General features: G+C 42.7%; 2 protein-coding genes across 8 annotated transcripts; both read left to right on the forward strand.

Annotated features, from left to right (window-relative positions):
* The first annotated feature begins 5,762 nt into the window (after positions 1–5,762).
* AKAP17A (A-kinase anchoring protein 17A) lies at positions 5,763–15,756 on the forward strand. 6 transcript variants are annotated; one of them, XM_049834609.1, is made up of 6 exons: positions 5,763–5,947; positions 6,202–6,333; positions 6,675–7,417; positions 9,582–9,730; positions 10,718–10,958; positions 12,384–15,688. In XM_049834609.1, the coding sequence occupies exons 3-6, from the start codon at positions 6,743–6,745 to the stop codon at positions 13,314–13,316; spliced, it is 1,998 nt and encodes a 665-aa protein (XP_049690566.1). In that variant the 5' UTR covers positions 5,763–5,947; positions 6,202–6,333; positions 6,675–6,742; the 3' UTR covers positions 13,317–15,688. The 6 variants fall into 6 exon arrangements, with proteins under 6 accessions (XP_049690566.1, XP_049690561.1, XP_049690563.1 ...); XM_049834604.1 differs by having other exon boundaries at positions 6,202–7,417; XM_049834606.1 differs by having other exon boundaries at positions 5,763–5,860; positions 6,202–7,417.
* Positions 15,757–22,644: 6,888 nt separating this feature from the next.
* On the forward strand, positions 22,645–34,698 carry ASMT (acetylserotonin O-methyltransferase). 2 transcript variants are annotated; one of them, XM_049834616.1, is made up of 8 exons: positions 22,645–26,287; positions 28,097–28,271; positions 29,473–29,602; positions 30,443–30,511; positions 31,034–31,152; positions 31,931–32,071; positions 32,701–32,899; positions 33,013–33,282. In XM_049834616.1, the coding sequence occupies exons 1-8, from the start codon at positions 26,126–26,128 to the stop codon at positions 33,047–33,049; spliced, it is 1,032 nt and encodes a 343-aa protein (XP_049690573.1). In that variant the 5' UTR covers positions 22,645–26,125; the 3' UTR covers positions 33,050–33,282. The 2 variants fall into 2 exon arrangements, with proteins under 2 accessions (XP_049690573.1, XP_049690572.1); XM_049834615.1 differs by lacking the exons at positions 32,701–32,899; positions 33,013–33,282 and adding exons at positions 33,342–33,464; positions 34,108–34,698 and having other exon boundaries at positions 24,315–26,287.
* Positions 34,699–70,944: the final 36,246 nt, after the last annotated feature.

Genomic DNA, 70,944 nt, shown 5'->3' on the forward strand with positions numbered 1-70,944 from the left:
TGACTATTTCAGCTGTCTTATTCTGCATCTTAGTATAAACCCACTACCTGGTCAACAGAAATGACTATAAGACATTTTTTAAGCTGTAAAGCTTAAAATGAATGAGCCCTGGAAGCACATTCTGAGACATATTGTCAGTATCTGTCAGCATGAAAAGAACAGTGTTATGAGCAAATCAAATATGTTCTGGCTTGGTCATCCCCCCTTTGTTTAGCTTTTCCGATTTCAAAGTCAGACCCTGGAAAATGAGGAAGAAGGATTGCCAGGAGCAAAAAGCAATAATGAAAACTCAGCATGGCATTCTGCCACTGATTCCCCTGACTTCCACGATGTGTATGTTGAGAAGCAAGGCTGGGCTACAGGCGTTGCTGCTGAAACACGGAATTGATGCCATCGACACTTATGCCAGATCTACCAAAATATCTCTGGTCTTTCTGGATTAGGTGAAACATAGGTGGGGAAGGCAGGCTGAACCTACAGAGGGGATCTTGTCTGTTTAAAAGCTCTTCAGAAATTCGTAGTTCTACAATTGTAATAATGCAGTTTCACTTATTTTAAAAAAAGTCTTTGGGGTGTCAACACTTGCACTAGTACTGAATCTTGTGGAATTCTTCCCTTTGTCAAAAGAGAAATATATTACTGAGGAAGGTTACCAGTATTAACCTGTTGCTCTTCTCTGCTTCAGAAATAGATGAAGAGATAGGCCAACAGCTCTTGCATTTCACTTCATAAATTGCTAAGAGTAATTTTGGATTTAAAAAGTGTACATAAAAACATTAGATGCTTTTATGATTGGTATCAATCTGTAACATGTAATATTGTGGAGGAAATACTTAATTTTCAAGTGTTAATTTGAATCACATTCAAATATTTCCCCCTAAATGGTTATGGAGAAAAAGTAGGAAAAACTCCTGATCTTTTAGATTTGGATTTATTTTAAGTGATAGCTATTGAAATCTGTCAGTATGTGAAAGCATCTCATGGATGCCTCTATAAAAACTGAAATAATCAGTAATGCATCTGACAGCATGTTACTACAACTATTTAAAACATACATCTTGCTAGCCAGCATAGTACAATGTGCTTTGCAACTTAAATCTAATTTTTATTTTTTATAGGTCACAGCACACTATTGTTTGACCAGACAGTTCATAAGCCAGTACCACCAGACATGCTAAATCCTCCTTGCTGAAAGAAAAAAGCAGAAATTTTGTGACATGTTTAGTGTAAAATAGATGGCAGTGGGCACAGTGCACCAAGATAAATTAGTAGAAAGGGCCTGCTCTGCGCCGCGTGCTCCTAATCTGTGCTAACGAGACCAGTTCTCTGCTATAAGGATAAGTTACGGAGATTGAAACTGTCTCTGTATATTGTCATATGGTATTGCTTTTAACAATACAACAGTTAGGCCCATGGAGAACCAGCCACAGAAGTGATGATTAATTCCAGTTAATTGAAATTGCCCCATATTAGCACACCTATTACTTCTAATGTTATGTATTCTTTCCAAGGTAGACATTCCGTCACACTCACACACTTCACTGACACACAGCATTCAGTTAGATTAAAAAACCACTTCAGGGATTAATTTTGCTTTGTGGGGAGAGGCTATTTAGAGTCTGAAAACAACATTGTAATGGCTCTTCAACAGTTATGCAATCTCTTCATCCAAGAGATTCTTCTGTGCTGCGGCCTCCACCTCCAAATACCATTCGTAAACTGCTCAACTGCACAGTGAATCATTTTGTTTTCCCTCAGTGTGAGACAATAAAGAGATGTCCCCTGTTCAGTGACAAGGGAAAACAGAAATCACATTGAAAGTAACCACAGGGCGCCACATACACTAACTCTTTCTTAAAAGATATGTATTAGGAGTATTTCTGGATATTATAGAGTAGAAAAGATTTAGATGAGCATGGGAGATGAACCATTCTCCAACAGATACAGCTAAGTTTTAAACTAAGAAGAGGTTTTCTTCTTCATTGATATGTTTTGGAGAGGAAGGAAGATGGAAGGAAAGGAAATGGAATTATACTGGGTTGCTTTATTTTATGTAAACACCCATGTAACATCTTGCATGCGTTACCACAAATGACCATTAAGGTCAAGAAAATGGTGCATTTCAGGAAAAGCAGAAGAAGTACACAGGTAAGACCATGCGTAGTTAGGAGAATTATATCCTCTTTCAAGAAAGAAAGAATGGTCTGTATTCTGGCATGAATACAAAACCTAATATCTGCTGTTTATACCTATTTTAATTGTGGTTATGAATAGATCTATTATATATATGTAGATAACAAGCGCTCCCTCTAGTGAATTTTTGTGGGATTCAGTGTTGTAACTACTGAAGGTACAGATGAGAAAGCTTATAGGCAGAAGTGGTATCTTCTACTAGACTATCTGTTGAAGTCAGAAAACAGGTACAAGCTTTTTCACGTGCTAGATTTTTTTTAAGGTCAGTAGCGCAATGTATTTGTCAGAGTTGGGGAAAGACAATGTCTTACAGTAAAAACCAGATTTACATACACTGTGGCACTTGGATACTGTCCCTTACTGATGTTTACTATGCCTGTTCATCCTTCCTCTTCCTGGTAGGTGTGATATCCTTGCTTTACTGACCTTGACGTCAGACTCTAAAACCCAAAGGGAGACATTTCATTTACTCATTTAGGTATCTCAGGACAGTGAAAAAATAGTAATAAAAATGACACATCTGCCCAACACAGAGGACTGCATTTGAGCAGAGGCACTGTTTACCCTTGCCACACTGCAGTATTGAAGCTTGATTACAGCTTTTAAAAGTTATGTAGGTTATCACTACTTCTTGCCTGTATGTTTTACAATATTATTAAATGTAATGCTTGTAACAGTTCTTTTATCAGAAAAATAGTTTATGAAAGCTGTCATGATTGTGGCTGATGTCATGGCATGGGTAACCTCAGTTCTGGCATTTTGTAACTTTTCAGAGTATTGATTTACTCTTTTAGTTCAAAAAAACCAGAATATTTATTTCTGGCACAGTCTTAAGGAGTGGGGCTGTCATTATGCACAGGATTCAAAATTTTTGCCATATGCAGTGTCTCACTGTGCTGCTACTGAAACTCTCTGGAATGTAACTAGATCTGCTTTGTGTGCTCCCAAGTGCAAGTTTGCAGGAGAAGGTGTGGCATACTATGCAGGGGCTCTCAGACTATCAAGCATGCACTATTTCAAACTGTTGTATGGTAGCAGCAGTTCCCAGTTCTGCCTTTACACTAGTACTTAACTAAACCATAAAAGAAACAGAGCAGGACCAGCAGTTACCAGCATCTGTGATGTGAAATAGCACCTCTGCACAACAGCTATGGCCTCGCTGCAGCTGCTGGATTGATGGTGACCTCCTGCGCTGGGAGTTTTCATTGATGCTTCAAAGTCATCATTTCCACAGGGTAGTTGCCACCAGCCTGCCGCTGAAGTTTACTGCAGTCTCAGTTTCTCAAGTGGTGGGAGTTTATCCAAGGTGGGACCTGGTGCCTGTTTTTAAACGCTGGAGCAGGGGCAGGAAGATGCTGTAGCGGGTGAGTCACTGGATGAGGGCAGGAGGTAGGCAGCAGCAGCAGGAACAGCTCATGGGCTAGGGATGAGCAACAGGAAATTGAGAGAGGTAGGCGAGGGCACGCAACTACAGTCCCAGTGCTGAAACTGGGGATCTCTGAGAATGTGGGACCACACGTCTGGAAGGTGGTGGTGCAGGGAACAGAGACAGGCCTTCTCCTGTGCATATGTGGCGGCTTCTGCATCCTTCACTTGCATTGAACCCACGAGGAATCTGCCGATGGTAAAGCTACAGTGAGAAGCTCTGATGTGTTATCTGCAAAACAGTGTAAGATCATTTAAGACCTGTACTTGAGGATCTGCTGGCCTATTAAATAGTTTTCCTCATCTGTACAGTGACTAAAGCAGACATAAAAAGCGAACAAGCGAACAAAATGGACAACTGCTTCCTGTGCCCACCACTGCAACTTAAACACGTTTTTTTCACTGCTGTAAACTGAGGAGCACTGCAGGATGAGAGCATATTCAAGAGATGTGCTTATGTATGCTTTAAATATTTACTGGTGAACAATTATGTAAAGACACATCAATACTTTCCATATTTATGTTTCTTTTCCCCATGCATATGGGGAGAAGAAAGGGAAATCTTTTCCCATTTAGATGCCAGTTGATTAAACAACTCCTGGATATTGAGAGCATCAATATCATCCAGTTAAAGACTCAGACCTCTGAATTCATGTGTCTGCATGCAGACAGTTACTTGTAAACTAGAAACGGGATTCAGCTTCCTGGCATAGGGACTTAAAGTCTGTCGAGATGCTCTAGGGTATTGGAGGTGTCGGCTAAGGTGCAGTAGTTTCAACCTGGGATTTAAGAAGACTCACCCACTCCTGAAGCAGCAGCTGAAAGCCAGGTGGGACCCAGACCCCACAGCCCTATGATGACACTGTGAAATGTGTTCAGCTGATTCATGTCAATATAAACAATGCTAGGGCTGCATAATAAAATGTGACCCTCACTGTATATGTAATCTTTAACCATTTTGTTGGTCCTCGTATAACCGCAGACCGGGAGGAGACAGATGATATGTATATAGTTCTTTTTGCCAGCCCAAAACCAGTTTTGTTGTTAACTGCACAGTGTTAAACAAGAGATCCTGGGGGAGAACTGAGGCATTTGGATGTGTGTTTGGCCTCAGAGATTGCAGTACTTAGGGTCTTGATCGACCATTCGTTGTATGCATTTGTTGAGGGGGAGGTGTCTGTTGTGAACTTGTTTGGGTTCTGGTGACCGAAGCTGGTGCTGTGCAAGGTGTCGGCTGTTACACAGGATGTCTGCTGTCTGGCCCGAACAGTGGGGAGCCTGGTCAGATTAAGTTTCTAGGATAACTACTGCACCCACACAACCAGGAGGTGGGGAGTCTTTTGGAAGGACACGCCTAGTATGAATATGTAACAAATGTTAAATTATAAAAGAAGCTGTTTTGTTTTTCACTGTGCGGGTCTTGGTAAAGCAGAGGCTCCCGGTGTACTGAGCGCTGTTTTCTTGCCTTTATTCATTTAATTGTAAACTTTGATTGGAATCCTGTTTGAGACTAAATTCATTTATCACAACACCAAGGGCTCAATTCAGTTGTCCAACTCACATGCGTACAGCCGTTTGGGATGCTGCAGGGTCTCCAGCAGAACCTCCAGCTGACAGCCCAGTCAGGTTTCCTGTAGGCCATGTGGCATACTGTTTATGCAACTAAATTGTGTCTTGTTGATTCCTGCCATTCTCTCACAATTACAGAGTTTGGGGTTGTTTTCAAAAAAGGCAGACACCATTGGAAATGAGTGGTCAGCAGCAGGCTGGAGGCGATCTTCCGTGGTCGTTGGTGACCTCAGACATGCCAGCGCTGTTCTACCCTCGACAGGCTGGGCTTCCATGCCCCGGCCCGTTAAAAGGAAACGGTGAAAACTACCTTGCTGGGAAACACACCTGTTGGTACGTAGCTAACCACGCTACACCGGGCACGTCTTTGCGAGAAGGCAGAAAACAAGGCCCCGCGTTCCACACACCGCCCGCCGCCATTTTGCTGTTAAGCCGCCCCTCTCCCGCCCCGCCGCTAGGCGTCGCTGTCGCACTGTGGCCATAGAGACGCCAACCATAGAGAGCGCGCCCGCCCGCCCGCCTCCTTGCCGGCCGGGGAGCGTTGCGCCAGGCGGAAGCGGAAGCGGCCCCGGCGGCGCGCGGAGGGGCAGGGTCCGGTGCGGGCCGGGGGCGGCGGACGCGGGGCCGGCGGTTGTTGCCTGTGGGACCGACCTCCCCCCCCCGCCGGCTGCCGGTGAGGAGGGCGCCGGCAGGATCCTTCTGGGGCTGAGGGGGAGGCCGGCGGGGCGCCGCTGGGCTCTGGCGGCCGGGGAAGGCGGAGGTGAGGCGGAGGCGGAGGGTGCGGGTAACCCGGCCCGGCCCGGCTCGGTCGGGAGGCCTCTTCGCGGGGTATCGCCCCGCCGCCCGAGCTCCTCCCGTCGGGGACGGCTGCCGGCTCCGGTGTGGCTCACGGCGCTCCCCCGCCTTGTGCTGCTGAGGCTGTTCCGCGCCGTTCGGAGGGAGGGAGGGCGGGGGAGGTGGGGGGGGAGAAGCTTCGGGCTGTTAAATAAAAGGGACGGTTTTGTCTCGTTGCAGGCACCTTCCAGGTCTTTCTGCTGGAGAGCGTGGGATCTGCCTCGGCGCTAGCCTACTGGGGTTTACTGGTTGTTAAGTAGACTTCAAAGCTGTGTTTCATCGCTGTGCCAGTCCCTTCCTTCCTGAGAAAGGGTAGCTGCTTTCTGAGCCATCACATACCAACTTCATGTATTCCTAAGATTGTCATCAGCTGCTTGGGTTTTTTTCTGAGGCCTTACTGAGGTTTAATTATTTATAGGCTGTAGTGGTTATAAAGTAATTTAAGATGTTTGTACTACTCGGTTTTAACTCTCTAATTGACTCTTGTATTAAGAGACATTGTTTTAACTTGGGAATGGTTAAATGGCCAAAGAATTCAATTATTTACGGATAAGGGCTATTTTATTTGACTACTGTTGGCCTGCAACTTAAACTTGCATCTTTTATTTTTTTTATCCTATGCTTTTTCTGTGTTATGGCTGCTGCAACAATAGTTCATGATACATCAGAAGCTGTAGAGCTCTGTGCTCCCTGTGGGTTATACCTTAAACCCATTACAAAAATGACCATCAGTGTGGCACTTCCTCAGCTGAAACAACCGGGAAAATCCATTTCGAACTGGGAGGTGATGGAAAGATTGAAAGGGATGGTGCAAACTCATCAGTTTTCCACTCTGCGGATTTCTAAAAGCACAATGGATTTCATCCGGTTTGAAGGAGAGGTTGAAAACAAAAGTTTGGTTAAATCTTTTCTGGCATGCCTTGATGGCAAAACAATAAAGCTGAGTGGCTTCTCTGACATTTTGAAAGTCCGTGCTGCGGAATATAAGATTGACTTTCCCACCAGACATGACTGGGACTCGTTTTTCCGTGATGCAAAAGATATGAATGAAACTTTGCCAGGTGAAAGGCCAGATACTATTCACTTAGAGGGCTTACCTTGTAAGTGGTTTGCAGCAAAGGAGTCTGGCTCGGAAAAGCCAAGTGAAGAAGTCCTTATAAAAGTGTTCAAGAAATTTGGAGAAATACGTAATGTGGACATACCCATGCTGGACCCTTACAGAGAAGAAATGACTGGCAGAAATTTTCACACTTTCAGTTTTGGAGGCCATTTAAATTTTGAAGCTTACGTTCAATATCGAGAGTACGCAGGTTTCATCAAGGCCATGAACGCCCTGCGAGGGATGAAGCTGATGTATAAAGGCGATGATGGCAAAGCAGTGGCTTGCAACATAAAGGTGAGAAACTGCAGGCTTTTTTTATGGGAACCCATGTGAAAGCCCAAGTACAACTAAATGTTATTTCCCTAGTGCTTAAAACCTACATCTCTATACTCTTGTGATGACAACAGGTGACATTAACAGCACTAATGTACTTTTATGGAACAGCCGTAATAGAATTTTTAAAGGAAAATGATGGAAGAAAAATGTGTTGTTAGACTATGTGAACAAAGTGAGTGGGGTTTTGTTGGTTTTTTTTTTTAACAAGACAGTTCTAGAAATGAGAACTGCTTGATGGAAGGACCAAGTATACAAACGTGGCCTGCTAAATAGTTCAGAAAGTAATATGTATTTATAAATCTTGTAATTTCACTTAAAATTCTAATTCAGACATATTTCACCAGAAGGCTGACTTTAAAGTGCATTGTTCTTTCTTGTGTTCACTACAAATAGAAATTTTGGGGGAGAATTTCACAGCCTCTGTATTTGGTCCTCGCATTGATAATGACATCTACCAGACAAGTGTCAGAACTGTGAAGTTTGATAGCATGTGGCCTGTATGGCCTGGGTAATACAGAGTTAATCATTAGTGTACTTCACATACAGGAAGGCCCCACAAAAATTTAAACGATAATGTTAATCTGTAGCACAGTTTCCTCTGAATGCAGGATGCTTAATTCATAATATTTGTATACTGAGTTTTCCAGATCTTTTTTTATGTAATGTCATTGTCTTAGAAAATACAGGTATGACAGGAGAAAAGTTGTCAGTCTGTTCATATGTAGTATCCATGCAAGCATGGCCTGAAGAAAACTTGCTCTGGTGTGTTTGGAGGTGGTCTGTGCATTTACATATTGATGGAGTGAAATGTTTGCGGATGTATTTCAGTATGCTCAATTCATCAAATCAGAAAGTGTAGTTCAGGAAAAAAGCTTGAGTATTCATTTGTGTAACATGGGAACATGCAAATGTTTTTTCAAGTTGTAGTTTAGTCAGTATAAGTAAAAACTGTAATCTTTTATCCTGTTATCAAAGTTTGTCAGCTGGAGCATAGAAACTGTTTGTACCTTGACCCTCAAGGTTTTCAAGGGGATGTGAAATTTTAAACTGTCACTTACATGTGGGGATCAGGGTTCCCAAATTTAGTTTGGCTGTGCAAGAGGTATCATGCCTTCCTGGCAGCTGCCTTGGGGATTGATAGGAAGAGAGAGGACTGCGTTTGTGACTGTGCTGTCAGGACAGATCTCTTTCATACAAGGTCACAATGCCTTGTCTGTTTCTACCTGTCTGTCCTTTTAACCTGTTAGTGAAACATCATTTTACATAGAGCCTGGGTGAATTAAACTGCAGAGTATGTGCACCTTGTTCTCTGCCCCATGGCTCATGAGGATGGGCCTGCAGGAATGTATTACAGACCCTTGCCTGCCTGCACACAGGTTGTATCTAGAGTGGGAGATGAGGACACCATCTGCTGTGATGTGATGTCTGCTGCTGCCTTGTTCCTGGTGTGCAGCTGGATATGGCCAAGGTGTGCTCATATGTCCTGGAAGCTGAGTGTTTTCCCCGGTCTCATTGCTCACGTGTGTGTAACTTCCTTTTCTCTTCTGTTCCCAGTCTCAAACTTGGAGCTTCAGCCCAGTATATCTCAATTTGGGAATCTTGGTGTTGGTGGGGAGGCACTTGCTTAAACCAGGTGCTAATATTGTAGAACTGTTTCTTCTGCTGAACTTAACAATCATGGTTTTAGACAGAAAGGGAGGTCTTTAGGTAGGCCCATTTCTACCTAGTGCTGTACAGTCTTTAATAGCGTATGTGAGTTGAAGGAGTTCTTTATGTTCCTGTTCTGACAGGTTGAAGACACTGGACAGCCAGGGCCTAAACCATACTAGGGTTTACTTTTGGATGTCAGACACACACAAAAGCGTAAACTGGTGCCTGATTGTGCTAGTGTGCAGGCATTTCGTTTCTAGTTAACTGGTTATAGCACTCTGATGCTTGCTCTGGGCACATAGAGAGGTTCACTTTGTTTTGAAAAAGGTTTTATAATTTTTATTGTACTTACACTGCAGTTTGGATACCTTTGTGCTACATTAAAATTGTTGGGGATTATGTAGGTTGTAGGGGATTTTTTTTTTTTTTATTTGTGTCTACTTAAAACTGTTTTCAATTGTATCCTGTAAAGGTTTCTTTTGACTCAACAAAACACCTCAGTGATGCATCAATTAAGAAACGTCAGCTTGAAAGGCAAAAGCTTCAGGAGCTTGAAAAACAGAGAGAAGAACAAAAACGTAAAGAGAAGGAAGCAGAGGAAAAACAAAAAGAGGAAGAAAGGTATTTATCACTTCTTAGTTATATTTTTTAACAATCAGACATAACAAAACAGTAGTTGCTCCTTCATATCAGCATCCATAGATAGAAAGTAACTGAACACAAGTTTCCTTTCAAAGTTCTACTCCTGTAGCTAAAGTGAAGCACTTAAAACAGTGAAAATATTGTGGTCCTTTTATGGAAATGAGGTTCAGGGATTATGAGACTTGGAGAAGAGTATTTTGCTCCCTGACCACCCCCTTCCCCCCCCCCCCCCCCGCCTTTTTTTTTTCCTTGAACTGTGATTTCAAGAGCTGGGAACTTACATGGTGTGTAGTCATTCTGATGGAAAAATGTGTATTGTAAATGGAGAATAGAAAATACCGCACTAATTGTACTACTAAGTGACTTTGGTATTATAAAGCTCATTTGTTCTTAACATCAGTATTTTTCCAGGAAAGGTGTGGGATACAAGTATATCTTAACAGTGACATTTTAAGAAAATGTACAGGGGTGCAAATATCATAAGACAGCTCTTCAGAATATAAACACAAATGAAGCAAATTGTTTCCGAGGTTGTATGGTGTCCATTTGCCTTGATGTGTATAAATTCTCATTGCTTAATGTTTAGATATTAAACAGTTTCTGAAACTGTAAGGTTATTTAGATTATCACTAATGCTTATGTTCTCTTCAGAATACTAAATCTGCAAAATACTTAATTTCCTAAAAATTGTGCCATTAGACACCTGATCTTGGAAACCCTTAGCCTTTTACATAAGCTACCATTTTGTCCTAATGACTGAAATAAAAACCACCAGCCCCAGATGATTGTTTGCTATCACAAGTAACGGTTAAAATGTTCACTGTTTTCTACTTCTGTTTTTTTAGTAATCACCAAGACTTATTTAGAAAAAAATTTACTCAAAATACAAAACATATTTTGGCATAGGGCAGGAGTCTAAAATTGTAACTGCCCTAGATAAGGTAAAAATATTAATCTCTGTTTTAGGAAGCAAAGAGAGCTTGAAGAATATGAGAGAGAGAGAAAAAGAGAAGAAAAGTTGCGCAAGAGAGAACAGAAGCAGAAAGATCGTGAAGTTCGACGAAACAAAAAGCAACTTGAAAAGCTTCAAGCTGAAGAACAGAAGAAACTGCAAGAGAAGATAAAGTTAGAAGAAAGGAAGCTCCTGTTAGCTCAGAGAAATCTTCAGTCCATTAGACTAATTGCAGAACTGCTAAGCAGGGCAAAGGTAACCTTAATATTTATTTCAGAAGCTAATGAAGAGCCCAGAAGAACAAAGCCTTTTACTGACTTGAGAGGGGGTGGGGAGCATTGTTCATTAAACAACAGATTTAATACCTCTCCAGATTCTATTCCTTAGACCAAAAATTCTAAAAAGTGCAATGAAACAGTATTTCTGCCTTGATAAAATATGCACATGTAGATATATGGAAGAGTGAACCCAAACCTGTAGTCCTGAATAGCATTTTTTACCTAACTAATTGGTAGGCTTGCTCTTGAAGGCCAGTGAAAGAACATATAAGCATGATAAAGTGAACTAAATACAGAGGATAAGGTGCAAGACTCCTAATTTCTAATTCCAGTTTTGATGCTGTTTCCCATTTGGCTTTCAGCAGTTCCATTAACTATACTTTGCAGTTTCAGAGAATGGGCTTTCATTATTTGATGTTTGAAAATGTGCAGAATTATTTTTGTTTAGGAAAGGTACTGTCAGCTAAGGTTTTGAATGTTAGAGCCTGTCTCTCTAACAGTATTGTTATTTTTCACTAGAACAGGATGTCATTTGCTTAAGACTTGGATAAAGTCATGTTAGGGTGTAATGTAATTTATGTTAAGTATTCTCTGTAGAAATGAAAAACTGTGGCAAAGCGTAGCTTTTGTTTTGTTTTTTCCTTGATGCCAGTGTACCTCAGGAGTGAACTCATACAGTTTTATGTAGTCAGTTACATGCTAGGAGAAGGGAGAAATACTTCTTGCAGGCTTTGTAACTTTGCAGCTGTGCAATAGAAGGGTTGTCTGATAAAACAGAGCAGTGTGTTTCTTTCACTCCCAGAATTTTGATGTGTACACTAAGCTGTTTGGGTCAGAATAAAAAAAAGAAGTTTGAACTTTCTTTTTCAGCATCATGAGTTTCTACAGTGGTTGACAAAGTGAGAATCAGTTTCTACATAATATGTGTGTGTTTATTTGCCCTTTTTTTTATGGACTCATTGTAAAGTCATCTATGAACCACAAAGAGAAATTAATGTTTTAAATTTGACTGAAACCTTCAAGTGATTACCCTGATAAATGTATTTTAATACTTCAAATTTCATGTGTTCTAGCTTGTGTGTTAATGCTTATCATATTTAGGAGCCATAAAGACCAAACTTTGGTTTTGCCTTGTGAAACAGTTAGGAAAAATTAACACTCAGAAGAGTTTGTGGACTAATATTAACGTTTCCCCTTACAACAGTTGTGTGTTAGTGGTTTTTTTTGTTTGGTTTTGATTTTTTTCTCTTTAAGTGGAAAACAACTGTTTTATTTTGGGATCGTTAACTTCTGTTTGTTAGAGTTTATTTTCTTGCTTTTGTGTTATGGTATAGCTTGGAAGCATGAGCAGGTCTGTAAATGTTTTTTGTTTACTCTTACGTTCCCTTTGACTATCTTTCAGACAGTAAAGCTTTTGGAGCAAGAACATAATGAAGAAAAGATTCGTCTTCAGCAGCTAGAGGAGAGACGAAGGCTCCAGGAGGCTGAACTCAAACGTGTGGAAGAGGAAAAAGAGAGAGCACTAGGGTTGCAGAGAAAAGAAAAGGAACTGCGGGAGAAACTACTGAACAATCTTCTGAGTAAGAAAATGGATGCAGTTAATCAAAACAAAGAAGAAACTGAAGCATCTCAGTCTGATGTGCCGAAAACCCCTAGTGGTGTTCCACACACCGTGTCATCCAGCTGCATCACTTCTACCTCGGGACAGGCTGTTACAGGCAAACTGGCTCCCGGCTCTCAAAGAGAAGTAGCATCCACTGAGAACATAAACACTCAATGCAAGTACTTGAATGGTAACATTCATGACAAAGTTCATGTCAAAGAAGGTCAGAAACTTCATACGACAAACTCCGAGAGGTGTTCTGAGAAAAGAAATTCAGGGGTACTCTCATGTGTTCCTACCGATAACCAGCAGCAGAAGAGCCTCTCCAGCTACGACCAGAATACCTGTAGAAAGGACTCACACTGTGAGCAGGGCAAACGTAGCACAGAGCCAAGGAGAAGAAAGAGCCGTTCATGTAGCAGCATAAACACTGATGAGAGTAAGGGTAAACGGGAGAGGAGCAGACATAGAAGAGATGCGAGTTATCAGGATGAAAAGCGCAGGAAAGAAAGGAGATATTATAGACACTCTAGCAGAAGTTACAGTCCTCGACGAAGCCATAGTCCTCGTCGAAGAAGTGTAAGCCCCAGACGCTCACGTTACAGAAGAACTCGCAGTAGTGAACGTAAACGAGACAGAAGAGAAAGAAGTCATAGTCGCAGAAGTGCGAGCAGGAGACGAAGGCACCGGAGGAGATCACTGAGTAAGCAAAGGAGTACTTGGAGTGGGTAGTGGAGGCCTTGGCTCCTTGGAAAGGCTGTGGTTGGACAAAAGGGCCAGAAAGTTGTAAAGGAGACCTCATCGGTGTGACTGCTATAGAAAACATGTTTGTTTCAACCAATGCTTAACTTGCATCTAGTCCCCGAAATCAAGAAAATAGCTGCCTGATTTTTTTGATGTTCCTTCGTGCTTGTCTCTTTCTAGGTTTCTACCACAATGTAGGTATAACCCACCTGTGCTTGTGCTCGAGTTCCTACAGTGCTAAAAGCCAACCTGTTTTCTTGATTTTCAGTTTTCTAAACCTTAATTTTAGTCGATTTAGTTTTTATCTCTGTATCACCAAATTTGGCTTGAGAAGTACATGGGTGCCAGTTATAGGAACTCCAGACATGACAAGCTATTACATACAGATTTGATTTAAAAAGCTTTCTGGTGCATTCAATGAAATCACACTTAACAAAGTAGAGTTTTTGCTGATTGAGATGGATAGCAGGGCTTTCATATAGTTCTTAAAACTGACTATAAAGATATGCAGGATATCTTTTAAACTGCTATGATTCCTTCAAATGTCTGTATGGTGCCAAACTTTGTGGCCCAAATTATTCTGACTTGTAATGCTGTTTGCATAATACTACTTTCCATGTAAGAGAGGCACACTGACGTAGGAAGTAAGAAGCAGTGGTAGAATGATTGAGGAGTTGTTCTGTTATTTTGTTGACATATTTGGCTTTGTAATTACTTCAGGTGGCGTAGAGCCACTTGAAGCGTTTTTTCAGGTACATACAGAGCTAGCCATTGTCTTTTGAAAAAGGGGCCTTCTTGCTAAATTATTTTTACTTGTGGTGTTGGAACGTAAGGCTGCAGTGTCTCTTGTTAAATCCATTTAAGAATACTTTTGCTTCTAAAATGCAGCTCAGGAATATTAAAAGCTATAACATTACAGTGAAAGAGTTTATTTTGCCTTTTTATGGTAAAATTAAAAAGAAAACTGTTTCCAGTGAACTGAAGTTGCTGTTTTCGTATGTCAGTGTATTAAAATCTGCAGAAGTGTTGTATGAGAACCCATTTGTTGGAAAAAATCACTCAACACATTTGAATAATGAAGCTCAGCCACTCTTCTTGATGGTCCTGTTACATACAGCTGTGTCAACTGTTAATTCAGCGGGATGCATGCTCTTTATCTACAGCCTTCAGATGCCATTTTCCTCACACTGATGCATCAAATCAAAGGGCATCCCTTTCCTGAAGTGCCTGAGGAGCACATTTGTACTGCAGCTCAGCTGGATCTGTGGCTGGCTGAGTTTGTCTGCGTTGCTTTCAGTGAATCTATGTGGGGTTTGTTTCTTACTAGACCATGCTGCTGAAATCTTTGTAGTAACTAGCTGTGGAAGGAAAAGGTAGACATTCTTTTTGTATTCCTGGCAATTCATGTTTTCAAAGATCTCCAATTAATTATGTTACTTCTCAAGTTTTTGTGACTTCTCTTGTGAGTTTCACCACTGTCCTGGGGGCTGAGAGCTAGGCTCATTTATCTAATCACCTCAACACCACCACTCTCTTGAATTTGGAGCAGTTGCTTTCTGTGGAGAGTTCATTTTTCTGCTATCTTTGTTAAAATGTTAAAAGCCTATCTACCTGAAGATGAGTTCATCTTTAGTAATGATTTAGCCAAAATCCAGTCCAATGCTGGTTGCAAGTATTTGATAAGGCTGGTGGGATGCCTGTTTCTAAATGCATGCAATTCTGCTTAGCCTGCTCTTAAATAGTGACACACTGTCCATGGTAACATCACTTTTTTTAAAAAGTGTATTCTGTCTGCAGTTCTGTGAGAAGTTTAACTAATGGCTGACAGCACCAGTGTCTTTGAGCTCAGGATTAGATTCTTACTAGTATCTCTGCAGTATATTTCTACTGTGTATTTCCACTGGGATTGATATGTTGAGTGGGGGTCTTGATGATGTACTGTGTAAGTAATTGGGGAGATGCTAGTTTATAATGCTACTTTCAGGAAGTCATCAAGCTATGAATGCAGTGTAATTGCCAAGAGTGGAAGCAGTTAAAGCAGTGGCAGTCACCAAAAAGTGTTGGAGTCATACTGGAAGAATCCAACAGATACTGTTAGTTGGTACAAAAAAAGACTGTGCTTGATAGGGTTGTTTTCTCCAGAGAAGGTGCCGAGAGCAGGTTTCATATCCCACCCTGAAATTATTAAATTCCATAAGCTCCCCTGATGTTTAGGGCAATTTCGGAGGCCAGAGAAGATAATTGTCAGAAGGATGTTCGGCTGTAAGGCTTTGATAATCAGTGAGCTTAACGCACCTATCCAGCACTGGTTTCATACAATGTCCTAAAAGTGCAGTAACATAAAGTAACAAAGGTGTTTATAGTGCTTGTATTATTTCCTCTTTTCACAGCAGCTTCAGGAAGAAAAGCCTGAAAGTGCTTTTGATGCTACTTGCAAATGCTTACTTTCCAAAATGCAGAGGGAATGTGGAAGAAGTCCTCTTTCAGTCAGCCAGCTGAACCCAATCAAAACTTCTTAAAACTCCAAGTACCTAAAGTTGCCCAGTAACTGCTCGGTGCCCAGTTCAATCTAGTCTAACACTTAGCAGTATTGTTACTTCAGGTATGTGTTTTGCACCCAAGCTCTCCAAAATGTTTTCAGTGCTGAATCGTCTGAAATGGGTATTTCGTCATGTGTCTTTGTACTAGGTCTGGCTGTGATGGAGTTAATTTTGTTCATAGCTGCCAATATGGTGCTGTGTTTTGGATTTGTGACAAATGGCGTTGATAACACACCAGTGCTTTACCTATTGCAGAGCAGTGCTTGTACAGTGTCAAGGCCTTCTCCATTTCCCATTTTGTGCACGCCCTCCTGAATGGGTAAGCTGAGGTTGGGAGAGGACACAGTTGGGACAACCGACCCCAGCTGATCAAAGGGATATCCTGTGCCATATAACATGCTCAACAATAAAAATGGGGGCTTTTGTCTTTCCAAGGTAGCCATTGCTCCAAGACTGGCTGGGCATCAGTTTGCTTGTGGTCTTCATTGATGATGGGCTGAAGGAAACCTGAAAAGAGTTGAAACTGTAATCTTTTAATAAGGTAACAAATATAAATTGTGCCATGCCCAATACCATTTATTCAGGTTTTTATTATGGCTGAGGTGTGTGCTTCTACTAGTGCAAAAACCTCGCTGGTGCAATAACTTAAAGAATATAACTTCTCATAGTAAACAATTGCTCTTTCTTCTGTATTGATTATAAAGTCAGTACATTTCTACCAAGCGTCTTTTAGGGGTCTTAGTGTGCCGTGCTTTCCCGTCGCGACAATCTAGGAGAAACGACACATCGCCAGGGACTCGCCCTGGGGAGAAACAGACCAACACAGATACTGTGGATCAAGCGATTTCTCCATTTAATTGCTGCGTAACACTTGGTTATATACCACAACCATGTGCAAGCCATCTACTGATTGGTTAACGTGTGCTGTTCATGCGCCTAAAGCAATAGTTTGATTGGATAAGGTCTTCTGATCACGCGAATGATTCCTCCTGTCTGTGTCTTGCCTGGTGTCCTGCTTGAAGTCACGTAGGCCCAACTTGTTCAGCTTTTTATGCTTATTTCATCAAACTTTGTAGCAACAGTTAGCCTTCGCTGCGTCCTTGAGGCCTGCTGCTTGCAGAGGCCTCTGGCTCACAGATTGAACAGTCCCATTGTGTCTCTTGTTCACTATGTGTCTATTCTAATTATCCCACATTAGTGTTTCAAATGAAAGAATCTAGGATACCAGCAAGCTTTATAATGGCTTCTAGAAGCTGAAGTACCGGAGTTACTGATATTTTTCCCTACTCTGGAAGAATGTTGTGATGCTGATTGCTTAAATCTTACCTGATTGCTTGGATTTGCAAGACTGGAGCAGGAGCTGTCTAACTTGTCAAACTTTGATCAACAAACTTTGGTCTAATTAATGAAGGAGTTCCAATAATCCACACTCCTATTCTTGTTTAATTATTAAATTCACAGTGCTTAAATCACACTGTAGTCACAAGCTCTGATATAAATGTTAAGGAAACTGAAGAGCATAGGATTTAGCAACTAATACCTATCAAAGACATACCAACTAATAAATACTTCTGAAACATTGGATTTATGTTGGTATGGCTGAGTATTGGATAGAGTCTGATTTGGCTGCTATGCTGTCTCTACTTTCAGGCTGCTACAAATCCAATCCAATGAGAATGTCTGCAAAGTTACCTGCCTGTTTACTTCTGAAACTGATCAGTGAGGATTATGTAGCAGTGGTAACCTGACTCTGTTTGCCTGGGCTTGTCATGAGTTGCATGTTTCTTATGTCCCATTGTGTCAAAGTTACATATCTTACTCCATTTGTCTGTCAATATTCAGGGTTTGGTTTTGTTTTGGTGGCTTCGTTCCCCTGGGTTGTAAGCAGGAGTATAGATTTATTCACTGTTCTTATCAGAACATCAAGAATCTGGGTGAGCAAGACTGTAAGTCTTTGTTTCTTCTCCACTAGACTACCGTTTGAAAAGTTGGAGCCTGGATGTCAGCTTTCATCTTGACTGAATGCATGGCAGCCCCAGGGGTATAGGGTAGAGATGGGGAAAGAAATCCTTGAAGATGATGGAAGACATCAGTACAAGTAATTCCTCCAGAAGCGTTGAGCTTATCCCATGCATTTGACTTCATTTTTCTGTCCTGCTTTCAAACTCTGGAGCTCTTCCTATGCCATTGCAAAGCCAAGAACTCGGATAGTTCCCAACTTATTGCTCTGTGTCAGGCAGCCATACTTGTCAATTTTAAGCTTACTTTAAGATCAGCCTTTGCTGCTGGGGAAAGCTCAGGTTCACTTTTTACTGGTATGGGCTTTTTTTTCCTTCAGTAGTAGAAAAATTTCCTTGGTGAGGAAGACTGGTGTGGTGTAACTATGGCGTGTAAATCCCATCAAGCTGTGGATCAGGCAGCTCCACAGTACGGCACTGTGTTCAAACCTGCTGGAAAGCCTTGGCAGCAGTGAGAGACTTCTGAGCCCTATTCCGCTTACTGAGTCCCAAGAGATGTTCAGGGTTTCTTCTGATATTGTACCTCTGTTCTTGAGTCTTAAGTCACACGATGAGACAGGAAGAGAGTTTTCTCAGTTGTGAGGATGCACCTTCTTGCACTCAGCTCCAGGAGAGTTTTCACATCTGTCACCACAGAACACAATGTCTCCCTTTTGTCCTCATAGAGGTGCCAGGAGGATAGGATCGAGCCAGTGGGAGCCCGCCTTCCTCTTGAGGATGTGTAGGGTTCAGAAGTGTATTAATCATCTAATGATACAAGGCAGTGTGTGACCTCTTCCCATTTGAGGATGAGGGCCCTGCTTATCACAGACTGCTTGCAGCAAGGTCTGAGCTGAAGGGGGTGGGAAGATTGTGGGCCAAAGCCCCTGATCCTCCCTGTGCTGTACAGGAGCTGGTGCATGCTGTCCCTGCGTGTGCTGTTGCCTCACCAAGGCACGGACAGCCAGGACTAATTTTCCTGCAGCCCTTGGTAAGCAAAGAAGAACATGAGCCTCAAAAGGATAAGAAATCCAGGTTCTGTTGCTATGGTCAGTGTTACCACATAGCCCCATTCTGATCATTAAAGAAGAATGTCTCCTCTTTCTATCTGAGGGCTGATGAGCTTCTGCACTTACCAGCCTTTTGGCCTGCAATTTCCTTTTTATCTCCTGGCCTCAGTCTGCACAAGGTGGCTCAGGAAGCAGCTTATTCAACAGAAACAACAGCGTCTCCACAAGGGCAAGGCCAAGCCCTTCTATATGATTGTTATGCTTTCCATCTACTTACTGCCTGCTGTGGTAAAGTAATTTTGATAATGTATTAATCATATTGCCAGAAGTAATTGATATTAGTAAGAAGTGGTTACCAAAGCTGTGACTATATCCCTGTTTTTTTCTAATCGACTCTGCCTTTGTAGAGTAATCTAGTCAATGACCTAGAATAAGGGCATATGCTTGATTAGGTATGCATATAAAAAACATTCGATATGTTATCTGGAAGCATCATCTTGAAAGCTGTTAGAGAAAATGGGGATTTTTGCAGTGGCTCCCAAAATTGTGAGTGCAGGACTGTACCAGGGACTGCAAGGCTATAAACACAAACTAATGAGAGTTGATCACTGATCCATGCTACCTGGACATCGCACCAGTGTCAGCATTAGGGCAGTTCTTAAACATGTATAGGACTGTGTTACAGACTATTGCGGCTGCTCATGTTTCATAGCACAGGTAGATATGTTAGATTCTATGTAAGACAGCAATTAAACCAACTAGTTTGGCAGATGCCTTAATTCATAAATGAGTGAGCAAACGACCACTGATATCTTGTAGTGCTATACAAGTTAAGGGGTTTTTATTATAATGAAGAGGAAATATATGTATTGCCTGTGTTTTGATCTGGTATCCTACCTTTGAAGTTTGGTTATGATCTGGATACAACACCTATTGCATTTAAGCTTATGTTGCATTCTGTTGATCTGGCCCTTCCCCAGCCCAATAGATGTGTTATTTGCAGAATGTATCTTTACATTCTAATACATTCTATGTACTCTTTACATGTGAGCTGCCTCACAATAAATTTGCAAGGTTGTCTCTAGTGTTTGTATAAAGCAGCAATCTAGTTGCAGTTCATCCTTCAGAACTGGCTGTGCAGAATGGATTCCTCTAGTGTCTTACGCTCCAACATGTGTTAAGTATTATTGTTGTTAAAAGCGTACCTCTTTCCTTTTTTATACTTAATCTGTTACTGGGCTCTTGAGGCTTGTTCGAAATGGTATGCACCACCATCCTTTCTTCTTTAATCACAGCACAGAAAATGAATTTGGTCTGGTTCCCCCTCACATGCTGCATCCCCTGAATACATCTCCTGCTGCCTCACAAAAAAAAAAAATAATTATAGATTAGCTCAAACAAATGTTTTGCCATAGTTGTAGAATATAAAACTTTTGAAGGACTAAGGCCGATTGGAATTGTTTTCTAATTGATACCTCATCTAATCACACGTGCACTGTGGCACCTGCGAGGGGAGCTCTACCTGCTCTGGATGGCATGCCCAGCAGTGCTGTCCTTGTAACTGGCCTATTTGTAGGACAACATGAAGGGATAATGGTGTGGTAGCACCAAAGTCACTCCCGGATAGGAGGCTCAGCCTGCCAGCAGAGTGTTGGAACAAGAATTGATCACCCTCAGACCAGGTCTTCCCTGCAATTTTTGCATATGATCCTGAACGTGCCTGTAAGTGCTCTGGGGAATTGCCTAGTTGGTGTCTGTTACTTTCTACCTAAACTGGAAAAGGGAAGGGCTGGCAAAGTCTTTCTTCTGCTTGCTCTGCCTGACATGGCTTGCTGTCGTGGTTCACCTCAAGCTGGCAACTGAAGCCTCACTCAGCCGCTCGCTCACTCCCCCCAGGTGGGGTGGGGAGAGAATCGGAAGGGTAAAAGTGAGAAAACTCAGGGGTTGAGATAAAGACAGTTTAATAGGGAAAGCAAAAGCTGTGCACGGAAGCAAAGCAAACCAAGGAATTCATTCCCACCTTCCCATGGGCAGGCAGGTGTTCAGCCATCTCCAGGACAGCAGGGCTCCAGCACGCCGAACGGTGACTTGGGAAGACAAACGCCATCACTCCGAACATCCCCCCCTTCCTTCTTCCCCGAGCTTTATAATCTGATCATGTTGTGCTATGGTCTGGGATATCCCTTGGGACAGTTTGGGTCAGCTGTCCCGGCTGTGTCCCCTCCCAACTCCTTGTGCTCCCCCAGCCTGCTCGCTGGTGGCGTGGGGGGAGAAGCAGAAAAGCCCTTGGCTCTGGGTGAGCACTGCTCAGCAGGAACAAAAATATCCGTCTGTTATCAACACAGTTTCCAGCACAAATCCAAATCATGGCCCCATACTAGCTACTATGAAGAAAGTGAACTCTATCCCAGCCAAAACCAGCACACTTGCAAACAGCGTAAGGCTGTGAAAAACATTCAAGGTGAGCCACCAGGTAAGAGGACTTCAGGGGTACTTGCCCATGCCAAGCCATGGGAACACTTCTTTCTGAAGCTTCCTGTTTGAAGAAGTGGAGGAGAGGATTATCAGATTAGCAAGTGTAAAATGGCCCGTGCAAGGCAGTTTTGTGTCTGCTGATTGCCTTTGTGATGCTTGACAGAGCACAAGTCACTTCTGACATGAGAGTCTGCCTCAGCTGCTGTCTGTCTTGGTTTTCTTTTTGCATCTCTCTCTTTAACGTTTCAGCCTCTACCGTTTTTAGCTAGTGAACCTGTCTGTCCTCAGGGAGAGAGGCTGCTTATCTGCTGGGACCTTCCTCTGACAGAGATCTTAATGATTATTTGGTTGAATTATTTATTGAGAGATTATTTGCAGGCCAGGAAGGTAACCCAAGAACAACTCTGGATTGCTTGTGGTGGACTGTAAAAGACATTCTCAGAGTTTTTACTATAAGGAAAACTGAGGAGGAGGGAGGGTTTGCTTAGAGAATGAGCTGGGTATACAGTATTTCCTGCCTACTCCAAATGTCCGCCAGTAGTATATGTGATGTAAACAGGAAAAAAATTAGTTGGTGTCAAAAACTGACAGAAGCAATAGTCATGTTACTAGGGAAATGCATCTATTGTAACACGAGAAGAATTGGAAGTTATAAAGAAGAAAATGAGCATTTTGTTAAAAATGGATGTTCTATTTCAAATAAAAGGTATGATACAGATTATCTTGGCTTTTTAGGATTCTTAAAAAATAGGGCACAAAATGTTTTTTCTTGGTGCACTTCCAGGCCATCTGATATAAGCTGGACACACTTAGAGGCTTAATAATGATAGTGAGGTAGAATTGTTTCTGGCATTACTGAAACTCATTATTGTAGTCACATCCCTGAGATTTATAGTTGTTCCTTATAATGATGGTTGTGTGTGTGAAAGGTGTTGTCTGCCATTTCTTACTGGCAGACACATTAATTCTACTAAATGTTGTTTGTTCATAGATAATTTCTTAGTTTCAAATTTTATGCAAAAATGACGTAATTATTTTTTGTGTAGTATTTTTCTGTAGCAAGTCATTTAGGCAAAGAAAAATTCATCACCAAAATAGAACCATGGAGGTAAAGTAACAGCTTTAGCCTGTGCATGGTATGACAAAAACCTTGATGGGGTTTTCAGAGAAAACAACCCATTGCAATTTCATCTTCATGAATGCGTTTGTAACTTGAAAGGAGCTTAGACGTTAAGCCTCACTAACAATTTACTTGGAAACAGCAACACAGTGTGTGTGGCTTTGCATCGATCTGATGCGGGTTATCTGCAACCCTCCTCCCCTACGTCTTGCTACTGGTAGTAATCCCATTAGACAGTCACATCTGGTGTCCTCAATAGACAGATTTAGTAGTAATTGAAAAAGTACTTCGAGTGGGTTTAATTAACTGTGTGGTCATTTTATTACCAGAGCCTCTTGTACTCTGTATCTTTGTCTTAAGTGAATTTATGGCCTGTTAGGACATGCTAGTCTACAGTTGTGCACATAACTGTCTGTTATTTAGTCAAAACTACAAGAATCAAGGGTTGAGCATTTTCGTACTCATGAATCTTTAATGCAACTGTACTAAATGTTACTGTAATAGCTGATTACCAATCTGTGGCCGAGTTGTTTGAGGAAAGTGGTCTGTAAGCTGTTGAGCAGCAGCTAGCTCTTCCTAGGGTTGTTTTGTTTAGCTTGATGGAAGAGAAACGTATACTTCAGTGTGGCAAGCATTTGCTTCCAGTGTGGCTGATGGCCTGGATCTGAATAGCTGTTAGGATGCCAGGAATGGGAAATCTGTTTGGGCAAAATTGCACCAATTTTTTTCTGTCTACCAAGCAGGTAGGCAGAATTGGGCTTTAGCAGATAAATATTTTTGTGTTCCTAATCTTTTGGCTAACAAATTTATCTTTGGCTAGTGATGTTTTTCTATGTACAGTTTATTTCTCCATTTTATTTGGAGGAGAGGGAAGGCTATTGAGGGAAAAAAGTTGACCTGGTTATCCACATGGATAGATTGAGAAGGTTTTGAGCTTTCTTTTCCCATAGAACTGTTTTTGGAATGGATCTGAGGAACTGAAAAAGCTGTAGCATGTTTACTAAGAATGAGTCTGGATTTGGGCAAGTGAATGACCTCTGCAGAATCACACTTAGCACATGTGCAGATGGAAGTTCCTAAATAGAAACTGAGCTTGTGCGCTGTCCATGAGGTGGGGATAGCAGGGGAAGATGTCAATTATAAATGTAGTGGTGTTCTTGAAACCTGTTCTCCAGGCCTTTCCTTCAGAGAAATGGTGTCTTGTTAAATGCAAGCTGCACAGATTCACCGTCACTCTGGCAGAGAGGTGTGTTACAATCTCCAGCTTCCACAGTACAAAATTAACAGAATATTAGCGTCTAACCTGTGCTGAACAGTGAAGTCTGGTGCACTAGCAAGACAATAGCACTATGTTTACAGGCTATGTTGGCCAGGATGAGGAGATCTAAGTATTTCAACAGTTTGGTGCTTGCTGTAACTTTTGTATGTTCAGACTTGGTAATCTGGTAACACAGGAGACCCTGTGGTGTTAGAACCTGGGTAACAGGTACTGTTTCTGAGTTGGTGTACAGAGGGAGAAAAAGGCTGATAACTGTGACATTTGCTTAGTAACTTTAACAACTCACTCTTGAAGTAGGTTGCTATTTCACTTCTGGCTAGAAGAAATACAGCATCTTTTGGCTGAAGTGTTAGGATCTGAATGCAAGATACAGATTCACAGAAGGATTATACAGAGGGACCTTACAGCTGAGAAAGTTTCACTGCATCCACAAAATGGTCAGAAAGAACATGTGGAAAACTTATACTGGCCTGTTTCTTCTAAAATCAGGCAGGTTCTAAAGAGGAGCACAGAACTAACCTTCAGCAGCAGCATATAAATATAACTCTACTTCCTAGGAAAGGAAGAGAACATTAAAACGCTGTGTTGGGACAAAGTTGTGAAATGCAGTCTTTAAACATCTGCCAACCTAAGGTACACAAAAAGTTGAGCTGCATGTCGATCACTATATTGCTCACGTTTTGCCCGTTAACTTAATCACTGAAGCATTTTTCAGCTACCACTGAAAAAAATGCCATTTTGTAACATTTTGCCATTACTGTATTACCTAAGTCAGGTCTCATTTAATGTTGTTACCTGAAGGGTCGCTAAATGTGTGATATGAAAACTGTCAGTCTTTCCTTGATGGAAAGGGACTTTTCTCACCCAAGAGTTGCAGCGTCTGCCCGAAAAGGCAAGATGGCAGGTGTTTACAGGCTGGAGCAATAGACAGTGTGGCAGAGAGGTTTCAGGAAAGTAATCCAGGTTTTTAATTTTCTGATGAAAGACCTATGAAGTATGTTCTGTGTAAAGTTGAAATCCATGCCACATCTGGCACTTGGCAGTCATATCATTGTTTCTTCCCAAGGATGTTCTGCATGCCCCTGCTTAGTTTTGCAGAGAAGGGGAGGAAGACTGTGGCAGCCAGCTGGAAAATGTGGAACAACTTGTCATTTCTCAGCACCCTGCTCTGCTAAAACATGGCAAAGCACGTGTAGGACACCCCTGCTGTGGTGCTGCTATCAAACAGGCATTGCTTTCTAAGCCGGTATGTGGGGGGACCTGCAAAATACAGAAAAAGGAACAAGAGTAGATTTTTTTCCTTGTAGACTTCACCTGAGTGATCATTGTCAAAGCAAACCAGTCACTGCGACAAAGCAGCACAACAAACAGACACTTACAGCTTCTCTTCAGACTGGTTGCTTCTGCACTTAAGGGATGGGGTGTACCCCACTGCCAGCCACAGGCTCACCTGGACCTGTGTCCATCACAGCAAGTTTCATCTCCACTTTGGCTGCTCCCCAGTGTCTCTTTTATCCTTTCCGTGGGCAGGGCTTGCAAACCAGGCCAGGGAAGCACACCCAGGTTTTCCACAGCTGGGTGGAAATTATTCCAAGCATAGACTCTGGTGGAATGCTTTCTTCTCCTTCAGCTCCTTGTGTGGACTCTGCCCTCAGATTATTTCCTCGGCAGATCTTCCCTGCTATGTAGTAGTTATGACAGTCATTTTCCTTGCATGGGTAAGGCCTGAAGCCCTGGGTACATGACCTGGAGCTGGAGGCTGAACAAGTCTCTGTTTCAGCATGGTGAAGGTAAGTGCTGTGCATACACCCGAGTGAAGGGTGAGCGGAATTAGAGCCATAGGAGATGCCAGGCTTGGCCAGGAGTACGTCTTGAACGCTTTGAGCTGAGCTAATACTCCTTCACCCTCAAACCCCTTGGAATGTCCACATGTCACTTGAAGAACTGTGTTGCCAAATTGTTGTCTTTCCTCTGGGGTCATGTCATTGGGCTGGCTGATGTATCTAAGGATTTCTATTCTTGGGAAGTCTTCCAGCATCAAAAAGCCAGCCGAATGGAAAAGAGCTGGTTTTGAACAAGCCCCAGGTAAGACTCAGCTTTGGCTTATGAACTCTGGTGCATCGCACTGATTTCAGGTTCTTGATGCTGTTCTGTCCCAATTTCTGTTTTGCTTGTTGTAAGCTTTCAAGTACTTCTGAAGTACCAGCGTGTTAACCGACTGCTGAACTGACAATACAAGCACTGCTGCTGTAGCCTTGTACTTGATGATGGAAGAGCCAAAGAAACAGCTGAACCTGGTAGAAAACCGCATTGAAGCCAAATAACTTTGCTAACACGTTTTGTAACCAGTGTGTTTCTCAGAAGCAATAAGATTAAATGGATCAGCCGGTGTGCTCTGTGCCTGGTGGAAAGAAGCTTATTTCAATTAAGAGGACCAGAGAATCTGTGCGTCGGTCCAGAAAGAAAATGAATTCCACAGAAGACCTTGACTATCCCCAAGTCATCTTGCAATACAACAGTGGATTTTTAGTCTCAAAGGTAAGAAATATAGCTCGGTTTTGGATAGATGTCTGAGAGTATGCAGACAGAAATATTTAAGGATCTCACTTTAGGTCCTGAATGTAAGTCTTTGGAATGAAAAACATCTCATACAAAAGCATCCTGTCTGCTCATGTAGGCAGGAAGGAAATTTGAAAAGAAAAAAGATTTGAATGTGACCTGACCCCTCAGGATAGACTTAGTATTTATTGAGACCCCTCTGACTTTTGGGTGCTTGGATGAGCAGACCTTGTCTCTGCATGAGGCTTTATAAAAAACACTGGAAGTTTAACTGAGGTCTTGCTGTCTGACTGCCTCAAATGTGGAAGGTTCCTTCGGTGGTGGGATTTCTTTCCACTTTTCATTTTTGGACTTTGAGAAATGGAGAGCTGACTTTAGTTGTCTTTTCCTCCCCCCTCATCATACCATGCAAAGAACAAGATTTTTCAAGTATTTTCTCAAAGAATTTCCTTCCCTTTCCCATGGCTTGTCTGTATGTATTATATAGAAGGCTGAGCTTGAGAACTTCTGTGTATTGCCTCTTTTCAAATGAAAGAAAGAGTCTGGTATAATGACTGTTTCTCCAGATAGCATTTGATTAAGGCACAAAGGCAGAACTAGCAGTTCCACTTTCCTTATTGTTTATTGATGTTATTTGCCTTTCTATGTGTGTAACCACATGGGCATCAAATCATAATATCCAGAGCAGTGGAGATTTTTTCCTTTTACAATTTAGTTACCTTTCCTATTGTCCCTTGCTGCATCTTAGGCCAACATGGCAATGGAAGGAATGCTCTTTGTGTTGTGCAAATACTGCTGCATCCTAAGGCTCCTGAAAGGCAGAGCTGGCACTAAAGAGAGGAAAAATGGATAATGAAAAATCCTTTTGCTTGGTGAGGAAGAGGAGTGCCCAATGCTTTCCAAATTAACACTGGTACTATGTTTTTGAGAAATGATCTCAGCTTAGGTTAAACCATGTTCTTACTGAGGGTAAAATGAGCTTCCCGTGGACTTTATCAAATCATTGTAGATACAGGGAGTCAATTGAGTTGATGCCTTTGTTACTGTTTTAGGAGTGTTTGTGTGGCCAGAGAAATAGGCTAATACTTGTGAACTTGACTGTGTACAGCTAAAGAAGGATGCTTTTCTTATGTGTGGTTATGTATGTCTGAAGGTTGAAGGTTGTTCCTGGAGATGTTACACACCTTCTTTATGAAATGACAGGGCAATTCTGCTGGCCTGAATGAGGCCGTCCTTTTGGCTGAGAGGAACCTCCCTGCCTCAGGGAGACCACTGTAGTCATGCATGTCAGTCCCTGAAGATTGGGTGGGATATTCCCCTCTGCTGCAAGCCACAGGAGAGTCTTCAGGCTTCACTGTAGCATATGTTAGATCCTTAATTAAAGAACAAAAACAACAGAACCCCCCCCCCACTACAGAATCTTGCTTTTGTGCTCTCCAGGCAAAAAGCAAGAGAGACTGTGAGAATATGATCTGAAACTAAGGAAGGGGCAGGAACTTTTGCACCACAAACCTGTTCTTTAAATATGAACCTTTGTGAGCCAAAAACATTGGCTGGCTTTGACAGAAAAGGAAAAGAAATGAAAGAAGGTGCACTACAAGCACTGTATGGTATTATCGGTGTTCAGAGAAACTTCAGTTTAATCATTGGACTTGTTTATATGAAATATGATTTTACATGAAAAAAATATTATTATATGTGTATTTTCTCCAACATAGCGGCTTTAGAAATGCAGAAGGCTTTGGTACTTTCACCTGATCCCTCACTCCCACCTTTCCTTACCTCCAGGTTATGTTCACTGCCTGTGAGCTGGGGGTGTTTGATCTTCTGCTGGAGTCAGGAGAGCCTCTGTCTTCAGATGCCATTGCTGCGCGCTTGGGTACCAGCACCACAGGGATGGAAAGACTGCTGGATGCCTGTGTGGGACTGAAGCTCTTGGCAGTAGAGCTGACACAAGAAGGAGGTAATAAAAGCAGAAGAAAGGGAAGAAACTAAAAGACTTAAACCTCTGATGTTTTTGAAAGTGAGGCAAGGCATGTGGGGAGAGGTGATATCTAGTGTTAGGCCAGTTACCGTAGCTGGAGGGAGGAGAGAATCACTTGGGAACGCTGTTCCCTCTTCAGCTGAAAGAGAAGCAGCAAATGTCAGCATGATGCAATCTGTAAAGTAGAACCCAGGTGAAGGGCTCTATATTCCTAAAATTATTTGTGCAAGAGCCTCAGGTGACCTTGGAGAAGATATTCAGGGCCTCTGCAGAGCTGGTCTCAAGAAACCTTTGAGGAGTGGGCATGATTTTAAACTTTAAAATGTCAGGGTGGGTGAACAACAGCATGATTTAAAAACACGTTTTGTTTGTCTTTGGGGTCTTACCACTGTGGGGAGTATTTTGTTAGGTTGCTGATCTGAACTGAGAGGTAAGTTTGCCCTTGCACCAGACACATTGAGTCCACGTGGTCAGAAGGGATCTGTGACCATCAGACAGCTGGTCAGGACTAGCCAGAGTCTTGCAAGTTTTGTCCCCTGCTCTGGCTTGTGTTGTGTTGCCCTATTTTAGGGCTTACAGTAGTTGCCCTATGAGTTTAGGCAGAGCAGGATATGTGTTTTATGTTCCTTTTGTATGCCATTCCCTTGGGTAAGTGATGCCAATGCAGATGCATTGGAGGAAGCGGGGGAGATTTCTGTAAGTCCTTTAGGCATTCATCTGTCTGCAGTAGGTCCTGCCCTAGTGAACTGAGAGACGGTAGGTGTGGTTGGCATGCTGATTTGAGGACTTGTCTCCCACTTGCTGACCTTGTTGATCAGAAAAAAGACTTGTCTGCAAGGGCTTCTCATTTAAATAGAGCATACTAAAAGCTTCCTCTGATGGCAGAAGCCTATAGGTAAATGATGACAGCCATAAGGCATTCCTCTTGCTGTTCTTGAAAGAAATGCTTGGTGCTGGAGTAAGTGTAGGTAGATAGTGTTTACTCACATTGAACCCGGCAACACACATTTCAGCAGCCCTTACCCACTGCTTATTGCAGTGGAAGAATTGATTGTAGAAGCAATGTGGTTGTGTCTTTCATCATATGGACATCTTCTGGTGGTAAATGCCATTCTGAACAATAGGCTTGGCAAGGTGGTATATCGTGCATGTTAGTAAATATATTTATTTCACCATTTAGCCCTCTACAGAAACACAGAAATTTCCAACATCTACCTTACAAAATCAAGTCCCAAGTCTCAGTATCATATTATGATGTATTATTCCAACACAGTCTACTTGTGCTGGCACTACCTGACTGATGCTGTGAGGTAAGGAGGAGTGTTGTGTGCTGTCTGTTGCAGACCGCTTTGCGGCATCTGTGTGGCTGCTCTGAGTGGTGTGTTTCTGCGAAAGGACACAGTGAAGATGCTGGCTGGTTCTCAGGAAGAAAAACCAACAGATCATTTTGGCTGATAACACGGCCATTATGTGTTCTTGTTTTTTCTTGTTTTCTATTTGTGTGTGTTCTTGTTTTCCTTTTCCTTCTGATAGTAGAGATGATCTAGGAATCAGATTTCTGTGTGTTTGACTTTCAGGAAAGCACTTGATCATTACAGTGGCTCTTACTTAAGGAGGCATCAATAAAGTAAATGATGAGTAACGATGCAAAGGATAGTTCTGTTGCAAAGGTGTATAGGAGTAGTTTAATATAGGGCGGGAGTCTCACTTGTTCTGGTTGTGCAACTGATCAACCATGGTGTGTTTGATGGTGAGGATTGCACCAGTCTTGTACCTTTACCTGAGGTGTGTTCCCATAAATCATAGAATAATAGAATGGTTTGGGTTGGAAGGGACCTTAAAGATCATCTAGTTCCAACCCCCCACCATGGGCAGGGACACCTTCCACTAGACCAGGTTGCTCAAAGCCCCATCCAACCTGGCCTTGAAAAGAACCAGTCTTCTTGTGAAAGGTTGAGAAATATATCAGCATATTTTGGGGTGGCAAATGAGGGTGCCTTTACCGCCATTACAAACAGGCTGGTATATATTCTGTACAAAGCTGTGCACCGTCAACAGTGATGAACTAGCTGAAACTACAGCTCTGAGGTGTGTTTGGGGTAAAAGAAAAAGAAATCCACACTCATGCTTTTTTTTGGCTGCTGTTTTAGGGAAGGAAGGAACCAATATGAAAGAGCTTTTGGCCTTTTATCTAAAGACCCTTTTGGAGCAATGTACAGGTAATCATTAGTATATTTATAGAAAATTTATTCTTGTAGATAAAATTAATGTTTTTAATTATGGCTCAGGACAATTAAATATGATGATGTAAGAATCCCACTCATCAGAACCATCATGCAGCATTTTCCTTTCTCAACAATATTCATTACTGAGACACTGTCTGATATTTTGAATAGAAGTATATAATTTCCTATTCCGAAAAACATATCACAGGTCTCTAGCACAGAAGCAATAGTAGTTGGAGGAAAAAAACCATCCCTTTGAAGCCTGAGAATTAGCAGCGTAACACACTGTTGGACTTCACAATCTTAATTTCCTATTTAAATGCATGAATGCATCACTGTACGCTTCTGCTACAGTAAGATTTAAGGGAGATTTATAGGCAAAGAGACTGTATTCTGTGTCAATAAAAACAGAGATTAGTGTTTAAGCTAAAACTTGTAGTAACAGTTATATGATAGGAATCACCAAGGATATTGTAAGTTACCTTTTCTATGCGCTGTGTCTGTTTGCATTACTAGATCAGAAGAAGAAATGCTGAAATTCATGGCTGGCCAGAACTCAGTATGGAGTATATGTGGCAGAGATGTTCTTGCTGCATTTGACCTTTCCCCCTTCAGGCAGATCTGTGACCTGGGAGGTGAGCGTCAGTAGATCTTCTTTAACAAGCCTCTGAACTGTCTTCTTTTACAAGCTCTGAAGAGAAAAAGAACTGCTGTGTTATATGATGGGCAGAACAATGGAAAGGAGGACATATCTCAGCAATAAAGGGAGGGTTTTACTGTCTTGGTTGGGTTAAAAAGAGAAACGTGAGAGTGGTGAGAGCATTAGGAAGCTCAATGCTTTTCTCTTCAGAGTCTCATTTGTGTGAGCTGTGGCTTATCCCCTTGTGTATGTGGCAGGTCTGGCATTTTTTCTTGCCTTGCTTGATACATTCTTCTCGTGCCAGACTCTTTCCTCCTTCCCTTCAGTCAGTGCCATTAGGTTTAGAGACTGTCTGCAGCCTCTTACCCTGCTGTCCCAGTGCTGCTGAGTGCTGCCAGGATTCGTGGGAGCCATCAGGCTCCCTCGCGGGCCCCATCACTGCTTCTCCAACACCTGGTTTAGTGGCTCTGGTTTTCATTTCCCATCCTTCCAGCATCCACAGCTGGCTCTGGCTGGGGGGTGCCTAAGAGCTGTAAGGGCTGGGGCTGACCACATAGGCCTGGATGCTGGGGGCCCTGGAGCTTTTTGCAGAGCAAACGGAGATGGTGGCCTCTCCTGTCCCTCCCCTTCCCTTTCAGCAACACGTGGGGAGCAAATGTACCTTGCCAGCTTCTGTGAGGCTGAGTGCATCGTTGCCTGCATCGCTTCACGGGGGTGTTGCTGAACGGGTTGGTTTTCGGTCAGCGCTGACCTTCTTATGCTTTTCCCCAAAGGAGGTGGAGGAGCTTTGGCCCGCGAGTGTGTTTCTTTGTACCCGAATTCCATGGTCACAATTTATGACCTGCCAAAGGTCGTGCAACTGGCCAAAGAGCAATTTGTTCCCCCTGAGGAGCATCGGATCGCTTTCCATGAAGGTAGGTGCGGACGGCGGTGTAGTGTTGTCACAGCTGTTGCTCCTGAGCCCCTTGTCTCTGCTCAGAAGTACATACTGGGGGTTCAGGTCTCCAGCTGCCCCTTCTGTGGGCAGAGTGTCCCAGGCTGCAGCCACCCCAGCCTGGGTCTGCAGTTCATTGCTACCGCAGGGCTGTCCCAGTTGTGTATCTGCAACTACCTTCTATCAGAGACAAGACTTGGGTGTTCAGCAGCCCAGAAGCTTTTTATTCCTGAACAGAACTATTTGATTTCTTCAGAACAAGGGTACTTTAACAAAAAAGGGTCCTGCAATTTTGAAAAACTGCCATGCTGTGTTATGAATCTTCCCAACACTCCCTTTTCTCCTTTGCAAACCTCCTGGCAGATGTCTGGGATGCCAGGCGTGCTCTGAGCAAGGGGTATTCCTCCTCAGGTCATGATTGATTGCCTTTCAGATCCTAAGATACTTCAGGCTTTGAATATGGGTGAGCTAGCCCATATTCCTCTTGGCCAGTCCATAGATCTTGCTTGGTCTTTGATCCATCTACAATGAAAATGCATGTACGGAGATCTAGTTTTTAATGTTTACAAAAGCCTTCAAAGTGTTGAAAGGACTTAATATTGCTTGAAGCTCAGAGAGAGGAAAGAAGCCTTGGGGAAGGAAGGGAGTACATAAAAAACAAAGATGGAGAAACACAGGAAATGTTACATATGCCAGTGGTGCAAAGAAATGGGAGCGGAAATGACAAAGTAAGATGCAGAGAGAAAAAAATGAATGCAGTACACCAAGTGCTGAACAAAAGGCATGGTGATGAAGCTACTGCTAGGAGGTGAGAGATGTGTATTTTTTCCTTATGGATTTATGATGTAGCTCTGTGGTTACTGAAGGTCTTTGAAAGTTTGCTTAGATAAGGGAGAATTCTTTCCTTTTTTTCCATGACAGAAACCATGACAAACCGTCTCCTCTTAAAACCTTATGAATCTGAATTCTTGTCATTGGAGAAAACTTAAACGCTTTCCCGTGCATCAAAGGCTGTTTCAGATGAACTGCTGCTTTTAAACATTTCAGACCTTCTTGAGACTGACCAAGAACAAAATCCCCTATGCAGTGCCACAGAGGACTTTTACCTGGTAACTCTGTTGCTGTCTGATGTGGGTGATGGACATGTCAAGCCTGGAGTCTTTAGAACTGGACGGAACTGAAAATATTTTCTTAACCCAGCCCTCTGTGTTTTGGGGGTTTTGTGTAATACACGTATTCTTGCTTTACAGGAGACTTCTTTAATGATTCAATTCCAGAAGCTGAACTGTATATTTTATCCAAGATACTGCATGACTGGGATGATGACAAATGCAGGCAGCTGCTGGCAAAAGTCTACAAGGCTTGCAGACCTGGTAGGTGTGAGCTCTTGAAGAGCAGGGGGACCCTTGCCTATCAGAAACATGAAGCACAGCAGTCTCTGCTGAATTTGGGTGGCAGTTTCAGTGCAGGGGTTTCTTGGTTTAGTCTATTGCTTTCCTAAGCCAGCCATGTGCAGCTGAGCCAAATAGGGCCTGGTCTAAGTTATCCTTAGCCAGCTTCCAGTTTTAGTCTCCTTCTCTACAGGGAGTCATCTTTCAAGGCATTTAGGTTTAAGGATTGGGGATTTTCGGTATTGTTTAGACAGACCAGTGTATACATCATAGTAAAAATCCCATTAAGCATCACATTGAACCCTTGGAACTTTGAAAACACCACCTACAGAGTTGGGTTCTCAGCAAAATCAGTAAGCTCCTGTGGATTTCACCTGGGGGAAATGGGAAGTTTCCATCCCAGCCATAGCATCCCCTTCAGCCCTGGTACATCAGTACCTAGGTAGCCAAGCAGAGGCATGCTCCAATGCTTTTGCTCTTTCATTGTCTTCTGTGGTGCAGAAATATGACTTAACATAGAGGCTGCTGCTTCCTGAAACTCAAGGTTAGGATCTAGTAACTCAGCTGAGAAATACCTTGTCTTCTCAGAGCTCAGCATGTGTTCTATTTCTCTTTATTCAACCAGGTGGTGGAGTGCTGCTGGTTGAATCGCTTCTGAATGAAGATAAAAGTGGGCCCTTAGAAACCCAACTGTATTCGATGAATATGTTGGTCCAGACAGAAGGAAAAGAGCGAACAGCAGCAGAGTACAGCAAGCTCCTCAAGGCAGCTGGCTTCAGAGAGGTTCAAGTCAAGAGGACTGGAAAACTCTATGATGCTGTTTTAGGAAGTAAGTAATAGTACCTATATTATGTACCTAACAAGACAGAATAAGTGGAGAAATATGATATTCTCTTCGAAGAGGGGAATCATCAACATAGCTTTTAGTTAATGCAGCCAACATTTTTGTAAGCTGATATATTGTCAGAAGAATCACTAATGATAGATCTTGACCATGCATGGATTGTGAGTCTGGCAGCCTGACTAGGGCTTGCCTTTAGATCTGGAACAGAAAGAAGGAAATCAACACGTTCCACAAGAAATAACCCACTAAAGAAATGTGTAGTGTGTCTGCTTCAGATTTTTTCATTCTTTCCAATTTTAATGCTGTATCTGACAAAAGCAAAGCTGCATTTGTACTTGAATTCCTGCAAAATAAAACTAATCACTGCACTGAGCTCTGTGACCTGAATTTTTGTTCCTGGGAAATTGATATAGTAGAACAGACCAAATTATGTCTCCTTGTGGTTAGTCTTCTCAGAGTTCCAGGAGAAATCCTGTCTGAACCTTGGAAAGTTTAGCATGAAAAATTATATTCATTTTTTATTTCCTGTAGATTTTGATTTAAGAATTTTGTAGCTTGATGACTGGTTGAAGTGCAGGGGATGCTCTTTACAGGGCAGGCCCAGAGATGACAGCTGAGAGGGAGAATGATGCAGCCAAGTCATTCAGTTACACACTGGGGAAGTCCTTATTGCATACCTCCTGCTATTTCTTTAAATCATTTGATCAAGCACAACCTGCCATAACCCACCCAGTTCATGGAAGCAGAATTACAGCTTACTGGAGTGAGAAACATTTGGAGAAGGCACTGGAAGATCACTCTGTAGTTGTGGCTTGAACACTAATTGCATTTGCACATGAAGCTGGATACTAGAGGAGCCTGAGATGGTCTTCTCAGTAGCCATCTACAGAAGCCTCCTGCTCCTTTGACTGCAGGAGCAGCATAGGGAGAAAGTAGCCTCAGGAGGGAAAAGTTGGCCTTTTGTCACGTTTTGTGATATCAAAATCAAATCACAAGGCCATAATGGCGCTTCTCATTCTTAAAAGCAACAGGGCACAGTTCATGAGCCACTTATGCCAAGTAGGATCTCGCCTTGTAGATATCGACAGGATATTACAGGAGTTGGGGCAAGTGGTTTTGGAGAGCGCCCTCGTAAGCTGCAGTCACCGTGCAGTGTTCCCTACCTGCAAGTTACGTGGCATGAAGGTGACTTTGCCAGGAGCTGCAGCCTGTGAGTAATGTGTTCCGAATGCTTGCTCGCTTTCCAGACAAAGCGAGGTGTTACATCCTGCAGCAGCCAGGCATGAACGCAAATAATGAAATGAGGCTGGCCAGGTCTTTGTTGATTCCCCCACACCACAAAAAATCCACATGTTCAGAGAAATTATTTCACTGCTTTGACTGTACCAAGCAGCCAATGAAGTATGCTGGGGGAAAAAAATACAAAACTCCTATCTGGACTTTCTCTGATACGCTTTTTACCCCCCAAAAGTTGCATGCCCATGGGCTGCTGGTTGTTCACGTGGCTGCATTGTTTCCTGAGCCAGTAGACAGGCCAGTCATGGTCAGCATGCTACAGCTGCATATATAAACTGACACATCATATAACCTTGATGAGTCAGAGAATTCCTGTGTTGGCTGGTGTCAGTGGTAGTTCTGCCCTTGATTTAAAAAAAAAAAAAAAGTGAGCTGGCTGTTTTGGTTTGTCAAAACAAATTCCTTAAATATGGTTCTTCTGCACTGAGTTGATACAGGACATGCCCTGCATGTCATTAACTTACCAGCGAGTGGCTTGGGCATGACTTGAATAGGCAAGATGCACACCTGGTTCTAACATGCCTTTTAGCTGTACCAGTGTTCAAAGATGCTGGGTCTTTAAACAACAGATTTGACCCATCATTACCTGCAATACAGATGGAAATGAATGAAGTGCAGAATGGAGATTGCAGAATTGGAAGATCATTGTTATTTAAATGACTTTTAAGGGTCACAGGGTCACATGTGATGCTATCTGAGAGCAGTTAAGCAGCAACACATGATCACAGTGTGCTTTCACTGCCTGTGTGAAGCAGAACCTCCAGCTGGCTATAGCTTTGGCTGCTCATTCCTTATCTGCTAGGTGGCATTTGAGCATCCAGCTTCTGGGGGGGGTGCTAAAGCTACTCTCTTATGCTAGATAACCAAGGAAATACTGGAGTATGCATAAGGAAGATACTAAAATTCTCTAGTCACCTTCAGAGACCAGACATTTGAAACCACAAAATAATTGAATAAGAGGACTTGTGCTGTTTCCATTAGACTACATTTATTCATCTACTCAGTTCTGATTTTCCTATTCTTCCTCTTTACATCCCTGCCCTTTCCTCTGCAGTGTTCAACCTCCTCTTCCTTCAGATCCTCTTTTTTCTCCCATGTGCCTTTGACCTTTGTCCACCCTTAAGTCCTTCCTTCCTGACCCAAACAGAGAAGGTTGCTCTATGAGCACAGAACAAGTCAGTGCCACACTAAGAGTGTAAGTCCAGAATGCTCTAAGACCTGCCTTGACAAAGCAGAGGCGTAGCTGGTCTCATCAGAGCCTCTTCCTTTTTTTTCTCCCCCCCCCCCCCCAAATGACATACTCTCTAAAAATTACCTCAAACAAGTGCTTTGCTGTACGCAGGCAAATTAAAACCCTGTTTGCTCTATGGTTTCCATGTTCCAACAGGCATTTCTGATGACACCTTGTTATATATGGGTTCTTTCAGCTGTTTTTTCTTGTCATTGGATATTTTAATGTTAAAAAAGATTGTATAGGAACAAAGCAATAAGGTGGTCGTTTCCAAGTTACTTGTGTTTTGGGTAATGAAAGCAGTTCCCAAGTTCAGGCCCTTTCATGGTGCTGGGGTGAGAGGTTTTCTGTTTGACACAGATGGCCCTTGTCAACAGACTTCTTTCCCCCTCTCCTGGAATTTTTAAGCCATATAGGCTGATATATATTTTCTAGCTCCTGAGATGATTTAGGTGTAAGGAATGACACCTGGCAATAGCTGGGTGAATTGGCCCAGAGCAGAAGAATGCATCAGGCAGGAAACATAGTCCATGAGCTGAGACTGGCTGTGCCCAGCTGGGCTGGGGGGGGTGCAGCTGCCCCCAAGGCTGTTCTGTCTGGTAGGACAGAAACTTCCAGCAGGGCCTTGGCCTGGAAATTATATGAAAGAGCAGAGGGCAGGAGGAGCCAGGAAATTTGCCTTGTTAACGTGCTGACTGGAAGCTGAAGGCTGCTACCTTTCTAAGGGAGGCTTCTCCACCCTACAGGTCCCTTTGGGAAGTTTCCTTCCATGTAGCTGTGTGCTGGTTTTGGCTGGGACAGAGTTAATTTTCTTCATAGTAGCTACTGTGGGGCTATGCTTTGGATTTGTGCTGGAAACTGTGTTGATAACCCAGGGCTGTTTTCATCACTGCTGAGCAGTGCTCACCCAGAGCCAAGGGCTTTTCTGCTTCTCCCCCCACCCCAGCAGCGAGCAGGCTGGGGGGGCACAGGGAGTTGGGAGGGGACACAGCCGGGACAGCTGACCCCAACTGACCCAAGGGATATCCCAGACCATAGGACGTCATGATCAGCAGATAAAGCTGAAGGGGGAAGAAGAAGGAAGGGGGGGACATTCGGAGTGATGGCGTTTGTCTTCCCAAGTCACCGTTCCGTGTGCTGGAGCCCTGCTGTCCTGGAGATGGCTGAACACCTGCCTGCCCATGGGAAGTTGGGAAGGAACTCCTTGGTTTGCTTTGCTCGCGTGCACAGCTTTTGCTTTCCCTATTAAACTGTCTTTATCTCAACCCCTGAGTTTTCTCACTTTTACCCTTCCGATTCTCTCCCCACCCCACCTGGGGGGAGTGAGTGAGTGGCTGCATGGGGCTAAGCTGCCGTCTAGGGTTAAACCACGACAACCTGCAAACGAGCAAAGCCCAGAATGCTCTGTAATGTCTCCTGAGGTGCATCGGTGAGAGGTGTACGCAGCCTTGCTCTCAGTACCAATGAGCACATATGCATTCATGGGTCCCATGAATATGACCATGGCCTCTAGTTCTATCTGATCTCTGTGCTTCACCAGGTCACCAACTCTCACCTCTGGTTTTCCAGATCAAGTGGGTCTTCTACTTGGCCAACGACACCTCTGGCTAAGGCCCCATCGTCTGCGAAGTGCTTGGGCCAGCCATAGTCCTATGGAAACTGTGTATAGCCATATTAAATGTATCATTTTCTTTTGTTGGTTTAATTTCATTTTGTCTGTGACACCAGTCTTTTCTTTTTCAGTGGTAATTATGTCCAGCCTAATAATAATTCAATTCTCAAGACTTCATTAGACTGGGTGAGGTGGGTTCCTGGCTTTGCATGGGAGAGGTGTTACTCTTGCCTAGAGTGATTCCTGGTGTCTCAGTGAGAAGAGGACTGACTTTGCTGTTGAGGGCCATGGGCCTTATTCTGATTTTGCCTCTTGTTGACTCAACAAGTCTCCAGCTCTGGCATATGGGGCTTGTTATCTGACTATTTTGAGAAACTACCGTGGGAAGCAGAGCTTGATAACAAGTGTCTCTTGCTGTTTGTCATTCCACACTTAGATATCCCTATCATAACAAAGGCCTTGAAAGCATGGGTGCAGGCTGAAGTCAGGTGCCCCAGCACAGTCGATAACTCGCTGACAGCCATTGGTCATTGAAGAAGCACAACCTTGAACACTGGGGAAAAAACCTGCCTCAAATATAACAAACAAAAGAAACACTAACTAGGCAAGAAAAAACGGTGCAGGAGCAGAGTAAGGAACCCCTGCCTAGAAAAACAACACCTTCCCAAAGGAGACCTCAAACAGAGGGGAGAAGGGTGGGAATTGTCACCGTGGGAGCTGTGGTTGCAGAAATGCTGCGGGATGGTGGGAACCAGGCACATAACCCCAGGGTCCCTGCTGGCCCCAGGGTCCAGCTCTCCATCCCTCCCCTGCCTGCTCCTGGAGTCCCCGCGAGGGACGTGGGACCTGCCCACCGGTTGTCCTGGCCTGCGTGTGCTGCTTTAAGTGTGTGTGTGGTTTTCCCCACAAATTCTGCAGTTTTCTCCCCTCTAATACTCTAGCCCCTCAAAAAAGCCTTACTGCAAACTAACTTAATTTGGGGCAAGAGCAACATTTTGAATGAAGCTCCAGCAGCGTTATGGAGAATGTTCTACACCGGGGTCAGGGAGGTGAGGTGAGAGAGAGACAGTGGGGGCTGCTTTCTGGATCTCAGTAAGGAAGGCTCAAAACAAATGGCTTAGTAAAACAAGTTTTAATAAGACAGAATAAGAAGTGGAATATAGATAGCAAGTAAATCTTACATCCCTTCAGATGCCAGGCACCCATGTTCATGCAGCACTGGATGGAGCCCTGCTGTATTTTCCCACAGCGCATTGTAGATCCTGTCCATGGAGGAATGCGCCTCATTTTGGGTCATTCGGCTGATATAATTTTCTTACAAGAAAAAGGATATTCTCACAAGAACATGTTGCACTGTTAGATAAAGGCAAGGCCGCGCAGGTGGTGTAATCGCTGGCAGCGAGTGGGAGCTGCCTGCAGGCTCCTCTGTTATTACTGGCCAAGTTTGTCCTACAGCCAAGGGTGCGAGCAGCTCAGCACGGGCCTGAAGAGCACCCTGGGTGCACAGCACCGTGCAGCATGGGCTTGCGCCTGCACACCTTAGCTGCGACGTGGGTCACTACCTCCTACATGTGCAACGGGCTGCGGTCAGGGTCAATACGTTCCACCCCTTCATCCACATACAGCTCACCTTTCCCAAATATATTAGAAATTACAGATTACAGTAATAACATACAGGCTTCTCAAGCCCTAATTGCGAGGCCCAGTAGAGCAGACGTGGCCTGTCCAAGACCGCTGGCTCCTTGAGCACGATGTCTTCTGCAAGGCTGCCAGTAGAGTGGCTTCCAGAAGGTCAGCATGTTTCTGAAGAACTGGATGTTTTCACACCTTGCAGCCAGGTTTGCTGAAGGTGATTTGATCGTAACAGGATGAAAGAGATTTCTTAAAACAGGAAATATGTCTGTGTGCTACATGTTAGTGCAATCAGACTGTCGGGAGCTGACTAAAAGGACATAAAACTCAGTATTTTTCTTACCATTTCTTACCAACATCTCAGGGCAGGTTTTGAGAATGACTTAAGGTTCATGTTGTTAGAAAGGTACATATTTAGTCTTTATCCTGTGCCGTATCTTGTAGCTTTAAAACAGGTAATGCTTTTCAAACTGGAATACAGTCTTCAATCAATAAACCTTTGGTGTGATAAATGAAGCAGTGCCAGTAGCACACGTTGCTGATTTCTTCTTTCAGCATTTATAGTACAAAAGGAAGACTGCAGTTCCAGGCTGTGATATGAATGCTAATGATGCCAAAGTGCGACAAAACTGTTCACCTCCTAATGCTTGTTTAAAATATTTTTTTTAAAAAAATGAATAATCTCATATGAAAACACTGAAATATTGGTAGGATTTAATTTTTAGTTGGAGACGAGATAATCTAGTACTACTCTACAGACATTTATTTCAGGCCTTTAGTTGTCAGAAATGGCATTCAACAGCCTTGAACACTAAAGGAGGCAGAAAAGGCAATAAAAGTGATGGCATTAATATGTGTGGGAGTAAATGTTAAGGCACCAGTGTTAGACTGCTGAGGGCAAGGATGTCTAATGGGCAAGAAAGAGTACTTTGTGTGCAGGGGGGTGCAAAGAGGATGGAGCCAGGCTCTTTTAGTGGTGCCCAATGGCAGGATCAGAAGCAACAGGCGCAAACTGAAACATAGGAGGTTTCCTCTGAACACCAGCAAACACTTTCTTACTGTGAGGGTGACTGGCACAGGCTGCTCAGAGAGGTAGTAGAGTCTCCCACCTCGGAGATATTCAAAGGCTGTCTAGACATGGTCCTGGGCAGCCAGCTCCAGGTGGACCTGCTTGAGCAGGTGGACTGGACCAGATGACTTCCAGAGGTCCCTTCCAACCTCAAACATCCTGTGATTCTGTGTGTCCAAATAGGGATGGATTTAAGGCATGGTGTGTCTGGCAGCTCATTTTTAAGGAACAATAACTCAGTGTTCACCTTTAGCTATTCAGTTTCATGTAGTGTTTTGAATGGTGGTAGGAAAAATCAGATTTCAACTGTTTATTGGTATTGGGCAAACCAGGCTCCCAACCCAGAATGAGACCAAGATGATTCCTAGGGGAAGACATCTAAGTATGGGCTGAAGATAAATCAGAAAGACGGAGAGTTCAGGCCAAAGTACTGTTTACTGGTCTTGCTTCGTCCCCACCACACCGGAGCAGTTGGCTAAAGGAGGCTGTGGAAGGATTGTGGCCACCCCTTGAAAGCTGAGTTCGGCTACAGGCGAGTGCAGTCACCTAGTGTACATGGCAATCTCCAGTGTGGTCTGTGTTCAAAGCAGGTGGCAAAACACAGCCCACAGATGGTGGGCAACAGCGGCAACCCTAAGTACTGTGACCCCACAGATGGCTCCTATAGCAGCCAAGATGCCCGAGGTACTGGCTGTAACTGTAGAGAGAATGAGGGGCTTTATCATAATAGACTACGCAAGTTCATGGGCTGATCAAGTTCCCAGCCTAATGGGAGGAGTACCCGAGGGAAGAGCAGCAGAGCACTTAAAAGATTGTTGTACCTACATTACTTGTAGCGTTCAGCCTTTTACAGAGGCACAAACAGCAGAATTATGAGCTCTCTAAATTACATTGCTAACAACTAATCAAATAGGCCCCATGTGGGCTCTACTGGGATGACTCCTATGGAGAATGGCAAACAGTTGGGATACAGTCAGGTTTTGTAATGATTTTACAATCCAAGACAGGAAAGCAGGCATGTAAAAGAAGCTGTCACGGAGAGCAGGCCAAATAGTCTTGCTCTGGAAAGCCCCCATTGGGGTTACTCATGCGTAGAAGAGCACCTTAGAAAAGAAATATAAAAGCTAAATGGAATAATTTTGTTTTAGCACAGACACCTGCCAATACCCAGATCCCTCAAAAAGCCTTTTCATCTAAGGTGGGCATTTACAGCTCAAGAGGTTGTAATTGAAGACTGACAAGACAGAGGACCAGGTCGTTTAGCTATGATGTTGGAATTATAAGTATACCAGTATCTTTTTTGTATAAGTGATTCCCTACCTTTGTATGGGTGGGAATATCCTGAACTGTTTCACATTAATGACTTGTGTGCTAAATGGAGTGTAAAAATTAGCAAATATACCACAAAACCCCCCAACTTCACTGGAATGTAAAATGATCTACAGGGTGGTCAATCTTTACTCTGGGTACTGTAAAATACAAATTTTGGAACTACTCTGATGTTGCTAATCTGAACTTCGTGAAAGTGGGCTCTCCACAACTAGCCATTCCCGACGTAAGTTTTCTTTATTTGCTGTATTATAAGAAGGATAGCAATTTTGATGTGAACCATGTGATATTTACAACCTTTTAATAGATTCAGTGAAGTTCAGGGAATAAAATTTTCAATTAAAATTTCAGATGGAAGTCTAATTATGGGGGGATAAACCCAGCTATTCAAAATCACCATGGAGAGTTGGAAAGTCTTCCACTTTTAGAGGAAAGAAAGGGAGAGACAGTGGCTTAAGTTATTTATGGAAATTCAGGGATAGTGAGGAGTATCATGAACAGCACAGACCTACAACCCATTTGAAATAAATTCTCACTCGTGGTCAATGATCTGGTTAAAGCTTCCACACAGCAATATGAAATGGTACAAGTTTTAGTACAGACTGAGGTGGATTATTGCTGCTTGTCAAAGGCTGTGTCCTCATGAACGTCAAACGTTATACAAACGTGAAGATGCTGTCTGGAATATTACCTCCGTCATGTAGTATGCTAATATGCAGACTATATTTTTTCCAGGAAAAAAAATGCAAATCAATTAAGTATGGAAATATCCTCTATGCTAACCTGTACATTAGAAGATTGCATACCAGTAAGCATAGCTTTACAACATTGTGATTAGGAAGACTGTACCTTTTGCACAGTGTTCTGTAGCAATTATTTTAAAATAACATTTTGTAAAATAATGGTTCCAAGATAGGTAGGAAATATCAGCTGGTGGAAACCAGAGGTTCCTGAACTGTGGGCATATAGTAATAAGCAAAACACTGGGTGAGTGTGTCACATGTAAGCATAAACCAGTTTTGACAGAGAAGTTCATTTGTTATTATGGATCAAAATGGTTAGTTTCAGAAACATGTGACCATAGTGTTTCTGTTCTAGAAAAATGTCTGCAGCTATTCATGGCTCTAAAGAATTACTCTGATGCAAAAGGTACCTTGTCATTGTGGAAAAAAGTATGTATCTTGTATTCTGTATCTTGTGACATTTTAATGATAAGGCCATACCAAGTTGAAAACCACACTTTACCAGAAATGATTGGGTGTTCTGCCTACCCAGCCCGTACATTTTGTTCCTTTCAGGTAGCCTGGCATTTGAAAAGCCGGAGTCACCATTTATCCTGACATGTCCTGGCATGGGGGCCCCAGGGGTACAGGATAGAGATGGGGAAAGAAATCCTTGAAAGTGCAAGAAATCCTCAAGCACAAGTAATTCCTCCAGAAGTATTAAGCTTGTCCCATGAGTCCAAATTCATACCAGGTAACTTAGAAAGCAGCTTTTTTCCTGAGATAGCAATGCCAACCCCTCAAATGTGAGGTCTGTGCATGTCTTTCATCTGCATACCATTGCAGTAAAGCGATTTTGATGATGTGCAAGTCATTATGCCCCAATTTATCAATATTGGTAGAAAGGGATTGCCAAGACTTTAACTCTGCATCTGTTCATCCATCTGTCTGCTAATGGACCGTTATTATTGGAGTGTAAACTATTCAACAGCTGTAGAACAAAGGTGAATCCTTGTCTAGTTTTGCTAATGAAACATTAGTTATCAGGAAGTCACATCTTGAGTGCTGCTGAACCCCCCCTCCATTTTGTCAGAGGCCCCTGAAGTACAAGCACAGGATAATACCAGAGGCCCAGGGGTATAAACTGAAATCACAGATGATCAGTTACAGATAAACGCAACTTCAACAGGTGAGTAGAAACGATTTTACAGCAGAATTTGAGAATGTGTAGACTTGTGTAACAGACTGGTGCAGCTGCCCGTGGTTGATCACATTGCAGAGATGTCTGTAGCAAGAAGATAAAGCAACAATGAACCCAAACGACTCACTACTTGCACTAGTTCAGAACTGGGTGTGCAGAACGAATCCCTTTGGATCCTAACGTGTATTCTTGTATTCTTACATGTGTAAGTATTTTTTATTATTGTTAAAAGGAAGTGTACCTCTATTTTTTGTACTTCATCTGGTACTGTGCTCTTGAGGCTTTTTTGAAATTGTATGTGCCATGCACCATTCTGTCTTTAATCACAGCGCAGAAAACCCATTTGATGTGGTATCCCCTCACACACCTTATCCTCTCTATACATCTCCTGCTGCCTCACAATCAATTTGTAGATAAGCTTAACCAAATGCTTTACCATAGGTGTAGGTTAAAACTTTTGCAGGACTAAGGCTGCCTGGTTGGAACTCTATTTTCTTGTTAGCTAAGCTAGTCACACATGTCCTGTGGCAGCTGCAAAGTGAACTGTACCTGCTCTGGATGGGATGCTCGGGAGTGCTGTCCTTGCAACTAGGCTATTCGTAGTTCAACATGAAGGGATAATGGTGTGGTAGCACCACAGTTACCCTCGCCAGCAATCTCCACCTGCCAGCCAAGTGCCTAATCAAGGATTTTTCACCCTTAGACCAGATCTTCCCTGCAATTCTGTGGATGACCATTGTCAAGTAAAAGCTAGTGGCCCAAGGAAAAGCCTGGTAAAAGAAAGTGCTAGTGATGTCCATTGCTTTCTATTTTAACTGGTAAAAGATGGAGATTTAGTGAAAAGTTTTTGAGCTTTCTTTTCCCATAGAACTATCTTTGGAATAGATGTGAGGAACTGAAAAAGCTGTAGTGTGATCAGTAAGAGTGGGTCTAGATTTGGGCAAGTGAATGAACTCTGCAGAATCACACTTAGCACACGTGCAGATGGAAGTTCCTAAATAGAAACTGAGCTTGTGCGGTGGGGATAGCAGGGGAAGATGTCCATTATAAATGTAGCTGTGTTCTGGAAACCTGTTGTCCAGGCTTTTCTTCAGAAAAATGGTGTCTAATTAAACGCAAGCTGCACAGATCCCAGGCTATGTTGTCCACAATGAGGAGCTCTATGTGTTTCTACAGGTTGGTGTTTGCTCTAACTTTTGTATGTTCAGACCTATTACTCTGGTAACACAGGACACCCTATGGTGTTAGAACGTAGGAAACAGGTACTGTGTTTGAGTTGTATGTATTAGGACATTTTGAATGTTAAGGATATATAGATACCCAAAATGTAAGGAAACCTGAGTTTTGAGGTAGCTGGTTAAGGGCTATTCAAGCCTAACAGATGAAGGCAAGAGACAGAAGGAGTAAGAAAACACACCTAGGTAGACAAATGCTAGCAAACAGGCATTGAGGAGAACAGTGCCGAACATCAGAATTCCCTGGCCATTCAGTGGGGGAACACTGGAGGATGCCCTTAAAGCCATGAAGAGGTTCAACCAGATCTTTGTAGCTGAGAAGAAGGGCAGAAACAAGATTATCAGGGGGCCTTACGAGAGAGAACAAATATCACAGGAAATTAAAGCGGGCTTGTGGGAATTAGTGTAGGAATCTTACTGTGGGTCTTGTGGGAAACTTACTGTATTTAGAGAAAGGGCCACAGGCAGGAGAAGGGAGGAATCAATGCGGGTAGGGGAAGAACAAGCCTGAGGAAGTAGAGGAGAGGTGAGATAAAATGTATTGGTCATATTTTGCAAGCTGCTGGTCAGCGTGCCTGTCTGGCCAAGCCATGTGCCTGATCAATACAGATTGTCTTTTCTTCTTATTAAACTCTATCCTCTGCTACCTTCTGTTTCTTTTTGGGAAGTCTTCCAGCATCAAAAAGCCAGCCGAATGGAAAAGAGCTGGTTTTGAGCAAGCCCCAAGTAAGACTCCGCTTTGGCTTATGAACTCTGGTGCATCGCACTGATTTCAGGTTCTTGATGCTGTTCCGTCCCGATTTCTGTTTTGCTTGTTGCGAGCTTTCAAGTACTTCTGAAGTACCAGCGTGTTAACAGACTGCTGAACTGACAGTAAAAGCTTTAATCCACACTGCTGCTTTAGCCTTGTACTTGATGATGGAAGAGCCGAAGAAACAGCTGAACCTGGTAGAAAACCGCATTGAAGCCAAATAACTTCGCTAACACATTTTGTAACCAGTGTGTTTCTCAGAAGCAATAAGATTAAATGGATCAGCTGGTGTGCTCTGTGCCTGGTGGAAAGAAGCTTATTTCAATTAAGAGGACCAGAGAATCTGTGCTTCAGTACAGAAAGAAAATGAATTCCACAGAAGACCTTGACTATCCTCAAGTCATCTTGCAATACAACAGTGGATTTTTAGTCTCAAAGGTAAGAAATATAGCTGGGTCTTAGATAGACGTCTACGACTGGAATGCTCAAGAGCCTTGCTTAATGTATCTGAGAAGAAAACATTCCATCATAAAGCATCCTAGTACTATACTGACTTTAAACTTGGAATAGGCATGACAGAAGTCTAAAAGGAAAAAAAACCTAAGGCAGACCTGGCCCTCAGGATGGACCTAACATTTATTGAGACCCTCTGACCTTTGGAAACTTGGATGAGTAGACCTCGTCTCTTCATGAAGTTTTAAAAAACCCAGGGATTTATAGCTGAGGGCTTGCTGTCTGCCTGCCTCAAATGTGGAAGGTTCCTTTGGTGGTGGGATTTCTTCCCACTTTTCATTTTTGGACTTTGAGAAACAGAGAGCTGAATTAAATTGCCTTTTTCTCCCCCTGTCATACCATGCAAAGAACAAGATTTTTCAAATACCTTCTTCCCTCCCAGAATTTACCATGCAGCAGGCTGAGTTTGATAACATTTGTATATTATGTCCCTTCAGATGGAAGGGACTGTGAATACAGAGTGCATTGTAATGACCCTCTTCCAGACAGCATATCATTAAGGCAGACAGGCAGTAGTTTCAATTTCCTTAATGTTTGCTGATGCTGTTTTCCTGTGTGTATGTGCATTTGCATACAATTCCTCTATTCGATTTCAGTTTTAATTTTCCTCATTTACAATCTACAGTGCTTTCAAAATTCCTATTCATGTCATGTTTTTGAGAAGTAATCTCAAGCATGTTCTTACTGAAGCTGAAAGAGTCTTCCCTCTCGTGGATGTTACCAAATCATTTGCCAACGATACTAAATTAGGTTGCTGACGATACTAAATTAGGAGGAACCACTGATTCCCTCAAGGGTGGAGAGGCCTTACAGAGAGCACCATGCAATCACCAACTGTATGAAATTTAAAAAGGACAAATGCCAGATTCTGCACATGGGACAGTGTAACCCTGGATGTACTTATAGACTGGGGTACAAGAAGCTTGAGTGCAGCCCTGCAGAAAGGGATCTGGGGGTTTTGGTTGATGGTAAGCTCAATATTAGTCAACAATTTGCCCTGGTGGCCAAAATAGCTAACTCTTATCATGGGGTGTATTAAGCACAGTATAGCTAACCTGTTGAAAGAAGTGCTTGTCCCAATATACTCAGCATTGGTGCAGCCTCATGTCAAGTACTGTGTGCAGTTTGGGGCTTCGCAATGTAAGAAGGATATAAAAATTAATGTGTCCAAATTAAACTAATGCTGAAATGCTGAAAAGAAAGGCTGAAATTCATGGCTGGCCAGAACTCAGTATGGAGTACATGTGGCAGAGATGTTCTTGCTGCATTTGACCTTTCCCCCTTCAGGCAGATCTGTGACCTGGGAGGTGAGCGTCAGTAGATCTTCTTTAACAAGCCTCTGAACTGTCTTCTTTTACAAGCTCTGAAGAGAAAAAGAACTGCTGTGTTATATGATGGGCAGAACAATGGAAAGGAGGACATATCTCAGCAATAAAGGGAGGGTTTTACTGTCTTGGTTGGGTTAAAAAGAGAAACGTGAGAGTGGTGAGAGCATTAGGAAGCTCAATGCTTTTCTCTTCAGAGTCTCATTTGTGTGAGCTGTGGCTTATCCCCTTGTGTATGTGGCAGGTCTGGCATTTTTTCTTGCCTTGCTTGATACATTCTTCTCGTGCCAGACTCTTTCCTCCTTCCCTTCAGTCAGTGCCGTTAGGTTTAGAGACTGTCTGCAGCCTCTTACCCTGCTGTCCCAGTGCTGCTGAGTGCTGCCAGGATTCGTGGGAGCCATCAGGATCCCTCGTGGGCTCCATCCCTGGTTCCCCAGCACCTGGTTTAGCGGCTCTGGTTTTCATTTCCCATCTTTCTAACCGTGGAAAGAGGAAGCCAAGGAAGGCTAGTCTGCAGTGGCCCCTTGCACACTATAAATGCCAAAGTCATGATTCCCAGTGTTTTTCTCCTGGTGGCCACTAAGAGTGTCACCATTAGGCTGGAGGTGATGTGGTTCACTTACCTCTCATTAGCCTTTGTCTCTTTGATCTCACAAGCTTTGTGTCTGTGTGTCTGGCTGTGAGGGCTCCCTGTGCACATCTGCTGAGGTTCAGCCTTCTCCAAGTGAAGAGACCTTGGTGGCTTCACGCTGCATCTTTTTGAGCTTATGTTTTTTAAGATAATAAAATCTAACAGAGTGATTATCTAATATCTGCTGATGTTTGTGCTTTTTGTATGAGAAAATTACATGAGCTCTTTAAAAGGCATTTTTCTTGGAAGGATTAACACTTAAATTTTTTGTAGTATTTTGTTTTAAAATAGTCTCAGAAGGAAACATCAGATATATACCATAATATTGTCCTGTTAGAAAAGTGTATACATCATAGTAAAAATCCCATTAAGCATCACATTGAACCCTTGGAGCTTTGAAAACACCACCTACAGAGTTGGGTTCTCAGCAAAATCAGTAAGCTCCTGTGGATTTCACCTGGGGGAAATGGGAAGTTTCCATCCCAGCCATAGCATCCCCTTCAGCCCTGGTACATCAGTACCTAGGTAGCCAAGCAGAGGCATGCTCCAATGCTTTTGCTCTTTCATTGTCTTCTGTGGTGCAGAAATATGACTTAACATAGAGGCTGCTGCTTCCTGAAACTCAAGGTTAGGATCTAGTAACTCAGCTGAGAAATACCTTGTCTTCTCAGAGCTCAGCATGTGTTCTATTTCTCTTTATTCAACCAGGTGGTGGAGTGCTGCTGGTTGAATCGCTTCTGAATGAAGATGAAAGTGGGCCTTTAGAAACCCAACTGTATTTGATGAATATGTTGGTCCAGACAGAAGGAAAAGAGCGAACAGCAGCAGAGTACAGCAAGCTCCTCAAGGCAGCTGGCTTCAGAGAGGTTCAAGTCAAGAGGACTGGAAAACTCTATGATGCTGTTTTAGGAAAGAAATAATACTCTCTTCTTTCTTCTGCCCTCTTGTGTACATAAGTGGAGAAATGAGATAAGCTATCAATTTAGCTTTTAGTTAAGTCAGCCAACATTTTTTGTAAGCTGATATCTTGTCAGGAGAATCACTGATTGTTGAGCACATATGGATTGTATGTCTGAGTATGGGAAAATGAATTAACACCTGCTCCACAAGAAATTACCCATGAAAGAAAAGTGCCAAGGAGAGCTTATACTTACTGATCTGCTCACAGTTTCTGCTTCAGGTTTTTTCTCCATTCTTTCCAAGTTTAACACGGTACCTGACAAAGACAAATTTTAATTAGTACTCTCTTTGCTTCCTGCAAAATAAAACTGTTCACTTAGTGAGCTCCATTTTTCTCATGTTCCCTGGGGACTGATGTAGCACAGAGTAAATTCTAAGTCCTCATGACTGGTCATTTCTGAACCTGTAATTCTGTCCTAAATGGTAGAAACGACGGGGCAGGCATTGATAGTTGAGGTGGGAAATAAAAAAAAAACAACTGGCAAATGAAATATTTTTCCTTCCTTTGCTACAGTCTTGACACACATTGGTGCAGGGTATACAGCAGTATTCACAAAAGGCCTGGACACTTACAGGGTCAACAGTATGATTTGTTATTAGAGGAATAAACTTACTCCTTCCATATCCACCTTAGGATTTAAGTACTGGATTTCTGGATGTGAATAGCCTACTCATATTAGATTTCAGGGGGAAACTTGCCCCTGAAGACAGTTTTTCTCTAACCAGGAATTGGACAGAGGCACAAGGTGGCCTTTGCTGTGGATCATCTCATCTGTGGAAAATGTTCTTCACGGAAAGAGTCTCATCGATGAGGAAATGGACTTGGAGGAACACAAGCCCAGACTGGCTTTTGTTGTGATAATTTTGGGAGATGGCAACTTTGGTGGTAAGTGATCAATTCAAGGGTAGGGCAGTGTCCAGGGACAGGTCCATGGAGAAGCCAAGACACTAGAAAGATCCAGGGGAAGCTGGTATGAAAAATTATGCTGCATTTCCTTTACAATACAGATTAACTTGCGAAAAAGAGAACTTCACAGCCTAGCCTGATGGCCATTGGGAGGACAGTGATGCTTCTGCACTGGTAACACTTTTGAGAGCCCAGGGAATAGCAGCTGTGAGGCAGAGGGAAGTAGTGGAGGATCTAATTATCCATCAGGGATCTCTCTGCCACTTGCCATCTGCTAATTCTTTAAATCATTTGATGAAGTACAGCTTGAGGTAGGCCAGATGCCTGGTGCAGGAAGGATTTGGAGGAGGTAGTGGGAAGTGAGTATCTGTGCATGTGGCTTGAATGCTAGTTGAGGCTGCAGCAACAGCTGTAGTTTCTTAGCAGAGTATAAGAATTGTACAATTAGTATAAGAAGTGGGGATTTTTTCCTTATTGAGGCCTGGTCTCCAAGTCCCAGAAGAAGAAACTACTTTAATTTTGACATGCCACACTTCTCAGTGCGTGACACTGCAATGTTAACATTCATCAGGCTTTCCTTTAGCTAAAGAATTGTGTGTTTTGACATATTGTCTCAGTTAAAGCTGTAGCTTCACTTGAATAAAGTTATTGTCTGCCAGTGCCTAGCTTTAACATTTTAGTACAGCTGTGAACCCTTGTGACTGCGCAGGGAAAGCTGGAAGGATTAGGCCTCCGGGAGACAAACAGACCCGTCTCTTCTGAACTGCTGTGAAGTGCAGAGACAGTTGAATGGCACTATCCAGATGTAGACTATTCCCCAAGTTATGTCTCAGAAGTGTTGGCCACCTTTCAGCTCAGGGTCTTTGGATGGAATAAGACTCAATACAGAGCATGCAGATGCTCTTATTTCAGCCATCACTTAAGTCTGGTTGAATAGAGCATTATCTGATACTGTATTTAGAATGTTACGCCTATATGCAGCTGCAAATAAGGTATAGAGACCAGAAACTGGGTCTTGCAACATTTCTACAGTGCACATTTTGGGATGGTCAAGGAGAAATCCGAGTCCTCCGGAAGGTAGTATGATAACAGCAGTCTGTTAATTTTGTGTGACGATGGAGAGACAGGTATTAGAATGGCTGTCTCTGTCTAACTGCATATATTCATCTGTATCTGTCTGTAAGAGATATTGCCTCCTGAGTTTTAAATTGACACATTTTCCTGATTGTGAAGGAAAGTCCTTCCTTCATTTTTTTCCAGGATCTAGCTGAGAAATATCACACTTGGTAGTTCTGGACACAATGTAATGTGCATATTTAAAACAGGGTATGAAGTAAAGCATGCTTGGTTGTGGTGGGTTGACCCTGGCCAGAAATCAAGCAACCGCCCGCTGCACACTCACTCCCTGCCCCCAGCCAGGGTGGGAGAGAGAATTGAATGAGCAAAGGCAAGAAAGAGCTTGTGGATAATGATAAAGACAGTTTAACAAGTGAAAGACAGAGGTGGGAAAAAAACCCACAAAACAAGTGGTGCAAAGACAATCACTCACCACCTCCCACCAGCAGACTGACGCCCAGCAATTCTCTGAGCAGCAGCTGCCTTGGAAAGACTACCCCCAGTTTTTACTACTGAGCACGAAGTTTCATGGTATGGGATATCCCTCTGGTCAGTTTGGGTCAGCAGTACTTGCTGTGTCCTCTCCCAGCCTCTTGCTGACTCCCACCCTACTCTGTGCGAGGGCAGAATGAGAGACAGAGAAGGCCTTGATGCTGTGCAAGCACTACTCAGAAATAGCTGAAACATCCCTGTGTTATCAACAGTGTTTTGGTCACAAATCTAAAACACAGCACTGTATGTGCCGCTGTGAAGAAAGTTAACTCCATCCCAGCCAGACCAAGTACAATGGTAAAGAGGAGATGTAAGTTAGATGCGTGTTTTAACTACAAAATCATCTGTCTTGAATAATGGGTGTCTGACATACTAGACACATGACTAGTGCCAGAAGGGAAAAAGAATGCTGAATTTTTTGAACCTTACGTAGAGAAGACAAGGTACACTCCTGTCCTTGCAGGAATCCCAAATATCTTATTATACATCCAATGTTTCTCTCATGCTTAAAGCATCACACTGTTCACTGCCTGAGTACTAAGCAAACCCATAACTACATATACAGTTTCTCTTGCAATTCTGCTGTTATATTTCTGCATGTTTAAAATCTAAGAGTGCTAAATAGGATACAAACATACTGTCATCAAATCAATTGGTGTTTGAAGTAATGACACAGTGTTAGTCATGTGAAGCAAAGGAAGAGTTAAGATTAGTTTATATTTGATATATATTCTATATATTACATATGCGTGTAAACATGAAAAAACTTTTCAATACAAATTATTACAGAAAAAAGGTTTCTGTTGCTACTTCCTCTTCTTGTACGTTTGTGTCTGGTTTATATCCTATTAATTGGAGTAGGTTTCTGCTCCGGTGTAGCCACCATCTCACAGGCCACTAGATGTTGCTGTTGCTGCGCTTGTCTGCTGAGATGGCCTCAGCCGTGCTTCAGGGAAAAACAAAAACGTCTGCGCGGTCATTTGCGGTCACAGCTGAAGTGCCGTGTAAATGACACAGTTTAGATATTGGCGGTCGAGATAAAAGTGGTTAAAGAGTCTCTGCGTTCAGCTCTCAATAAATGCAAACCCGTTTTTGTCACACGGCGCTCGGTCCGGAGCCACGCGCGGGAGAAGGAGCAAACCCTTCACCCTCAGGTGCAGCGAGGGCCATGACGTGAACCCGTCCGTCCCTCTGTCCGTCTGTCCGTCCACGACGCAGAGCGCAGGGCCCTTCTTCACAAAAGGTTGTGCCAGTCCAGCAGAGCTTGGCTGTAAAAGCCCTTTTACGGCACTGGGGGAAAACTGCCGTTGCGGTTACGTAGGCCTTACGTTTCATTTCTTCTCGTTGCTCAGAGAATAAAAACACCCTTGCAGATGCAGAGCCAGGTTACTTCACGGGGTCGATGCCCCTCTGCCAGTGCTGCCAGGTGGGGACCAGGCCCCGGCACGGGGACCCCAGGGTGCTCGCCCCGTTTCCCCAGTGCCCCACACCGGCCGCGGAGACACCCCGACGACTCTCCCTGGCCGTGGGTGCTGTCCCGCTGTGGGTCACCGCCTGTCCCGGTGTGGGTGACTGCCTGGCCCTGGCAGTGGCGACCCGCAGAGGCCCTGATGGTGCCACATGGCAGCCGTCAGCATGAATCGCTCGTCCGCGGCCCTCGCGGCCCTCGCCCCCCGTCTCCGGCATGCGGAACCCGCCTTTGCCGCCTCCCTGCAGGGCCTGGCACCTCCAGCACCGTTCCTGAGATCCCCAGGCCTCTGACGGCCTCCCTGAGGGGCTGCCTCACCAGGCCCTGCCGCCCCGTCCCCTCCGCGGGGTCTGGCCTCCCTCACCAGCCGCCCTGTGACCGCAGCCACCACGCCGGCGGTTTCTCAGGGTCTGCCCGGCCAGCACCACCGCCAGGCAGGGCCCCATCATCCGCCATAAATGCACGGCAACTGTTCCTAGACGGGTTACCGATGCCCAGGGCACTTCAGCAAAGGCATCAAATGCAATGAAGGCTGTGACCCCTGCCCACGGTTTGTGGCTGTAAGCAGCAAAGGCAGGTAATGCGATCTGCTTGGATTCATCACAAAGTCCAGGGTGAAGCCAAGAGTGGGACAGACTCCCACCGAGAGCGTGCCGGCACACTGGTCACTAGAGGGACTCCACTAGTACACGCCATTGTCATGGTCTAGCCATGATACTCCATCAGTTCCTCTGTGGTTCCAGTCCTACCAGAGTTGCCCTACTGTAACATGAACTCATTTAGTGTAAAGAGTGGCCCATGTGATACAACTGGAATCTTTTAGAAGTATTTCTTCAACTTTCTGTACCCACATTTACCTGTGAAGAGCAGACAGTGCACACCATTCGCTCATGTCTTTGGATTCATGTTCTGCGCATATCCATGCCTTGTGTGTTAAACTTTGTCACCCGCAGTAGTTGAGGTCACATCCCTGCATTCAACAGCAGCATGTGAACAGGTGCAAACCAGGACTTTTTGACTTTTGTACAATTTCTAAGGTCTTTTGAAGGCAAAAAGCATCATTGGAGGTGGAGACTGTGTAGGAAATATGTTTTTCCCTGACTCAAATTGTTCCCAATTGTGGTGGTTTGACCTCGGCCAGCAGCTAAGCACCACGCAGCTGCTTGCTCACTTGCCCCCATAGTGGGACAGGGGAGGGAATATGAAGAGAAAAAATGAGAAAACTCACGAGTTGCAATAAAGACAGCTTAATCAGCTAAGGGAAGAGGAAGAAAAAAACAAACAAGTGATGCAAAAGTAGTCACTCACCACCTCCCACAACTAGATTGATTCCTGGCCAGTCTCCAAGCAATGACTAGCTTCCCCAAACCACCCACCCCTCAGTTTTTATTGCTGAGCATGACATTATCTGTCATGCAATATCCCTTCGGTCAGTCTGGGTCAGCTGTCCAGCCTACTCGCTGGGGGAGAAAAGTGGGAAATAGAGAAGGCCTTGAGGCTGTGCAAACGCTGCTCAAAAATAGCTAAAACGCTAGTGTGTTGTCAACACTGTTTTAGTCACAAAACCAAAATACCGCACCATACGGGCTGCTATGAAGAAAATTAACCCCATCCCAGACAGATCCAGTACACCAATTTAAAAGAAATTTCCACTGGGATTCAGGGTCATGATTTGGTATTACCAACTAAAGTAAACTTCTGAAAGATCAGTGCTTTACATCTGAGAAGGAAATGCCTTCTTTACTTTCTTTCATTGCTGATCCATCATGGTAGGTGGTAGATGAGTGCACTTCTGGGAAGTCATGGTTTTATTCTGAATATATGATGTCCTTGTTAAAGTTCAGGCTCCTGGAGTGATGTGAGTGTCTAAGAATACATTTCTTAATTTCAAAATACTTTTTAATCCCCATATTCAAGGGAAAAGTCCTGAAAACACAGTCTATGTACATGCTAATGAATAACAAACCAATGCTAAATAAGAGGGAAAAATCTTTTATTCTTCTAAAGCAAGATTTTTGGTGAATCTAATTAATGACTTTCAAAGTGTCGGTTTGGAAAAGCTTCCTCTGTGGCTACCTTCTCAGGATGAGATATTTATATTTATGTAAATGCACTTTTAAGCTAGTCCCATTGTCTTCAAACCTTGACTGAAGCACCTAATTCTCTGAGTACCTGGATGCACAACAGGGAGCTTCTAGAACTGGTCCTATGCACCTGGAGCTTGAACCGTGGAGAGTGACCCCACACAAGAAGACTGCTGAAGGAGACAAACAAGATCACCTGAAGACGGCAGTATAAGAACCGGGGAGGAGACCAACATCGGATGTATGACAAGTGACTGTCATGCGGCAGTTAAAATGCGGAGCTGAGCCTGGACATGCTGCAGTTTGCTTTCCCAGCTCTTTCACGGAAGTACATACATCCTGTCTGCACAGACACGGCAGAGTGAAAATGAGATACAGAGTGGAAGTGTGAGTTTGAAAGAGACCAATCTACATGGTTCCTTTGGGCTTTGGGTTAGGGTTAGGGTTAGGGTTAGGGTTGAGAGGAAGAAAGCCCAGAGCTCCAGGTGGAGTGGGGCTGGAAATAGGCTATCAACAGGAATGAAAGGCTGCAAAGAGAACTTGCCTGCAAGAGGTTTTTGGTTCAGATAATGGCTTGATGACTTTGTTGAAGGCTCAGCCCAAACTTAAGTTCTTGTTTTCCAGCTGATGTGCAGACTGCAAGGTTGGAGTTGCTTCTGGATATGTTGACAAAGTCTTATATTTTTCCTTTCCTTCCACCAGGGCAGATGGTGGAAATGTTGTACTACTCTTTCCTAATCTGCAAGGTGCAGGCTTGATTTGAAAGATTGTTTTATGGTGTAAGCAGACATTTCAAATGTGACACCTTTCTCCTGAATGGCTTATCTTGTTTATGAACTTTTTGACAGAGGTTTCACATCATCTTTATTTATCTTTTGTGTCATTCTGCATTAAACGTATAAAATTTGCCTTTCATTTGGGGCCAGAAGCTGTTATTTACAGTGTTGTCAACCTTAGGTGCTCAAAGATTAGGAAGGCCTGCAAATCATGAGATTTATTTTAAAAGTGTATTGTCATTTTTAACTTGCTTTCACATTTATAAGACTCTGGGACATGTTTTTCATGTTTATGAGCATCTCTTCACAGACACACAGGCTAGAAGCCTCTCTCTCTCTTTAAATGAAAGAAGAGATTTTACTTGTTTGTGATTCCCTGGATATCAGGGAAAACCTCCTACCAGGTAAAAAAAATAATTAAAAAAAAAATTTAAGGGATAATGAAAGCAGAGAAGCAGTGGTATATTCAGCATTGTTTGAGGTGGGCTGGTCTCATCTGAACCTCTGAAAGTGGTCCCTTGTGTTCCAGGCACTTCAGGGTACCATTTTTCCAAAATATTTTGCATGTCCTATTTTCCTACAGGGACTAGAAAGCAAAGTGAGGGTGACTGGCTGAGACAGAGGCATCAGATGATCTTATCTGTAGCGCCTTTAATTCAAGAACAGATGCCTTTCTGAAATGAATGTTCAGTTCAGTGAGTTGTTGAGCTCAGTAATAGGCATCAAAGCATGCATAAGAAGTCTTTGCAAAGGGTATTACCTTTGTGGGGCTAATCTCTCTGGGTTCTTGTTATAATCAGAGGAGACTGAATGACTCAGGTACAGAAGGAGTCTGCACTTATAGCCATCTGCAGGAGCCTCCCTCTCCCTTGGTTGTAGGAGGAGCACATGGAGAAAGTAGCCTCAGTAGGGAAAAGTTAGTCTTTTGTCACATTTTGTGATTGATAGGTGCAAAATCAAATCACAATGTCCTTCTTATCCTTCAAAGTAACAGGGCACAGTTCATGAGCCACTTATGCCAAGTAGGATCTCGCCTTGTAGATATCGACAGGATATTACAGGAGTTGGGGCAAGTGGTTTTGGAGAGCGCCCTCGTAAGCTGCAGTCACCGTGCAGTGTTCCCTACCTGCAAGTTACGTGGCATGAAGGTGACTTTGCCAGGAGCTGCAGCCTGTGAGTAATGTGTTCCGAATGCTTGCTCGCTTTCCAGACAAAGCGAGGTGTTACATCCTGCAGCAGCCAGGCACGAACGCAAATAATGAAATGAGGCTGACCAAATAGCCAACAGGGATGTGTGGGCCTGACTCAGGTCTTTGTCGATTTCCCCACCACCACCTTAAAAATAAAACAGTTCAGAGAGGTGATTTAGCTTATTTGACTGCACCAGCAATATTAGTTTCATGCTAAAAAGTAGCCCGAAGGAAGTGGTGGTATCTGTGAATTAATTACCCTTTTAAGTGAATGAATTAAGTGGCTAAATGTGAATGCTCTACAGTTTTTACCAAGGAAATGTTAATTTACCCTTGAATGAGGAACACTGCAAAATCAGCCTATGCTATATGCTGGGAAAAAAAAAAAATATCTTGTACACGTGTGCCTGCAAGCTCTCCCAAACACTTCCTTCCCACAGTGGACACACAACATCAAACCTATTTCAGTATCATCTTCCACGCTTGAAAATTCTGTCCTCTTACACCCTTTTCAATTCTGCCACTGTTGTGACCCTTGCTGTGTAAAGCCCACTCTAAATTGTCAGATATTCAGGGCATGTCACTTCATGTGCTTGTAAAGCACCCTGCATGCCCATGGGTTGCTGTGACTCAAGAGAAAGTGTTTGGTCTCAGGACATGGCTAGCCGGTGTGGTCAGGGCACACGCGGTGTGCCCCAAATCCTGTGATTCCCTACCTAGGCACAATGGCCTGCCTTAGTATTGCAGCAGTTAACGCCTCAAATACGTTGGGCGGGTGTCAGTGAAAAGGGCACAGTCTAAGTCCTGAAGACCTTTACACTGTAAATAGGAAGGCTTGCAAAAAAAATGAAACAAGGTGCCTTTGATTTCTAGGATGAACCTGGAGGTGGGCAAGAAAGTAAAGGCAGAAAAAAAGATAAAACCAGGGCATGCCCACAGACTGCCATTTGTTCATGTTGCTGCTTTGTTTGCTGTGTCAGCAGATAGGCTAGTCACAGTCAATATGCTACAGCTGCATATATAAACTGATATTTAAGTTTGATGAGTCAGAGGATTCTTGTTTCAGAGACAGTTGTAATTCTGCCCTTGCCTTCAGTACGTGCAAGAATGGGACATTCTGATTTGTCAGACCTAATTCCCTAAATGCAGTACTTCTGTGAGTTAACTCATCACAGTAGGAAAAGACCACTGACATGGACTTAGCACTACAGTGTCTTTGCTTTGTAAGGGAAAACCTTTACGGGATGAGCTCAGAGTCCTTTCTGTTCTTTTGGAAGTTGAAGTAATTTTGCTGTTTAGGCACCAGCATCTTTATTGGGAAGATAAGTATCAGCTTGGATGGGTGAGCTTAATGAAATCTCTACCACCTCCCCTTCAAAAAGATACTTTTAATTTTTTTTTTCCTTATCCCCCCCCCTCCCCCCCCCATGAATTCCAGTATTAAGGATCTCAAAGAGCCTGAAGCCAAGTTCTGCTTGCCAGGTCAGTGACAGGGTAATCCCTGACTGCTCTGAATTTAAGACAGAGTCATAGAGACATCACCAATCTCCTCAGAGCCTCTTCCTGTTTTTCCAGGAAAACCAGGACATTGAGAAATGACAAACACTGTGAAGAAGACCTGTTCCCCACATGAGGAACACACACGTGCTCAGCAGAAACAGGTTGCTTCTTTTCCTTATGAGAACATTGCTGTGTGAGGTACAGCCACCCGTGGCAAGGTTTCTGTTAACTCTGGTGATAAATCTCAAGGAAAAACCTGCCTTTGCAGGGATCTTTCTGTGTAACAAGTGCTTTGCTGTATGCAGGCAAATTAAAACCCTGTTTGCTCTATGGTTTCCATGCTCCAACAGGGATTTCTGATGACACCTTTTTATATTTGGGATCTTTCAGCTGCATTTTCACCTGTCATTGGATGGTTTAATGCATGTATTCCAGCAATAGATAGGCTGGCATCCTCCCAGCAACCTTTAACCGTCCTTTAAGCAAATTGCAATCAGCATAACTAGTTTTAGCAGAACTATGATTGAGAAATGTGATCTGGGAGGCTCTTAACACATGGCTGGATAATACAATCTACAAGGTTCTCACTAAAAGCATTTTGCTAATAAGCAATTAACTTTGGACTTTAGTTTTCCACCTGGTGAATTTTCAGCTGTGTTGAACTTCCAGCTGTGACACTGAAGAGCAGTGCCAGCCTTTGAGCAAAAATAGTAGGCTGGGTGTGGAAAGATCCTCTGCGAGACAGATTTGAGTGAATGCCTTCTATCAGTGAGGGTGTCCCATTTCCACAGACAATGATGAAGGCTAGACACTCAGAGACAAAAAACCACATGATTTTAGCAGAGGTTTTGCTGCCCGTCTAAGCCTGTCCAGGTGAAGCTGACAAAACGTGTTGGTGTATTTGAGTGATGACTTGTGACCGTTCATTCTGTGTCATCTTGGTTTCCTTGGCATCTGACTGGGTTCTTAGAGCAGTGAAATGGGAGAAGCAAATTGGCTTTTGTAGGCTTTTCCGCCTCCTGCTAATGTTGAAAAGTGGCAGGACAGCAATTTGTGAGTTTTGGGTGATGGCTCTACAGTGAAGGCAGTACCCAAATTTGGACCTCATGCTGAGGATGAAAGTTTGCTCCAATGGATGCAGATGGCTCTTATGGACAGAGGTTTTCCCTCCTCTCTCATCACTGATCCCATATCAAAGTTCCCCTTGTACTTTCTCTGCCTTTGTGTTTTTTAAAACCTTGGGGTCTTTGCTCCTCCAGAGGAGGATCAACTCTTCTTCTGTGTCTAGAAGGAACATCACAGTTGTTTTTTGTGAATGTGTAAGCAACATGTCATGCAACAGAACTGCTCAAGGCTGCAGGGGACTGGAAGCAGTTGCCAGCTGAGGCTCATGGTACGTTGTAACTCTGAAAGCATGCTGCAGCTCATGAGTCACACTTACTTTACACCAGTGGGGAATGTGATGAGAAAATACATTTATACACTACAAAAATCCAAGTTCAGGTACCATAAAGAAAAGCAAATCTGTAAAATCTTACCCTTCATTTATTAATTTTTATAGGAACTTCCCCTAAATTCCCAGTAATGAAACTTAACTGAAAATTGAGATTTTGCCACTTTTTCTGAGACAAAAATTAATCCCTCAAACTGAAATCAGCCAAGGCAAACATAAAACAAAAAAAAGCCATAGAATGAAGGCCTCCACTTTTCACCAGAAGCATTGGATGCAATTCCATTGCTTTATTTTTTTCCTATTTCTTAGTTCTTGCTTAAACATTCAATTTGTGATGTCAAAATTATTTCCCATGCACTGTAGCCTCTAAAACTTCAGAAAATGATTTACTTTTTCTTCCCTTTTTAAATTTTTTTTCTTAGCCTGGTTCAATTAGTAGCAAAGCTCCCAAATGTACTTCTATTCAAGGTATAATCCTGTAACTTTAGAGCAAGTATGTAAGATGGTTTTTCATTCTCCTTAAAGAAAAATGGAAATTTTAAACTTCCATCAAAATTTTCTAACTTCTCAATGAGAAAAATCACTGTCCTACTAAAATTCAGAAGCAAAAAAAAAAAATGGATAGAAAAGATTTCCCCCCCTTCTTTACTTTTTATCAGCATCTATAGATTCAGAGGCTAGGCTAACATGGCATTCTACAGAACTGGAGACAGCTTTTAGTCATGTTAAAGCATCACTTCTAGTTCTCTTTGCAAACCCAGAATGTAACATGGCAGCCCCTCCTGTGTTCATCACCTGAAAGCTACTTTTGTCGTCACAATGAAGTAGAAATATCAAACCAGAGAAGTCAGTAAGGAGAAGAATATGTGGCTCAATTCTTAATGCTTCTCCAAGTGCCCTACTTGGAGAACATAATAAAACACTCAAAAGAACAACACTGCAGTGCATTAAAAGATTAATTGCAAGGAAAATTTGAATTATGAAAGTGAAAGATTACTCAATGTGAACCCATTTAAAAATGAATTTATCTTCATGAAAAAGCAACTGTTAATACTTGCCTAAGTATTTGTTTGACCTTGATTGTTAAGTCCCTGGTAGGAAAATCCTAGCAGTTTTCTTCAGAAAAATAGCAGTTAATGAAGTTGCCATTGGGTGTAGCTATTGTGTTACTGTCTCCCTAGATGATCGTATAACACAGAACTGGTTATTTTTGCAAGACAGCCAGTATAGAAAAATTATTTCTCCATAATAATTTCAGGTTCGACAGTGTCTTAGAAGGATGACAGAAATCACGCTAATTATTAGCATTCCCTACAGCGTGGAAAGAAAGAGTTTACCATAAATCCATTCTTGTAACTGATACATATTTTAATCATTGAACTGTTTAAAAAAATACATACAGTACATTTTGTGCTTGAGCTTGAAGTTGGCATACTTGAGGAGATGCGTCTTTCCCTAGTTTGAATAAATTTGGTTTTGAAATAACAATGATCTGGAGGAGTGGAAAAAATCCACTTAAAGCTAATGAAACCTCGAGAGTATGCAGAGATGTCTCATAAGCAGATTCTGTGTGCCTAGCAGAACTTGTTGTTCTACTCCCACGTGATTAGTTGTTCTCATGGGAATAAAGGCAGCAAAATAAATGGTTCTCCCGCACTCTCCCTCCTTCCCCAGCATATGGGACACTGAGATGTAAGCATTCGGCTGCTTTTTAAAATGTTAGCGGACAAGTAAGAGAAGAGGATCATGGGACAAGGCAAAAATAACACAGTGACGACTGAATCTTCTCAGATCTGTTGAAGAGTTCACCACTCCTAAACTGGTGCCTATGTACAAATTCAAAAGGCTGAATTTATGCCGCTTAGCAAACTTTGACTGTATTATATATCTAACATTAAAAACATCACTTTCAAGATAGGAGTATGATGCAACAATAAAATCACTTGAAGAGTGGTAGAAATAAGGACTCTTCAGAACTTCTGAGATTTAAAAGTTCAGATAGCGGGGTGAAGGACTTTCCTCCTGTATCAAGGGCTAGTCTGTTCCCTGTTCTTCTGCTGCAGAGCAAGACATATGTGACTTCCCAGGGAAAGAACAGAAGAGTCACATCCTCTCTCATTTTCTTGTGGGTCGTGGAAGTAGAGCTTGCAGGATGGAAAACGTTGTGGCGTAAGTGATGTCTGGGAGACCCTTTGTGACTGTTCCTTGTGCTGTGTCTTCGCTTGAAGCCAGAGCTGCCTCCAGGCAGGGATATGGTCTCTATAGTCACACTGAGTGGCTTCAAACACACTTCTGGTTTTAGCACTAACAAACAGCTTCATTTTTCAAACTAAATTTTTTAAGTGATCTAAAGCTGACTGCTGAGCATCTTGAAGCTTCAGCTGATGCAGCAGTTTTGTTTCTGGAGGACTATAAAGTACCTGTAAGAAAAATAATATTAACCATGTTGCTCTAATTTGGTGTTCACTAAAGAGAGAGAGTTCTAACCCTGACTTGTACTAACACAGAGTACAACCAGATGTTTTCATGCCCCTTCATGCAGGTCTGTTGTTCTGCAGACCCTTCAACAGTTGTAATTATGGAGTGTCAGGGAATGACCTGTGCCAGGATGCAGGAAAAGGTCAGACTCCAGACTAGGATGATAAAGGAGGAGCACAAGTGACAAATGAATATGGGACTCCTTCAACAGAGGTCAGTGATAGTCACTAATCTTGATCTTTCTTACCCAGAAACATTTTCACATCCATTTTAAATGGGCAGTTATGTGCTCAGCTATCAATCAGTTTATTTGTGATCCAAGTTACCTAAGACATGTTACTTCGATGGAAATATCCAATCACCTGCAGTGAACTCTTTAATTCTTTTCAAAAAATTTTTTTAGACAATCAACTAGAATATTCCTAAGACTCAAAAACCTACTAGTAGAGTAAAAGAATATTTAGAATTTTATATTTGACCCAGAGAATTATAGGAAATGTGGGTACAGATTCAAGAGTCCCAAAGAGTGAAATAAGTATGTTGTGCTTTTGAAAATATTAACTCTGTCCATGGATTTAATAAGGTATATTACAAGATCCCACACTGGACATGTGGTTATTCCATATCAGAATATTGATAATCAATACACAGAAAACATCTGGTGTTCATAAAAAGCAAAGTGTAGCTAGGAAGTTATTGGTGAATTATACTTTGGCCAGTTAGTTAGGTTATTGGGAGGACAAAGAGCCTTTTTTCTGTGCTCATTTTGAATCTCACAATTGGTCTGCTACCTATTTTAACCTTTGATCTTTCTACAGACAGGTGTGAATCAGGTAAGACCTCATCATGCTTCTTGTTTCCTAGCCACAGGAGAGCCGGGCAGGGCCCGGCAGTTCCTTCTCATTCAACAGCAGCATCAAGCTAGCATAGATGAAGGGAGCAGGTCTTATTTATGCTCTTGTGACATTTTCAGGAGTAGAGCCTCTTTGTGATTTTGCATTGTACCTCCAGACAAAGCCTGCTTCCAGGGCTCTGGCTGTGATGACTTTTTCGTTGCATTGCATTAGAAGGACATTACAGAATTGTGGCACTAAAAGTTACATTGGAGGATAAAGATGAAAGAAAATGAAAGCGAAAAAAGTGTGTAAAAGAGTGGTGTTTGTAAGAACAGAGAACAACATAAGAACCACATTAAAGATAAAGACAATGAAAATAAAAAAAGAATTACTTGCAGTACTTAAAACAGTACTCCACTACGAGAAAGGAGGTGAGAGAATTATCGAAGAGAAGTTTTCCTAAATCCTATGTAGCCATTCAAAAATGGTTTCCAGGCAACCAGAACATGTAGATAGCCCCAGGAATAAGAGGTATTCTGAATGCTTGGAGACACAAAGCGGAAGAGAAAGATGAAAGAGAGCTGGAGTCAGGCTGGGAAGATGCTGGAGTGGAGGGGTGCCCTCCCACAGCCCCAACACAGCAGCCAGTGAGACAGTGGGGCAGCTGCCTTGTGCTGAGGAGGTCCACCAAAAGAAGGAAAAATGCAGGAAAGAAAGCATACAGGGGCTGTAAGAACCTAGACGAAAAACATGATTTGTATAGCTCTTTCAGACCTCCCATTAAAAGAAATGGGCAAGAGTACATATCTTGCTGGATATGAATTATCTTCTTTTTGCAGAAGACTGACACTTACAGTTCCCCTGTACTTTGTTCTAGCTGTTTAAGAGATGTTCTTTTTTGCTTTTGTGCAGATCAGTAATTGTTCACTTCTTATTCTGGCAAATCTTTCATTAATGTCTGGATTTAATCACAAAGGAGAAAGGTGAGTGTCTAAAAAATTACTAGTTGCCTAGATATGTGACAAAAGATGTATAATTGAGTGAATTTGATGGAAAACAGTGAAAAGCTGGTCAAAATGGTTGTAATATTGCCAGCCAGGGTAAACTGGGCTTGTAGATTATTGTTCTGTGTGCTCTGAATTATTGATAAACAAACCACAAACCTCCTTATGTCATCCTTGTGGAGAAAACTTGGACATGCTTTTCAAACTCTATATATAACCTAAGAAGTAACTCCTGTAGTTCACACACTTGAAAGATTGCCCGGAGAGGTTGTGGAGTGCTCATCCCTGCAGATATTCAAAACCTGCCTGGACATGGTCCTGGGCAGCCTGCCCTAGGTGGCTCTGCTTGAGCAGAGGGGTTGGACTGGGTGAGCTCCAGAGGTCCCTTCTCACCTGAACTGTTCTGTGATTCTGCGAAATATAGGCAGGTCCATGTCAACAAGTTTTGAGGTGAGAACATTCACCTATTGTCTCTTTGGTTTACCCTGGTTTTCCTAAGTATATGGCTCCCCTGACCTCTTTTTTAAAACTCACTAGGTACAGCCTGGGAGACAACAGCACTCCATAAGTCATGGGACTGAAGCCTCCCGAAAGCTGCTCCCAGCTGAATCCAGTGGCAATACAGCTAACCCCCTACATACAGGGGATCCAGATCTCTTGCTGTGTCCATCAAACTCGGAACCTACCTTTGCTCTTGAGTTAGATCTGGTATTTGCCATGCATGTACATGTCTAAGTACATTTTCAACTGGTTTTACTGTGGAAGGTTCTCAATGGCAAATTTCTCCAATCCACTCTCTATGTTATATTAATCCTCACAGTGAATAAATTAAGTAACGTATGTCTCAATAGTGATGCACTGAGCTTCACTTGCACCAATCTAAGGACTACCTACTTTCTCACATGCGTAGGAATAAAATATCTCTGTGGCCTTTTCCCCTAAATCACTTTACTAACATAGGTAACTGCAGTCAGTAGTTACTAGGGGAAAGGATGGTCTGACAGGCAGCACACAGGGCACATGATTGCTTATCCTCATTTCTTTGGGTAGTAAGGGTAAAATTATGATGTTTTCAGCTGTTTTGATGGGAAATTGGGAAGCCTGGGACATTTTTGTTTGTTACTTTTTTTGGAGTGTAGTTTAGATCTGGGTAATCACCATGAATGCTCTACACTTTCAGTTCTTACAGAGAGGGGTGGGAGCCAGAGGAAAATATCTTCCAATCTCAGAGGACCCATGTCTTTGTAAAATGTGTGCTAATTACTTAGGCCAATGCAACAAAGGCTGAGACCAACACATTAAATCTGAGTGGAGAAGAACCATCCCAGAGAAGATGGAAACTCCTCAACAGCATTCACCGTCTTGCACTTTGCATGATACCTTGTCAAATGTCTCAGGATGTGTTCCCAACATGGAGAAAATTTAATAATTCTTTTAGTTGACAATTTTTCAGCAAAATGTTACTTGTTAAAGCCCCAGATTAAAAAAAACAAAACAAAAAAAAACAAAAAACAAAAACCAACCAACCAACCAAAAAAACCCCAAAACCAATAACCAAAAAACAAACTAGAAAAAACCCCCTGAAGGTTTTAATGGAGTTATATTGGCTATACTGAAGTTGGCTGCCTTTGGATTAGTGAAACTATCCACAGCTGAAAAGGACTGTAGACCTCGTTGAATGTGGCTGCAGTCAGAAAGGCCTGAGTGTATTCAGTAGGGAGGAACATAGATTAAATTCTCCATCTTCCAGGTTTCTTCCTGCAGCCATGTGTTGCTTGCATCTTTCTTGAGAAGAGCAACATAGGGCACATGCACTACCACTTTGGTGTCCAGAAGCCGCTTTCTACCTGAAGGAATGTCAGCATGATCAGCTTTGAGACTTACTTATGGCACCTGGCAAGCAGCAGAATTTAACCTTAAGTAAGTCAGTTACAGTGAGATACAGTCTGCAGCAATTTACCTTTATTTACTCACAAGATTTCCTGTCAGTGACCAAGAACCACTTCAACAGCTAATGGAGAACATAAATCACACCCTTCTTTGATGTATCTGTGATGTGAATCTAGACAATGATTTAATTACCAAAAAACACTCTGAGCCTCTGATTAATTTCTAACTTTTTTTGGAAGTCTGAAGATTTTTTAATAGATACTCTTGAGTGAACGGGTGATGATCAGCTGTGATTTACATAGGCTGTTAACCTGTTAATGTAGTATTTGATTTCCATCTCAATTTCCCACTAGTTCCTTACCTATGAGTAAGAAACTTCATACAGCCACTTCATCTTATACAGCTCCATTTCTGCCTGTTCAAAAGGCTTTTCTCCTTTCTGGGACTGATGTACCATAGGCATTTCACAAAAACGCTGCAGGAACACAGAAGTGGCTGCGCTGTATACAAGGTATCCTGTTTCTGGTACTTCAGTGGCAAGCTCTAAATTGAAGAGAGTAATTCAGGAGAATAGCTAGAAACAATTTTGAATACTTTGAACTGAGTTAGAAAAAGATTTGGCATTGCAAAAATAAAATTAATATAGACCCGATTCTCCCAATCTGTCATCCCAATTTTTTGTTGGTGTAATCTCATAGACTTGTGTGGAGATAAACCAATACACAGCTAAGACAAGGGAGATGAGAGCTGGGCTCCTGTGAGTTTTGGGAAGCATGCTGCAGCACAGTGCCTGATCTGCAGTGTTGAATTCAAAATACAACAGAGAAAGCATTCATGTTAAATGGCCTAATCCCACACCCTCATCATCTTTTCCACTAAAGGTAATATTTTCATCAAGCAATTTGGGGAAGGAACATTTCAGCTGAGGACAAATTGCAGAAGTCCTGTTTGTGTTGGAAGCAAATGTAGTTGGTTGTGAGCTGACAAGGATTAAACAAGATTGAAAAGATGGTGGATTTATTTTTTTATTATTATGCAAAAAAGAATTTTGAGTAGGAAAATCAGCTGGCTGGGAAGAATAACTGGGAAGCTGGGAAAAATAATAGGCAGTAAAATACACAGGAGCAAAAAGCAGTCATACTGGGGGGAAAACCCAGCACTAAAAAAAAACCCTAATACAAAGTAATTTTTTTTCCTTAAAAACAGAAGTCTTGGATGGGGAACAATGGAAAACTAGGAAATGGCCCGGTAGATGCAGATCCAGGGAAGGCCACAGATCTTTGCCAAAAGCACAGACTACAGAGGGGCTCTGCATAGATACTACGGTCTGCTCTGACAAATCCGATTGCAGGAGAAAGACTGCATATAGATATTCACAGAATACTGAATCAACACAATGGCGATACGCATTACAAAGTTATCCCAACAGGATCTGGGAGGACTGTGGGCCTTGTGCTTAATGCCAGGCCACTGTAGGGACACTGGGTAGGGGGAGCTCTCTGTTCCTTTTAAATATGTTTTGAAAAAAGTGCATTGTTTCCTAAGTCATTTGGGAAGAAGGGATTGTGGGCAGACATAATTCAGCATTAGAAGGAAGATCCCAGTGAGGAACTATTTTTGTATGGGCAGATGGATTTGAAACTGCAGTTGGCTCAGTGCTGTTCCTAGTCTATAATAAGAAACTGTTGTTCTGTGTGATATCCTGGCCATATGCTAAAGCCAGAGGATAGTCTATTATAAAAGAGTGAAGAATAGTTTAACTTTCTGAATTTGTTCATACACTCTGTGGCTTGTGCTTCTTCATCAGGCAAGCAAAGCTCAGAGGGTGGAAACAGATATTCCTCTTGACTCTTGTCTTTATCGTAAGAATGGAACATTCTCCGTCTTTCCTGAAAAATATGGTTTTCAAAACAGACAAGAACAAACTGAACTTTCAGGCTCAGAGGTTTTAAATAACTCCATCTCTCAGACCTGTACTCTATTTTATGCCATGCTAGTGGGAGGGGGCACAAAGCACTTTAGTTGTATGGGAAATATGCAGGCAACTTGGGAGAAAAATAAAAACAGAGTGTTTTCTCTTCGTGCCATTATATCAGACCTTTTGGCATGTACTATTCTAGACAGCTGTCACTCTCTTGTCCACTTCTCTTCTTCCCAAGAAACACTGTCTTGATTTACAGACTTTTTTTTCCTTTGGAATGTAGAACCAATTCAGACATGAATAAGGTCAGCGAATGAAGAGTCTTGATGCCTTGAGGAAAACAGCAGGACAAAAGCAAAAGCTGGATTTGTAAGTGTCAAGGGATGAGACCAGAATCACGCACAATTATGTCAACCTGCAGGATAAGGAGCTGCTACAGCTTAGCAAGTAGGAAAAGTAGATGGTAAAATCACCCTAGACTCATTCCTTCCTTGGAAGAGACTTTACGCAGAGCCTGGAAAACAATTAGTATGTAAGAGTGGGTATACAGATTCACTGAAAGAAAAATGAAAGATAACTGCAGAGGCACTCAAGTTACCCCAGAAACTCCTTACAGTCCTTCTTGTAAGCCTTCCAGGCTTGTGAAGAAGACTGGCTGCAGAAGAGAAATTACTTGTGCGTCTTCAGTCCCTCAGTGTCACAGTCTGTAAATAAGCCGAGGGGAAGATCACAAGCTTGACACCTATCGACAACCTATGTGCAACAGTGGATGATGTCCTCCTGGCTAAGGACAGTTGCAGAACAGCCTGGCCCATGTGAAAACTTGCAAGGAACCTGGCAGAGTACCTTCATTTATTACATGTATTACAACTGCTTTCACGTTTTTGTAGTTGCAGAGTTTCACAACGCTTATTGAGACTGAATTATATCTAGAAGCTGCAGATGCAGTAGTTGGTAGACATTACTGTTAAAATGTCTTTATCTAAATTTATTTTGCTTGTTTGGTCCTGTCACGGTTGTGTTAAGGAAGGGAGACTGGACCCTTAAGAAGTGTAAGGAGCACTTGGGTGGGCTGGAGCTGCTTCTCCCTGTGTCAAATGTATTCTCAGATTTCCAAACACAAATGCTATAACATTCTCCTTCTTAACCAGAACACGAAATTTCAGAAAAGGTATGAATATTGCTGAGACGTGCATATTTGTCAGGAGGAACACAGAGCTGGGTGAAATATTTCCACTGAGCTATAAAAATCTGTACTTTTTGGCCCATGTCTTTCTGGTTAAACATCCATTTTTCAAGTGATACTTTTGCTGAAAGGTATGTTAAGAATCAGAAACGTTCATATAGTGAACTAGGACTAGAGCTGTGGTATCACATCAAGGTTCTGGGATTCAAACGAGATGGCTGAATGTCTGTATTTCAAAAGGTGGACAGCTCTAGAGGTAGGTTGGCACGTACCTAGTAAGTCCAGAAAAGCATCGTGTTAGCATTTCCAGCCCAGCTGCAAGATAAGTAGTGCATCTCCGCTCTACAGGACAATGCTCTGCAGGTGCCAGCACTAGTCCCAGGGGTAGAAGAGTTAGCACAGTGCTGACCATGGGCTAATTCACCCTGCTTCTCAGGACAGCGTATTGGTTTAGGCAGCACATCTCACTGACAGCATTATCTTCCTTCCAGGCCAGCAGCTGACTTGGGGAACTCAGTGCCCTTCTCCACTTTTCAGGGCACACAAGTGCGCTGCAGTTGACAGTTTGGTTTGACTTTACGATGTTTTTCTTCTAAATCTCTTACCAACGTCACGTGCCACTTAGTAGAAAAGTTTTTTAAAAAGGGAAATATGTATCTTTGTCACAGACCTAGGAATGGCCTGATTTTCTTGACAAAATCTATTCTTGACTCTCCAGGCATAACCATTTCCAGTGAAAATGGAGTAACTTTATAATTATACCTGGCCTGTCTTTCAGACCATTTTGACTGCAGCATGAGTTTTTCTTAT

Source organism: Accipiter gentilis, chromosome 31 (genome assembly GCF_929443795.1).
Source record: "Accipiter gentilis chromosome 31, bAccGen1.1, whole genome shotgun sequence".
Taxonomy (NCBI): domain Eukaryota; kingdom Metazoa; phylum Chordata; class Aves; order Accipitriformes; family Accipitridae; genus Astur; species Astur gentilis.

What these genes read in the sequence shown, in the direction of transcription:
- AKAP17A (XM_049834604.1), top strand. Translation starts at nt 6,656, where the DNA reads ATGGCTGCTGCAACAATAGTTCATGATACATCAGAAGCTGTAGAGCTC. An exon ending in CAGTGGCTTGCAACATAAAG is followed by an intron (nt 7,418 to 9,581) that starts GTGAGAAACTGC and finishes TATCCTGTAAAG; the next exon opens with GTTTCTTTTGACTCAACAAA. An exon ending in AAACAAAAAGAGGAAGAAAG is followed by an intron (nt 9,731 to 10,717) that starts GTATTTATCACT and finishes TCTCTGTTTTAG; the next exon opens with GAAGCAAAGAGAGCTTGAAG.
- ASMT (XM_049834615.1), top strand. Translation starts at nt 26,126, where the DNA reads ATGGATCAGCCGGTGTGCTCTGTGCCTGGTGGAAAGAAGCTTATTTCA. An exon ending in TACCTGACTGATGCTGTGAG is followed by an intron (nt 29,603 to 30,442) that starts GTAAGGAGGAGT and finishes CTGCTGTTTTAG; the next exon opens with GGAAGGAAGGAACCAATATG. An exon ending in CTACAAGGCTTGCAGACCTG is followed by an intron (nt 33,465 to 34,107) that starts GTAGGTGTGAGC and finishes TTATTCAACCAG; the next exon opens with GTGGTGGAGTGCTGCTGGTT.